Genomic DNA, 72,089 nt, shown 5'->3' on the forward strand with positions numbered 1-72,089 from the left:
GTTAAAATGCAGCATTTGTTTATGTCACCAACTGTTTTTTCTATTTTATTTCGAGTAAGCCAAGCCCGTCAAATGCCTTTTCTCTTACGTGACGCACTCTATATTCTTTCCCAAAGATTTCAATTCTCTCACTATTCTTTTCTTTCTTAACACAAAGACTGGCACAAAGTCATGTAGAACATTAACAAACTAATTGTGCATCGAAATTGCCAGGTACACAAAACAAAAATATTTCACGGTTACAATACAAAAACAAATAATAAATCTAAGTTCAGTGAGAGATTTAGACGAGGAAGAATTATATTTTAACAAATTCGATGTGCGATACGGCGTTGTATTTCACTTTATTTAACATTCTAACTTATGTGGAGAAACTTATCTCGACTTTAACACGCCATCTTGTTTATAAACGATTATTTACCTATCTGGCGTTGAGGTCATAGGTTAGGTGTCTGCATATCAGTGGTCTTCTTCTTTTCGAGTTGCAAGTGCCCAATTTTTAACCATATTCTTAATCATAAAACAGTACACTGTGGTGCTATCATAACACTTTCCATTTTTTTTCTTTTTTTGTTAAACATTTCGCTGTTTCCTCTATCTACAAAAAAAAAGGAAAACGGTTAATTTATACTGCAAATTTCAATAGTTGAGACTCAATGATTTATAATTTAGTGTCTCCGTCTTGTTTTTGTTTACGTCTGCTCGAATATATTTATAACAAGAACTTCATTGTGATTTATAGTTTTAAGTTATATTTTTTTTGGTGCTTTGTTCAATAATATGTATTTAATTAAGACTGGATCACGAGAATTTCTGTTATACTTTTGAATTTTTTTTTTTCATTTTGCTCATCTGTGTGGAAACATAAAATTTTCTGAACAATTCCAAATCTTTTATCTTAGTTTTTAACTCTTTTATTCGGAAAAAGTATTTTTGTCATATTTTTATTCACTTTGTTTAATAATAAATTCTATTTGTAAACAGAGAAAAATCAATTTTCGATCTATCTTAAAGCATTTATACTGTAATAATAAGCAATTGTACTATTCCGCAAATATCCCTCTATTATACCTTTAAAGGATTAATAGTACGTGTTTTCCTTATAAATATGTATTTTAATTCAACAGATAAATAAATTTAAGAAGAAAAAAATGGAGAGAAATTAATTAATAAAATTAAATCGTACTTACTTTTCCATAATGTTCTTTTGCTTTCATAAGTACACGTTAACTTGTAAAAAAATACAATCATTTAACAGAATTAATGTTAAAAAATTAACCAGGCAATTAAAAAAAAATTAGAAATTGAATTGAAACTAAATAAAAGAAAAATCATATATAATGATTTTTTAAAAAAAAAACAAGATAGGCAATTATGGTTATGAGGCCGCTGTAGCCTGGTTGGTAGGACACTGGGCCCATGTCCAAGAGTTCGTGGGTTCGATCACAGCCGGCGGAAGACTACCCGTTTAGTAAATGGTGACTGATGCACGTTAAATCTGTCGAGTCGCAAAGTCCTCCATGTTCCCATAAAGCAAATCAATACCTCTGGGGGTACTGATCCAGGAGTTTCCTTGTCTTCTGGATTGGTTNTGATATTCTAGTATATGCTTGATACCTTTTTCTGTTATGTCACATAAGATTTTATTGGTAATTTTTATGCTTTCTAAAATTACTAGACTAATATTTAGATCAGACTTAGGAAAAGGAATTACAAAAATATTAAATCCACTGAAAAAGTATATTACAAACAAGATGATATTTTAAGTTTGTTTTATAAAGAAAAAGAGGAATAGGTTTTAAATAAAAATTCTAGCTTCTAACTATATTCTCTATCTAGTTCATGTTTATATTGCGAGAATAAATTTGAATCCTTTATCATTTCTTCTTTAAGAGTTTTGTCAAAAAATATCGAAACCAACTAATTGAGGATTCAAATACCGGAAATGGTTCAAAAAATTTTACTTTGAATGTTGATGTTTTAAATGTTTAGTGAAATGTTACGTTCTTCATCTAGTTTTTACCAATTAATTAAAACTTTCGATGACTAAAGGTCTTGATATGAAGCTAATAAATTATTTCTAGCATTAAACTCATTCTTTTTATAGATGATTAAAAAGAAAGAGCAGATACTTCAAAAGGCGATTCAGGAAATTCATTTCTGAAAATAAAATTTCCGTGCGTAGAGGGTGGTTGCCATTCATCCAGTATGACGTATGGCACCTGAAAAATATTTTTTTTTACTTCTGAAGGAATTTTTTTTTTTTGGTAAAATATTTCTGTAAATATCAAGTGCAATTACAAGAATTTTCCTTATCTTTTCTTCAAAGATTTTTTCTTTTTTGATTTTGTGACTGCTCACAAGCAGTTGCATAGCAACATCTTCGATGTCATTTTATTAGGGCAGATTGTCATCTCATCATCGTAATCTCAGTTCTTTTTATTGATTTTTGTCGATTTCAGACAGCGTTACTTGAAATCTTATAAAATTTCAAATTCAAAGCTTATTGGTGATTCAATTTTTAAACCAAAAATTGATCACGAAACTAAAATGCAATGAGAAAATGCACGGTATAAAAATGGGGGTTTTTTTTCAAACAATTACTCTAAAAACTGAAATCCTTTTTCCAACTTTCAGCACTGAAGATTTAATGTTCAGCTAGAATTTACCTTACTTCCAATTCCTCGCCTGTTTCCAATTTCGTTCTTCAGAAACGTCCGTTTTGTTTTTTGTACTACTCCAAGCAAACATTAAGGCTGGACTGATAATCTTGTTTTCTTTTTCATTCTTTTTTTTCTGTCAATGCCCACCTGAGTTGACATTTCGTCAACTCAGGTGTATTAGGGCAGATTTGTAAGCCACTCTTTCAGGGGCACTATATTATGTGGGTCTACGTTGCTCTCGCAGTAAGAACAGATAGTACAGAAAAGGAAAGAACATCAATGCCTTATCCGGGCGTCGAATCCAGAACCTTTTTGATGCAAAGTCAGTTCTTTGACTCCTATACAGTCTGGTCGACGAAAATCTTCCTGTTTCCTTTCAGGAATGAATCTTCGGCAGATTTGGGACTTCTTATTCCCATTGAAGGTATTCCCACCCTTATAAAGATTTTAAAATTCAGAGATTTAGTTCTTTCATTCACTCTTCTTATGTATCTTTGTGTTTTCATTCTCCCTAAAAATCATCAACATATTTTTTCGATTGTCAGCCTTTCAACATCCCTTTGTTTCCAATTTTATTTGTCTCTTTCTGTCGAATTAATAGGGAAAAGCTTGTCCCTTAAATAACTAATTCCTCACAATAATTTGAGGGATCGTATACATAATCAAGCTCATTTCTGTGACTTTAAATTAAACTTGAAGTTGAAGCAAGCCAAACTATAATAAAATTATTAAGTTATATATATGCATGCTTTATTTTTTATTTAACTTGAAATGAGAAAATTATACCTTTTTTTCTAAGTAGAAAAACTTTTATCTATTTTAAAAGAGTTTTTGTTTGTTTTTGTTGTGTTTTTGTTTTTTTTGTCTAGAACCTTGCTTCGTACGAGCATTGTAGTAATCCTGTTTAAATAATAGAATAAAATTATGAAGTAACTGAATTTATTGGAATATACTATTTAGAACTATCACCTGGGATTACATTATTTGCTTACAGAAGTTTAAATTTTTCTCGTTGAAATTAGACGAATGCAAGCATAGATAATAACTAAAATAAATATTTTATTCATTTATTATATTGTATTTTAAACTTATTAGTACGGATATCTCTAAACAATCAACGTTAAAGTTTAAAATTTCATGTTTCACGCTTTTGGCTGATCATTTCATAATGAGTTCTGAGTTTTACTTTTTTTGACCTTATGCTCCAAGTTATTATATGGAATGAAGATATACTCCAATTATGTAGATTGTAGACAACGATAAAACAAGATGTCACCTACAATATTATAACTCTTTGTCAAAATAACACCTATTGAAGTTATTGTTGGTTGTGCTTATTTTCAAGTGGAAACAAAGCGCTAAGATTACTTTTTCAAAATAAAAGATTATTTATTAATGAGACATAATAATTTCCTTCATATTATCGATTACAACTCACTCTTTTCATCATATTAAATCCATCTGCTTGAGTTTATAATACATTTAAAAATCAGTTTAATCTGAATTTATTTGCTTCTTTTTCATGAATACGTGAAGTTTTTTAACGACACGGCAAAGAAATCATCATTATTTATGCTTCTTAAGCTATTTTAAGATAATTTATAAAATGTACATTTCGCCTCAATAAGAAAATGGACTAACCTAAATAACTTTTGATCTAATGATCGGATCTTCATGTTCTAGGACTCAATTTTAATAGCTCGAGGGGGGTGACCTCAAATAAGCTGATTAATAAGTGCAGACAATATTTTAAGTTACGGATTTATGCACAAAAACATACCTGAATAAGCATGTTACTGTGAATAAACATGCCTTTCTTCGACGGATTCGGATTTCTAAACCTTAAGATACAGGGGTACCCGCAACCTGGGAAAAATGATCCTAATAGTTTGTTCAGGAGAGCACTGAAAAGTTTTGACCCCTTAATTTTACATTTTGCGTATTTTGCTATATCTTGAAAACTCTTTAAGCGAATTGAAAAATTTTTATACGCAATTATAAAATTCGTTTTATCTAAAGATAATTCCACACGAAAAGAAACTTTTAGTAAATTTTTGTTATTATTTATTATTTTATTTAATAATGATCGAAAATTTTTAAAGTTGTAAGGTATACAACTTGTGCATTATTTTAAAGAATTTAATTTTACATAGAAAAATACAAAGTTTGAGCGAAATCGGTTGAATAGTTTCTGAGAAATTGATTTTCAAATAAGTCAGAAATTTAAAAATTTCACAGGAGCTATTCGACCCATTTTGCTCAAATTTCATATTTTGCAATATAAATTAATATTCTTTAAAATAATGCGAAAAATTGTATGCTTTACAATCCAAAATGTTTTCATTTTTTAATTAAAATAACAAAAATACTAAATATTACGTGAAGACCTGATCATTAGATCTAAAGTTATTCAGGGTTGTCCGGCGTTTATTTATTTATTTTTGGTACAAAGTGCACTCGATAATCAGGACTTGGTGTCCAAACCCCTTAAAAAATTGAGTTTGCTGGGAGGATTATGAAAAGCCCCTTGTATTTTTTGGTTTATTAATTTTACAGACTCGTTACAATTATAAAAAAATGGAACTAAAAGATGGAACCCGATTTGTGTTTTTGAAACCAACGATTTCAATTTTATTGGAAAAAATGTGCAGTTTTGGGGGATAAAATTCACGTTTTTTTTTATATTTTGATGGTCGCGAGCTGGATCTAAATATTATTTTTTTGTAGAGAATAAGCTCTCAGAATATTAGTATTATACCAAATAGGCAAGGGGTGTCAAGAAAGATTCAATGGGAAAAAATTACCCCACGTTAATAAATAGCACCCTATTACTTAACCATGGCATAATGGGTTTCAAAAATAGTAAAATATACTTACACATTACATTAATTAAGGATTAATTACGCATTATAATAAGGTTTGAGGATAAATTACACATTATATAATACGAAAGGGTTTATAGGATAGTAGGATAAACTTACCCATAGCATAATAGGTTTTAAGGATCGTGCTCACGCATTACTTAGTAAGTTTAAGAGATAAGTTACACATTACGTAATAAATTTAAAGCATACATAGGATAGTAGGATATGCTTACGCATTACGTAGTAAGTTTAAGGGATAAGTTACACATTACATAATAAATTTAAAGCATACATAGGATAGTAGGATATACTTACTCATTGCAAATTAGTTTCAAGGAGACTAAGATATACTTAAGAAAAATAAATGTCGAGAATTTAATATTTTTATTTTAGAACCGTCGTTCGTCGACCCAAATTTGGGTTTACGAATACTAATGTTTAACTCCGTACCCTTGTAATTTTGAATCCAATCCAGAAGACAAGGGAACTCCTGGATCAAATATTGGGAGAAATTTGCCTTTGCGGAGGACTTTTTAATGGAACTAACTCGCCTTTGCATTACGTGGAGGGGAAAACCTCCCACGGTTAGCCTGACAGCAAGGAGATTCTAACCCATGATCCGTCTACCAGTGAGTATATTTCATGTCAGCATGAGCCGGGTTCAGAATTCTTATCGACCAGCCATAGCTAGGATTCGAACCTGGTTCAAATCTCATTGGAAGGCGAACGCTCTATGCCCTGAGCCATATCGACTCAATGTCAAGAATTGTAGATTATACTTAAACGTAACACAATAAGTTAAAACCTCTATTAATATAATCCTCTTATACATTTTATATCAAATAAAACAATGGCTCTTAAATGCAATAATACGATGTTCCTGTAGACCGATGTTCCTGTAAAACCAATGGCATAAAATATTTTCATTAAAAATATTAAAATCACGTTGCAATGAGGGATATATTTTGAAGAATTTATGAAAGAAGGTATTGCACCTGTTGAAAGTTACGAAATCTTAATATAAGTTTTAATTGCTCCTTAAATATAATTCCTCAGAAATCGATCTCAATGTATGGTTGTTTTTTTCGTATTTGCAGTTTTTGTATCAAGTTAAACCTTTATTTGTATTTAGATGCCAACATTAAAAGATAAGCTTTCTTAAATAAATAAAATTTACTTTTAAAATCGGAGTTGTCTGTGTGTCTGTCTCTCTTATAGCTCCAGAAACGCTTGAACCTAAAATCCTGAAATTTAGACTGTGGATGAAAGGGGCAATTTCAGCCCCCCAATCCTAAAAAATTGTTCAAAAATTTCAATTAGATAGTTCTTGAGAGACGTTTTAAAAATTAAATTTTCTCATTGGCTTAGAATTCGTTATTGATAAAAATTAAACTGTAGACAAGTCTGTTTTTTTCCACCAAATATCTTAAAGATAACATCAGTGATGTTTATTAGCTTATGAATCTCATTAATAAAGAAAAGGAATATTTTTTTATTCGTTATGTCAGACAAATTCAATGATCCATGTGAACGTGGTGGTATATAAGTTGACTAAGTCAGCAAATTACTATTTCTAAAGTTATATGAAACCATGTGTTTAATTAGTTTATAATTATACTTTTAAAACGTTCTTATGTAAAACTAGATAATTTAAAGCTGTTGGTATTTGAAATTTTTTTGAAAAAAGTTGTATAGTAAAAAGCAAAATCAATGAACAAATGGTACTAATTCATTAAAAAGTAGAGCAAAAAAACGCCTTCCTTATTATTGGTGCCAACGAAGCTTAGTAAAATTAATACTAATATGGATACAATTACTGTTATTGGTATCTATAAAAACTGAGCCGATACTGTATAGTTTTAATATAGATACGGTAAAAAGAGATATTTCATTCGAAAGATTAGTGAAGGAGAAAATTGCTAACTTGTGGAAAATTTTCCTATCATGAGTTGACATCAAACAACAGCATCTAATCAAATTTATTGTGTTCTATCTTCCCTTCATCTATCTGATCTTTCATAAATTTTGGTTTCATTTCTGTGTAGTGGTGTAAAAAATAATTTTAACTTAATACTAATTTGACTAAAATTGACTTTCCTATTGGACCCACTAGGGAGCATACTATTGTCTGAAATGCCATGAGTGTTTGAGTTGTCCAACTCTTTAGACTTCGTAAGCGCCATCCAAATCTGTTTTTTTTTTTTTTTTTTTTAAGAGAAAATAAATTTTGCTTCATCGTAACAGACAGACAATAGCTCATGTTCTTTTCTGCGTTTTTAAAGGAAAATAACTTCCATTACTGAAATTATTTATACTTAATGAAAATTAAAATTAAAAATTGAACAGCAGTTACTGTATTTTGCAACTAAACAATTCATTTTTAAATAATTGTTCCTTGATTATAATTTAGCGAACTTCTATTTTAATTTTTAAAAAAAACTCCAAGATAATTCAATTAAGATAACAGGATGTAAAAAAACTGTAAAAAATAACTTATTAGTAGGAATCACTAAACAAATTTTATTTCTGCTAAAAATTGTGCAATAAGAAGGCAGTTGCTATTTTTTATCCCAACAAAAATGATCCTAATTAATCAAGCAATGAATCGTCGAAAGAGATTTAACGAGACACTGAAAATGACATTTCGAGAAAATATTTCTTAAATCTTTTCAATTTGTTTCTTCCACAAATAATAAATCTAGATCACAAACAAAGAACCCGCGCTCAGCGACAGAACTATCGATCTTTTGCCATGAATATCACAACATGATGCCACAAAAAGAACAAAAAATACTAAAAAGCAAACGATTTTTTTTTTCCCAAGCAAGTTTCTAATCGGTAAAGCATCGCAACAAACAAGCATTGTCATCGACTGGTTGAAATGAAGAGAAAAGGAGAAAAAAGAAAACCAGACGCGAAATATTCTAACAGGAAAAAATGAGCTAAAATATGGGCATACATCAAAGATGCCATTTTTTTCCTACATCTTTCTCAAGCTTCTTATGACCGGTCACCGTGGTAATCGCCAAGCTTCTTATCTTTGCGCCAAATGAAGCGGAGGTGTTCCTAATCTTCAACGACTGAAACAATGTATAAGAATGTCCTGAATGCAAGGATGGTGGGAAAGGAGGTGTTATCTTTTAGGAACTGGAATATTCACGCACAATTTAGTCACAAAGTGTGTCCCCCCGACTGCCCAAAGACAAAAGGAGGCCTCATCGATTTTACTCAACAGCGCCAACAAACAATTATTAAAAGCGCTTCCCACAATCGAATTTTATCTTTGGTAGGCTCTGATTTTTGCTGTACCCTTTCGTAAACACACGCAGGGCAAGAAAATTTACCATCCTTTTCCACAAATTATCGTTGGAAAAGGAGTATTAGCCGAAGAATGCCGGGGATATAAATTAAAAGCTATTAGCCAGGATTTTCGCTTCAATGCTCCCACTGCCTCTGCCCTTAGTTCATTAACTGCTGTATAAATGACTGCAGAATGATTGCTCGCTCTAGCATGTTCCGTGCTATGTTATTCAATCCCCACTTTGAACAAAAATGCGGTGCTGGCATCTTTTAGTACCGGATTTCGAAAATTCCATTTACGGCAGCCAATCGTTTTGGTATTTTGCACCACGATATATTACGAACGACAAAAGTTTCTAAATACTTTCTGGGACCAGTGACGAAACATCAGCCGTAGACTTTTTATCGTCGTCTCCGGAACAAAACAGGAAGGAACTGAGGATGATGTTTGGCTATATTTTGCTCTTTTGTCTGTTAAAAATTCCTTCGTTTGCTTTCTTTCTAAAGAAACTATTTAGAATCTGGATGATGAGTGTAAACAACCAATTGTAAATCTTCGAACACAAAAGCGTTTGATAAGTTGCAGGATTATCTTTTTGACCATTAACGGCATTAATTTTGTTCATTTCTGAGCTTTCATTTACAGGAAAATTCCTCATTTTATAGAAATGGAACAGGAATAATATAGCGAGCTTTGCACCCTTTAACGAATTTTAAAGAAATATTATATAAATTAAATTGGATTTTTTAAATATTAAGCTGTAAAACTAGTTTTTATTTATCAAAATTTTCTTACAATGTTGATGATTTTTCCTAATAAATTTAAATTACTGTAAAAACAAAAGATACTTTACTACTATTTTTTTTCTCGAAGGCTCTTTTATATTATTGTAATATTCATAGTCAAGCATTAATGCAATGTCACCAGAAAAATTTAAAAACTGGTAGGAAAAGATCGAAAAAACAAAATGTTTTAACGGTTTGTTCGACCAAATGATCGATCAAATCAAAAATAATTGAAAATTAATATCTGTGTTACAATAAATGATCAGCTGAATTACTAAAATTGATGTGAAATTGAAACATTTGAAATTTACCAAATTTGAATTATAGAGTAAAACCTCATTAAACATTTTAAAATCTCATAAAAAAAAATTTCATCAGTTTTATAATATTTTCTGACTGTGACCACCCTATATTGAGTAACCCAGAGCTGCTGTTAGTTCGATAGTGCGAGCTTTTTAGAACAACTGTGGAGGTTAAAAGATAGCAATCAAGTAAGCAATAGTTTCAAAATTTCTCCAACAATCAAAAATTATTATGATATATTTTTCAGCTATTTTGATGTATTTTTAAATTAATTAAATGTCTAAGTCGTTAAAATATTTTAATCCAAATGTTAGAGTAAAAAAAAATATTTTATACGTTTGGGTAAAACTCCAGCTATAGTGGCCACGACGGGGAAAAATTGAAAAAGTGGACACAAATATTTTATGCCGCTGTTAGAAATATTTAAAGCTTTAATTTCACTTTAGCTTTAGGAATTAAAGAGGTCAATTTGAACCGGGTTCGAATCCCAACGATGGCTAGTCGATACGAATTGCGCACCCAACTCGCACAGTCCACAGTGCTGTTGTTAAATATCCATAGTGGTAGACGGATCATAGGTTAGAGTCCCCTTTGCAGTCAGGCAAACCGAATGAGGTTTTCGCGGTTGTCTTCCCGATGTACCGTAAATGTGGATTAGTTCCCTTAAAAAATTCTCCACGATTGCAAATTTCTCCCAATACTTGTTTCAATAGTGCCCTTGTCATCTGGATTGGTTTCAAAATTACAAGGCTAAGGATTTGAGCATTGGTAGTCGTAAACTCAAAAATTGGGTCTCCTGTTCAGCGACAGTTATAAAATAAAATAAAATGTCTTTTGGTTGATAGGCATTTGCAAAACCAATTTGTTTTTGAAAATTGAAATTGGCAGAATCGATTGGTTAACTTTTTATTACCTAAATTTCCTTGCAAAAATATAATACTTACCAAAATGTTTAACTTTAATTTTTAAGTTGATTATTTTTAAGATCTATGTACAGTCAGAAAAAAAACAGGATCATACTTTTAACTTTTGAACAGGTGGTCTGATTTTCATTCCGCAAAGTGCTTCAGCAAGATCTCTAAGAAATCTTTTTAAGTATTTATAACGGTTAAAAATATAACAGTAGCGAAATACGCTTATTTTTACTATGTTATTCATGCCATTAAAAAATGAACTGAAAACGAACCTTATTTTCGAGTAAAGTACACTTTTTCTGAAGAAACCTAATTTTTTTTTATTAAATTTGGATTTCTTACTTTCAAAATAAGACGATAAGTAGACGAAATTTCGAAAAACTAGCTTTTATAGTACGAGGGTTGCTATTTATATTTCTGGCCTTGGCAAACAGTAAGTGTTGCTAGTCGACGGCAGACAATTTTAATCGAAAGTTTGATATTTTTAAACATAAATTCAGCAGACGATTNAAATTGGCAGAATCGGTTGGTTAACTTTTTATTACCTAAATTTCCTTGCAAAAATATAATACTTACCAAAATGTTTAAGTTGATTATTTTTAAGATCTATGTACAGTCAGAAAAAAAACTGGATCATACTTTTAACTTTTGAACAGGTGGTCTGATTTTCATTCCGCAAAGAAATCTTCTTAAGTATTTATAACGGTTAAAAATATAACAGTAGCGGAATACGCTTATTTTTACCATGTTATTCATGCCATTAAAAAAAATGAACTGAAAACGCACCTTATTTTCGAGTAAAGTACACTTTTTCTGAAGAATCCTAATTTTTTTTATTAAATTTGGATTTCTTACTTTCAAAATAAGACGATAAGTAGACGAAATTTCGAAAAACTAGCTTTTATAGTATAATCACTATAACGGTTCAATGTTTTGTTACTCTAACGTAATTGTAATATGTCACGTTTTTCTTCATATCTTTTGAATGATTGATTAAACAATAACTAATTCAGTCAGATAAAGTTACAAGCCTTCTGCGCAAAGACAAGTACGCAATATGATAAGAAATTTAAATTAATTTCATGGAATAAAAAAATTTAGATATTCAAAATGTTCTGACTTTCTTAAGTCTAAATCTAGATTTCTATGCCATTTGATTAATTAAAAAAGTGATTAAAAGTTAATTAATGTTATTGAGTGGTATTGAAATAGCACACTATATTGAGATTTCATTTCCGCATTGCAGTGCTTTATACTAGACGTAATACAAGTTAGCCAATTAATGAAAGAGTTAATCCTTTCATAAATACTTTTTCTGCAAAATTAAGTGAAGTCCTGATTTTCGAGAATTTTTAATAAAAACTAGTAGAAAGTTATCTATTCCAGATGTAGATTCCTTCCTATTAGAGGAATTTGTATGCCTAGATGTAGATTGCTTCCTATTAGAGGAATTTGTGTGCCTATATGTAGATTGCTTCCTATTAGAGTAATTTGTGTGCCTAAGTGTAGATTGCTTCCTATTAGAGGAATTTGTGTGCCTAGATGTAGACTGCTTCCTATTAGAGGAATTTGTGTGCCTAGATGTAGATTGCTTCCTATTAGAAGAATTTGTGTGCCTAGATGTAGACTGCTTCCTATTAGAGGAATTTGTGTGCCTAGATGTAGATTGCTTCATATTTGAGGAATTTGTGAGCCTAGATGTAGATTGCTTCCTATTAGAGGAATTTGTGTGCCTAGATGTAGATTCCTTCCTATTAGAGGAATTTGTGTGCCTAGATGTGTGGTTCAGTTTAGATGAATTTAGGGTGGTTGTGTGCTGCAGTTTCAAAATATCTCTCCAAACGTCTTCGTTACAAATCTAGTCACAGATTAATTAAAATACTTTTTATTCCTGCAATAGTGCTAACTGCTTTTAAATTCTTCAAGACTCCGTTTCCTGAATATTAGTTTAGCTAACATTGATGAAAGGCAGAACAACTGCAGCTTCTTAGTTTAAAATTCTTATAAACTCGTAATCAGCTTTTTTTAATAAAATGCTGATAAAATAATGAGGAATAATGCCAACTAGCTCTCCTTTTATAGAAATTTCTTTCCAGTATTAAAAACAATCTTTTTCAATTCTTTGTTTGATAAATATAATTTGGAAAGATTATGACCACCAGAAAATATAAATTAATCAAACATCTATATGGAAATATGCTAAATTTATCGTGATTTTTATAAGTAGTGGCAAAAGTAAATGAACTTCTACTGTATTGATGAAATTTAATTATATAATTTCCGCAGAAACTTTTATTCCATTAAAGGGCAAGAATTCGAAACTATGAAAAAATACAATTGCATTAAGTAAAATATTCTATTGCTTGTAGTCCCACAGAGGACAGGTCGTAAAGACATTTTTCTAAATAAATCACCGAAATTAAGCATCACTAGCTGTGTTCAGTGAGCGGGGAGGAATGATCACTTTCTTTGATCATTCTGCGAAGGGATCGAGGGTGTGTCTTTAAGCTGTTTTACCATAAAGTACTTGACTTCGCGTACAGGTCTTTGAGCTATCAAAGTGGGGGAGCCATCACCTGTGCAGAAAATAAAAATTTTGATAGCATGTCTTTTGATTATTGTTGTTTCCCTAACTGTCGCCAACAGTCCATTGTGCAACTCTAGTGGAGCGTAAATAAAAAACTATTTCCACAACTCTATTTTTTGTAAATAAGTTTAATAATTTAAGGGTAAAAGAAATGACTGTTACTGCTTTATAAAGAAGAAAACTCATGGGAAGCCCAAGGTGTACTCATGATAATGTAATTCTAACCCTCACTTAGTCATTGGAAATTTGTCCCTTATAAGAGTCTTGATCATTATTAATGTAGATTGCGAATAAGTATGTTCATATATTTTTTTTCTTTTAAAAATTATCAATAAAAAGATTAGCAAACAAATGTTAATTTTTCTTAAAATATTACTAAGCATCAGATTCAAAATTTAGATTCCACTTCTTGTCGTATTTCACAAAGTCGTTTCATCTTTCATTTAAGCTTGATGTAAAATAAAATAAAGTATTATACTTTTATGCTTTTGGACATAGCTTTTCAAACTAAATTAAATAAAAATGTGCATATCGCACATAAAATTAAAAAAAATTTGTTCAGTTTAAAACGATATTATATGAACCTCAGCGTATCAACGATCATATTTTGTAATATTAATGACCCAAATTTAAAATTGACACAACTCACGGGAGATATGGGATGTTTAAACTTTCGTTAGCAGAAATTTATAAAATAACCATAATAATAATAATAATAAACGAAATGATTATAAATATAGGAAAGGTGTGCCATAAAAAAACACAAATTAATAAAAAATTTGGGGAAAATCTTCAGTAAAAAATAAAAGAATTTAGTATCTAAAATAATTTTTTACTCAAATTTTGCAATATAAAAATAATAAAAATAATTTTTTTTTTGTATTTCATACATAAATGCAAGAATTTCAATACTGATAACAGGTGAAAAATCCTCCCTTTTAAATAAAGGTTATATGTTTACATATAAGCAAAGAAAACATTTGAAAACGCGTTTATTTAAAAAGAAAGAATATTCGCATAATTTTGCATCCACAATAAAAATTCCGCTTGTCTTGGAAGAAAAACTGGGCAATAACAAATGGAACGAAATATATAAATAACACTATATGCAATAAATTTCCATTGAAGCTCGAATTTTCACATTGCAATGATGCGCTGCGGAACTATTTGGAAGAGTAATCATCTTAAAGCTTTCAAGAATTTCATTATTAACTACCCATGGCACCATGTTCGGAGGCAAAAAATGCGGAGATTAATATAATATTTTTTTTCTGTAGTTTAAATACCAGCAATTTTGATTTCATTTCATTGGATTGCAATATTTATATTAGAGTGATTTTATAGTTATAGTGGTATAGAAAAAGGGAAAAAACTTTCAACTTTTTGCGCTCATTTTCGTCCATGTAAATTTTGCAAGAGTCAAAAAGACCCCTCTTCTAAAATTTTTGATTTTCAAAATTATAACAACGGTTTTGCCACAAAAAATCTTCTGAAACGGCTGAAATAAATTTTTTTTCTCCATAGAATTAGTATAGAAGAGTTTTCATATTTTAGCCCAAACCCTCTATATTAATGGGCATATTAATCAATATTTGTGTGAGGTACCACCTAATTTTCAAACATTTATAATTCATTGATTTTAGATCCGAATTAAAAGCTTGTAATTTCTTATCTATCGTGTTGGTAAATCACATTTTGTTTCCACAAGATAAAAACTAAAGTAATTGTGCAAATAGTTTGTTTTTTTTTCATCAATTTAATCAATATAATTTTACGAGAGCAACTGTGTTAAGTGTAAGATTCCCAAGCAGTTACGAAAGATTAATTTAAATGCAACTATGGAAAAATGAACTTTCAGCAATTGCTAAAGCAGCACGATGTTTAAAGTTCCAGGACTGTTTCTTGTATAGACTTTTTTTCTTATTTTCTTTTGTTATTAATTATTTTTAAATTCTCTTTTTCTTTCTTTAAAATAATTTAGCTGAAATTTAGTAGCAGTGAAAAGAAAAGAAAAAAGAAGAATGTGGTGGACTGATCCGAAGATTTATTCTTTCCTTATTGTAAATTGAAAAAATTTTAATTAGTTAAACATCGATTAATTAAACGTCGTTAAGTCCCGCAGTGGACTGATCGTTAAGACACGGTTCCCAGCAGATCACCGAAGTCAAGCATCACTGGCTACGGTCAGTGTGCGGGTGGGTGACCACTTGGATCAGTCTGCGTAGGGACCGAGGGTGTGCGGTATTGGTCCTCGTTAAACTGTGCTACCGTGAAGTGCTCGACTTCGCTCGCAGGTCGTCGGGCTACCGAAGCGGTGGTGCCATCCCCTCTGCAGAGGATCAAAATTGCGATGGCATGTCTTCGGATCATCCTCAGGGATGTTTCCCAGACCGTCGCCAATAGCCCATTGTGCAGCTCTAGTGCGACGTAAATTAACAACAACAACAATAAACGTCGTTAAACTTTGATTTATTAAACGTCGTTATAAGATCAGTTGCATAACCTTGCCTTATTCTAATAAGAATGAACTGTATGATTTTTAATAAAATGCAAGAATGCAACAAATATTCGTCACTAAATTTTCCTGCTACTACTACCAAAATATAATGTGCTATCATATAAATTATCCGTCTTTCATATATGTTAATGTTTAATGAACTTTTTATCCAGTGGGACATAAATGTATAATTTTATTGATAGATGGCGACACTGAATAATAATGTGTAGAAAAAAAAAACCCAATAAGTAAGCTAAAAGTTCAAACTCTTACTTGCGTAAGGTAAGGAAAATAGTTTGGTTGATTTGTTTACTATTTTCCATCAATCAATCAATTTTTTCACACGTTCGTGTTAAATGTGAGTTGTTATTAAAATTGAATCCTTAATTTTTTTTAAAAATAATGATTGTTCTAAAGTTACTTGTTTCTTTATTTGTCAATAATTATTTTGATAAAAATTCCTGATCTTTTTCTTGTGTACTACTATAAATATTAAGTTAAAGTAATTGAATCGATTCTTAATTACTACTTAGTTTTTATAATTCATTTGTTTATCCCGTTTTTTATCATGCATTTTAAAATTATTCTAAGCAATTAAAAGCGGCTATTAATACATTCTATTGAAGTGATAATTAACAAATGAAGACATTAATAGGGAAATTAGTTTTGTAGTTGTTTATAATGAGTAAACGATCGGCTGAAGAAGAAAATGTGTGTTCATTTTTCTTATCTCGGAAAAAGAAGCCTTGCCGAATGAAAACTCAAGATGGGATGTCGTTTTGTCCTCATCATTCACATTTAGATACTGAACAAGTAAGTGTATAATATTATTTTACAATTTATTTCATGCTTAAGTTCAGTTACCTTTGCATCTTATATCTGACACACATTCATCTCAGTTGTTCTATTTCTTTTTATGACAGGGTTGGGTTTTTGACATGATAGAGATAAAAACCGTCAAAAACCTACTTCTTTTCTTGTACTGCTGCGAACAATAAATTTTTATTTTATTATTTTAACAAAAATTAGTTTTATATTTATATAAATATTTTTATATTCAATAATAGGTATACTTTTTAAAAATATACTAAATGTTTCCTGAGCTGAATAATTTGTAACCCTATTCCTCCCTTCAATAAAAAAAGACATCTAATCACAATTTTTAGAGTGTAAAGCCCAAAATGTTTTTATATTTAAAATTAATAATGCAATATGTTTAAGATAATAAAGCTTATAAATGTATAAAACATTTTATAAATTTCATATTTATTTTACTTATAGGAAATTCTGATAATCATATTGGAAAAATGACGACGCGATTTTTTATAAGAATATGAGGAATATTTTTATATTAAAATTTAAATTAATTGAATATTTAGTAAGAAAATAATATCACTAAAAAATCTAGGTTTTTGATTTGACAATAAAAGCTAATGAAATCTGTTATGTGTCACAAACTTGTCAGCTTTGTTTAATAGCTTTTGAGAATTAATTTTTATTAGTAATTTTTCATTCATTAATTTAAAAAGTGGTTTAATTTTACTTGTTTTGTTTAATTTTACTTATTTTGAGAAAAATAATTTCTCTAACTTAGTTTAGTTTCAATAACACAGTTAAAACATACCTCTTAACTGTTATTTTGTACCATACCTTTCAAAATATCATATTACTGTTAATAAAATAAAAACCATTACTCTTAACTCATGGTTGAGTATAGCAATAGCCTCTGACTTCCAACTACAAAAGATAGTTCCACATTGGTACATGATTATGCTATTTGCATTTGCCAAAGTGTTTGGCCCAGTTTTATACTTACCATAAATTATAAATAAAATTATTTCTAATATGATGAATGTGGTTGCAAGTTCTTTACTTTTGGTATGCATTTGCTTTATGAATTAAAAATATTAATTCAAATTTTCATTAATGTAAACAAGTTCTGTGTTTGTGATTTCTTCATATACTTTGGAAATTATGGGTCCTTAGAACCCAGACCAGGACTTTCATAATTCTGGATCCTTTTTACTAAAAGCAGGTCCATATTTAAAGTATAAATTCTCAATCTCTTTATCCATCTATTAATATTCACATTCATACTACTGATTGACAAAACAATGAATTTCAAATCAAGAAAGAGTTATATTTGAACTATCAATTAGGGCTGATCATACACCTGAATTCAGTAAACAAATGCTATAATTTGAAACTCACATAATAATTCTAATTTTCTCCTTCAGCTGTTAATAGCAAAGGAAAAACAATTTTTTTAAAAATAAATATTTAGAGCTTGATTGCAATTTTGTCTACATAACTCTGCAGAGACTATTTATTTTCATTTTAGATTTATGCATCTTAAGCGACTGTTTTTTATTTTTCGTATCCCCTCAACAATTTTTGCGTAATTAACGCCTTATAGTGTGTAACTAGAATCATTGTTACTATCACATCAAATAGAAGAGTTTGCATATCTATGCCAAAAATATGTCATGTTTGTCACAAAAGGCATTAGAAATAGCTTCATTAATAAATAATAAAAATTCAGCCAAAATATTTTATTTCTCTCAAATGATCTGAGTTTGACTGTATTTTCTTAATGCAACATTAATAAATCTTTCCATCTTTTTATTTTATTTACAGGACCCTGTTAAAGGCATCAGAATTCCATGCCCGTTTGATCCTTCTCAGTAAGTTTGATGTTTTATTAGTATTAACTTAAGTGTATTACAGTAATTGCAAACAATAAAAATAATTTATTGTAATTTTTTAAATAAATTGCTCCTATGATTGTTGTAAATTGCTTAGAACTTTTTTTGCTTATAGAAAATATTATTAAAATTAATTGTTTTGTGAAAACATTTTAAAAATAAATATATTTTCTCTCTCTTTTTTTTTTAATAGCATATTAATATTTTATTGCTATTAAATAATGACATCTATATAAATTGCTTATGTGTAACATATATTGTCACCAAACCAATGAAATTTCTTTCCACATTGGCATCAGTGAACTGAGCAGTAAGCAGTTGTCTAAATTAAAAGACTAATATATTCATATTGTCGCCAAATTATATTTGTTACATATATATGCTTATGTTTGCTTTGTTACATATACATGCTTATTAAATAATGGCATTATATAAATCGCTAATATGTATGTATATTTCCACCAAACCAATGACATTTCTTTTTTGCGTTGACAAAAGAGAACTGAGTAAGCAGTTATCTATATACTAAGACTAATGTATGCATATTGTCACTAAGCCGGTAATGTTTCCTCTTTTTTCTGTTTTCAAAAAAATTTAAATATCAAACAAGTATAGGCAGTCATAATCATGAAATAAAATATTATATTAAAATTTAACCATTGACTATATCCATTTAGATCGGGCAAGGAAATGCTAAAACAAATTGAGCTAGTTTGGCAGAAATTAAAGGTTAAAAAAGGACAGTTCATGCTTGTCACTTTACTAAGGTAAAATGAAAAAATGATGATGCTTAATAGTTAATGCAGGAAAAAGATGTGTTTTCATCAATGATAATAGTCATGGAAATACCAATCTAAACTTGGTTACATGTTGTTTTTTCATTTTCTCATTTTTAGCAGTGATAAAGTTATTATTATTTTTAGTTATAGTTAAAGAGAAAAATTACGAAGTTTCCCTCCTGGCCAATAGTCAATTATAGCATTTTTAATAGTCGCTTCTTCTTAAAATGGGTGACCAAAAGATGGAAACTTTAAACNCAATGATAATAGTCATGGAAATACCAATCTAAACTTGGTTACATGTTGTTTTTTCATTTTCTCATTTTTAGCAGTGATAAAGTTATTATTATTTTTAGTTATAGTTAAAGAGAAAAATTACGAAGTTTCCCTCCTGGCCAATAGCCAATTATAGCATTTTTAATAGTGGCTTCTTCTTAAAATGGGTGACCAAAGGATGGAAACTTTAAACTATTAAAGTAATTGATAATATTAAGGATGTAAGGTATTTCTTTTGAAACATATCTCAAAATTTGGTAAACATTTGAAGGTTCATTTCTAAAATGAAGAAAAATTTTAAAAAATGAGCGTAAAATAAAGAAATTTTCAAAATATTATAAAATATTCATAATAATTCATGATTTGTTTTTAAAAAAAATAATGATATGCCACATGTGATGTGCATTTTCAATTAAAAAAGTGTCGATTGGTTGGGAACTGGCAGACAATTTTTTTATATTTAGTCATCTTGTGGCCAGTGGAAACCCTTAATTTTGCCCTATAGGTATGGATAATTTTTACAAATTGTTTATAAAATGCTTTTGTAATATGTTTAAACCTAAGTTATATTTTTATTCTTTTAGAAGTCAATAATTAAATTTATTTTATTTTCAGTTTTTGTTATGAATCCAAGCTTCAAAAACACTTAAAAAAGTGTAATGCAAGAGAAAAAGAGAAGCCTGTTGGTATTATTATTCATTTTAAAAAAAATATTTATTTAGCCTATTTGTTGTTTTTACAGCTTATGACTTTTTCTGTTACTATTTATAATGTAAAAGCATAATTATTTTTAACTTAGCTCAAATGACTCAAAATTTTAGATGTATCTTTTTACCAATTATATAAGATTTGTCTTTTTTTAGTTGCACTATCAAAACTAATGTAGGAGTTCATGAACAATTTCTTGTTGCGAAGTTTATTTATTTATTTTTTTACTGGAAACTTATTAATTTCAGCAGTGGTTGTATTATGGGGGTATCCCAGAATTCCAGGTTTTTGATATTATTCTTCCAAGAGAGAAAATTAATCGCAGGGCATACGATTTTTCTGGGGACATCGGGGAATTCTGTGTTTCTTAAGACCGCTGTTTCTCGAACTTTCGCTAATCTAAAACTTATAATCTGACGAAATTTTCAAGGAATTCCTCAATCTAAAATCCAAATTTTGAAACTTTCGCTAATTTGCGCTAAAGAGACAAATAAAAATTTGGTTTGGCGGATTTTCGCCATTTTGAATATTTAAAACTGCACCGGAATCCATAATATCGCGATTCATATTCACATGAATTGAATATCAAACATCGATTTTCGTATTTACCTCATTTAAAAGTTACACAATGCAATTCGTATTCACGTGGTTTAAAAATCGTACAATGCGATTCATATTGACACAATTTTAAAATAATATATTTACGCGATTTTAAAATCCAGCATCGCAATTCTTGTAAGTAGTACAAAGTTTAGTTACTATAAAGGTGTGATAATGTTCATTGGTAGGTAGTTTAATTATAAATCTTATTAAAAAAATTTTGTTAAATACGAAACATGTATACTATATGAAATTATATTGATTTTTTACACATAAAATTTTCTGGGTTTTTCACTGTGTCACAACCATCCCTGTAATTTTATGATTTTCTATTTTAGGAGTATTATGTGGAAAATATAAATTTAGATCTTGAAAGCTCTAAAAAATCAAAGGTAAATTAATATTACTTGTTATATTACTTACAATTATATATTACTCACAATTATATATTACATTACTTATAATTTATTTTTTTTTTTTGTTAAAAGTCTTTTGTTTTCATCCTATATATATAATAACACAATAAAGACAAAAAAGAGAGGGGTTAATGAAGAAAAATAAGTGCTATTAACTGCTTCAAGTATATAGAAATCACAAAATGAGTCATGTTTACTCCATATTTTTAACTTATATATAGGTACAGCGGAACCCCGATTTTACCTTCTCCATCAGACTAGCGCTTAAAAACGCATGAAGCAGGCTAACGCAAAATTGTAGTAAAGAAAGTATAACATATTTTTCAAAAAATTTGCACTTACAAGATGAACTACTAAAAAAAATGTGTAAATTTTTTTTAGATTCTATTTCAACAAAATCCTTCTTAACACTTACTATTATTTACGAATTTGCTTTATGGTTTACATTTGCAAATGTTACCTACTACTTATGTTTTTAACCTCTTGATCAGTTGTAAGTATATCTTTCGATGTTTTTTACTTGTTTTCATCACTGCCATCGAAAGTAGGCCTTAAATCTGGTATTGAAAAATAATGAAATGTGTGTTACAGTCAATAGACATGTCATCAACTTCGTCAGTTTTTCAGACATGCTATTTTATTCTGAAGGGCCAGTTGTATAATGAGAAGCAATTAACCCCAAGAAGCTTTAGTAGACCCATTTACAATGCATTTTAGTCGACATTGTCCAACGCTATAAAAATCCAATTCAGAGCATCCAGAACATTTATTTGTGATTTCCTAACCAGTGTAATATTCTTTAAATGATTGGATAATTGCTAAAATAATTCCTCTTGCAAATTTTACACTCTCATACTTTCAACAACTGTACTTTACATAAAAAATGGACAAGGTAAAACTGGAGTTCGACTGTATATATATTAATGGGGTAAAGTTGAAAAATTTTTATAAACTAATTACAACTATAGTAAAAAGTTTTATAGCAATAATAATGTATATTATTTTAGTGATTCATGAAAACGATAAAGTTACTTATCCAAATAAAAAAATATATAATTGTTAAAAACTAAGTATGCCAACATTTAATATCTTAAATTCTTTTTTAAAAAAAGTGTTATTTTCAACTTAAAATGAAAACTAGTGGATTTTTTCACTCCACTTCTTTGTTGTTTGCAACTGAATTGTTTTATTTAAATTTATTTACAGCTGAGTCTCAATGATGTGTCTGATGAAGAACTACTTGAATTAATCAAAAGAGTAGAGACTTTATATGAAAGTGAGATTTGTTTTTATAAAAATGTTTTTCTAAATATATTAAAACCTGATTACCACAATATTTTGGAGATAAGATAAAGATATTGTTATAAGGGAACATACTATATTGAGGGGTGGTATATTTTTCATGAAAAGAGTTTACATTTAATTGTCTTTATTAACGATTAAATTATACAAAAATGTATATTTTCAAGAAAAATATGTTAATGATTCTAAAAAATTACGACAATTTGAAAATTCAGTTAAAAAATCAAAAAATTTATGTTAGGGGGAAAACTTTTATTAGAATTTCAGCTTCTCAATTGATACTTATCCTATGTCTTGCACTTTTTTACACATAAATAAAATGCAAGTATTTCATACATAGAATAGTAATGCATGTAGAGAAAAGAAGCTGTCTTATTTCTCCATCTCTTCTTGTGCCAAACATTAAAATCCCTCGTCACATGATTCCTCTCATTCGGCAGTTTTGGCAGAAACAAGAAGGCAACGTGTGGCTGTTGACATTCGTTCTCTTCTCTGGTAGATTTGTGCTTTTAATAGAGAGAAGGAAAGTTAAGAGTGATGTAGAGTGTTGAGAGTGCTTTAAGATTGTTGAGATTTATGAACAGTAAAATATTGAATCATTTTTTTAACAAAACCTTGCTTGATTAAAAGTTATTTTAGAATTCAAATTTTTAAGTAGTTTTGTATAAACTGTACAAGATCGTTCGCATTTTTTCAAAGATAAGAAAATTTTAATTTTTGAATTTTTTTAAAAACAGTATGTATCTTTTTGACCCAAATTACTAGAGCCACAGTTATTTGTATAACAATTCTGTTTAATGATTTATTTTTATTTACCAATATTGAAATATGGTATAAATTTTAATCCAACATAGATTTTGCAATACTACAGCATCTTGTAATATCATATATATCTTTCCAGGTATTTGAAATTTTTGGAAAACATTTACAAGAAGTAATTTTTGATGTGTCAATGAGTTAAAAATAAAAATTTAAAATGAAAAGAATATTGCATCACCTTCAAATAATCTTTTTCCCTCTTTCAAACTTTTCCATTATATTTAACCTTTACACTTGTAATAATAAGTTTAATCAGCTTTAATACTAGTGCAAGTATTTTTATTCATGTAGGTATTAATGTAAATAAAAAAGATTGGATGATTTCATCAAAAAACTAATAATTCGTTTCTTTTGCCCTATTTATCGAATAATTTTGTAATTACTATATATAACCCCTCTTCTCTCTGAACAAAGAAACTTTATGAACTAAACTACTAAAAAGCAAACTATTGAAATAAAATATATTAAAAAATTTACTCTTTGAAAAACATTAGAGGGAAAAAAAATGTAAAAGAATGAAGCAGGGAATAAACAAATGACTTAATGACAAACAAACGACGAAACAAACAACTTAATGTTTAAGTTGTTTTCTTACTTTTTTTATATTCTCTTATTAGATAATTTTAAAAGTATAAAATTGGATTTTGTGATGAATTAATTAGAACAATTATGATTAATATAATGTTTTCATGACAGGAAGTATGTTCTAAAATTTTATTTATGAAGTAAATAAAGCTATTGTTATTCTAGAAAGTAATAAAGTAACTTACCTATGAAATGTGTAAGGTTCTCCTTTAACCCACCGACGGTTCTGCACGTAAAAAATCATATTTTTACCTGCTGTTTTCTCCTCATAGCAAAACCGGTTTTTTCTATGTTATTAGATAGGGAAATAATGTATTGGGGAGAAACATTCTCCCATTTTTTGAACCATGAGTGGGTTTTAAAAAAAAATTTCTTTACAACCAAATACAGTACAGGAAACAACTATCTTTTAAGTTTTTTTGTTGTTAAAATTTGTATGGGGATTCCCCCCCCCCATTAAAATAACAATAAATGAGAGGTAGAAAATTTCTCCCTCAAATTGTCCTCCTGTCACATGGTTTTCTTCTTAGAAAGAAAATTAATTCTACAACACTGAATCTACCTACTTTATGGTTTCGTGGACCCTAATATCTTTGAGTCCCAAAGATTTTCCTATGATTATTTTGTATGCAAAGTTACTAATTTTTAGTCATTTGAAAATTAATTATATTTTTTTCAAATTGTAAAGCATATAAAATAAACTTTGGCTTCCCGAACTTCGAACGTGAATGTATGTACAATATTTTAATTTTTGCAATTTTTTTGTAAAACTTAATGTAGGTTTGGATATCGTTACTTCAGAAACTACCTCTATGCACCCAACTCTGGAGCGAGAAATGGAAGTGACTGATGATGGGCTAAATACATTTAAGCATTTAAAGCAACAAGGTTCTCTTTTAGAGGTCATGGAGAAACAAAATTTCCTCAAAAATAGTTCGTGTTTTGTGGAATTTGGAGCTGGAAAAGGTATTTTTATTTGAAATAATATATTTTTTTATAATATATAATTCTTGTCTTTAAATTTGCTTTGAAAAATTAATATTCTAATTTTATTATTTGTTTTTACAAGAACTCACTCCCTGGTACTACTTATTCACCATGAATCGTGACCACCTTAACTATCGGTGGTGTACATAACAGCCGCGAGAGTGCATGCTCTCAAAAGTCTTTTATTTCTCAGATATTTTATAATTCACTTCATAAATAATTATAACCCTCAACTGAACTTTGACTACATTTATTGCACGATAGTGAGTTATTTTCACGTATTAAAGATAAATTTAATTTTAATCTAGTAAGTGTATACAATGCTACAATTCAGTACCTTTTCTAAATTCTTTCTTTTCATCGCAATTACGATTTTTATTAGATTGAATTAATATGAAATTAATAAATATAAATATCTCTTCACCATAAAACTTTTACCGCATATTATAATTTGAATTTTTTATTTATTTATTTTTTTGTTGTGGTTCTAAGATAGAGTGCACTTTTAAATCTTGGTGGGTGGTGGACACCTAAGTCTATGTATGCATTCTGCCTCTTGCTTTAAATTTTCCAATTTTCAAGTACTTAAGGTTTCTCTCAACCTCTTCAGACTTTCACTTCATTGACCTTGCCTTTTTTCGTTCACCATTAAAGATCTTGTTTGTACTTTTGTAACTTACCATTCTCTCTATGTATCAAAGTCAGCGGATTTTTTTTTGAGATTATACTGTTTTTTGTATACTTTTTTTTAAGCGGCTTTTATTTTTATAGACTACATAAAGAATAATGAATATCTTTTATTTTATGCTTTGCATTAATATAAATCTTTTCTAGTTCTTAAATTTTTTTTTCTGCTCTACAATTAATTAAATGTTAATTATTTTAATTTCTAGGTCAATTAATGTATTGGATCATCAAATGCGCCTCTGATGCAGAAAATACTGCTTTTATATTAGTGGACAGATCTGCTCAAAGGCATAAGGTTGAATGTTTTAATATTTACTATTACTATATAATGCTACAAGAGCTTTATTTTTAAAAAAAATTTCTAACAGTCAGAGTCAGAATCAGTGTAAATTCTTTACTTTGAAGCAATTGTGGTTGATACATTAAATATATGGGCTAGGATGTTGATGGTAATTTGTATTTAATTTTTTGCTTTTACATTGTTTTAAACTCTAACGGGTTTCATATTTCTTAGACCTTTTTTTATTTTTCGTTCTTAAAATTTTTTATGAATTATGAATAATATTTTTCATTTTAAGAGAATTTTGATAGTGAATTAATTTTTTCTTTATAAATTTCTTTATTTATAAATTAATTTATTCTTTATAGCCTCTAATAATGAGTATTGATGTTGAATAAAGTTTTTCTTGATATGAGTATTTGATTTTGCACAATAGGTCTTTCAATTTTAAGATATCAAAAATATTTTATAATGCAATGCAATTTTGATGTTCTTGACGACTGTATTACTAAAAATTAATGAATTCTTAATTATCTTTATTGGGTAATTATGGGCATTTTATTTTATAAGTTGCATTTATTTTAATTACTGCCTTATTATTTATTTAACTTTTGAAAACAATTTGGGATTTCTAATTATTGTAAAACTTTTATTTTTACCATTTTGAATTTATTTTTCATTTTAAGGACATTTTTGATGTTTTAAGTATTTTTTTGCATTTATGAGATTTTATTTATCTGGCATTTTATAAAAATTTTTTAGGTCATCAACATTCTAGCTTTATTATTAGACTTAGATAAACATTAGAAGGATATAGACATATTATATAGATTAGATAGAGACAGTTATTGTTGATGAATTAGTGTTAATATGTACTTGTTTGACATCTGATTAAAATATTGCTAATAAATATAGTCTCAATAGCCTGGAATAGAATTGCCTCTTTTTAAAATGCTATTTTCTAATGAAATTTATCATATTACCTTGAGTTTAAATAATTAATAAATATTGGTGTGTCTTTCTTGTAGTGAAATTGAAATTAATTTAAGTATTTGAACATTAACAAGTTATTATACAATTAATTTAAACCCTCATGTGTTGTTTAGCTCTTCATACTCAAAACATTTAACAATTTAAAAATAAAAAAAATTACTTATTTCATTTTGCACTGTGAAAACTAGAGTAAAAGAATTTATCTGTACAAGGAATAAGGATTAACACTTTCAGAGCTTTATTTAAAGAAAGTTGTAAATCTTTAATGATGTATTTAATTAGTTGTTCTCTATAAATGTTAATTTACTGTAAATGTTAATTCGCTTTTAATTTTCATTTATTAATGACTTTAAATTCAAACCATTTTTATTTTAACAGGGTTCAAATCAAAGATATTTGTTCTAAATCAACACTCGTTTTGATTTGATATTTAATGTCAATTTTTTTTCTAGAATTACATTTAAAAAATTATTTTCTTTCTTTTTTATGAAATGATATATTTATTCAATATTTGTTTCTTTTTACAGAGTGATAATAAGTTTAAAGGAACAGAAATCTTGTTACAAAGAATAAGGATTGACATACAACATTTACATCTTGGTAATGTTTTATTTCTTATAGTGGCTTCCTTTTTCATATACATTTGCATACATAAAAATGCTTCTAAAGCTTTAATGATTCAAAACTCTTTAAAATACTATTATGCTTCTTATTAATTATATATTTATTTTTTAAAATAGACAAAAATTGGACAAATCAAGTGCATTTATTTAATGTTTTTAATTTTTTAAAGGCAATAAACAAATAAAGTTGGAGTTTTATCTATAATGAAGAATCCTTTAAATAATAACTTTTATCTTGTATAAGGTATTAAGTAAAGGCTAGAATCAGCTATGTGGCATGAAATGTAAATGATATGATGTAATAATAAATAATAATGTAAATGTGATATGATGAAGGTTAAGAAATCAAATTCTGCTATAAACTAAAGCTAATGAAGAAGGAAAAAAAAAACACTAGTTAGGCTCAATGTTGTGATATACATGATTTATAAAAACAATTTTTATGTTAACACAAAAATTGTCCAAAAACAAAATTTTTAATTTTTATATCTCAAAAAACTTTTGTAACTTATCTTTGAAGACCCAAGCCTGAGTTAGGAACCACTTTCATACATCATTGTACCCCTAATCTAAAACTGTTTAGAAATTTTCCAGCTGTAGGAAAATGAAAAATCTGCAAACATGTTGACATTTTACAATCATATTTTTCTGTAATTTTTGCTTTGGTATTAATGATGCCTGGTTAACCTTGGGTATTAACAAGCCTGTTGAACTGGATATTAGTATTATACATAATATATAAAACACATTAGCTGTCTTGAAATTTAATTAATTGTTCAAATGTTTTGTATTCTAATAATATTTACCTCTAAAATTTAACCTTTTAGCCATTGTTAAAAAAGAATATAAATAAGATTTAAAATCACTAAAGCATTATTTACACATATTACTTTTCAATCTTCTCATTAATAAACCTCAATTTTAGATAAAATATTATTATTTTTATAGGTAAAATTCCAACTCTAAAAGATAAGTTAAACAGAGTAGTTGGAGTGTCAAAACATCTTTGTGGAGCTGCAACAGGTATACAAACCTTAACTCTATTTAATTATTTCCCTCTAATAATGTACAAAATAAATATTATAATTATCAAATTAATTGTTATTAAAGTGCTATTTTTGGAACTGTTCTGAAAATAACATGTTACTCATGAAAGATGAAAAAAGAACATCACTTTAGTAAGGGAACAGTGAAAATATCTGATTTAAACTGTTTCAGAAAGTATTAATACATTAACATATTAATTATTCATTTTATATTGCTGGTTTTGCTCTCAATTTTGTACCAGTTCTCAGTTAAAAAAGCATAACATCAAAGACAACAATAAGCAAAATAATAAGTGATATTAACTCAATTTTTATTATTAATGTAATAATCTGTAATTTAAAAAGTAAAGTTTTACAACAAATTTATCAAACAAGAATTTCTATAAATTTTTTTCATAGAAATAGAAAAATTATTAGATTTAAGTAAATTAATGAAAAGTGGGTCATACCAAAAAAAAAAAATACATTAAAAATTTAATTTAATTGCTTTAAAGCAAATATTTTTTTTCTTCCAAATTTTCTAAAACTTTGGATAAGATTCTAGGGAATCATTTCTCTTTCAATAAGGAATGGTTTATTCATAAAGAATTCAAGATGTTTCAAATTTAATGTGCAGTAATATCAAAAGAAATGTTTTAAATAATTTCATTAAAGCTTTTACTATATTACATGATTTATTTTCAATGTAAGCATTTTATTTTGAAAGCACAAAAAATTTTCATACTTTTAAAGTGATGAAACTAAATTTTTGCTTTATTCGAATGAATAGTCCAGTGTGGATGTTCTAAGAGTTGTAAAAATAACATTGCAAACTGATTGTCATTGTATAAAATTGCAAACTGAATTCAGGTATTATTTGTTGTTCTGGAAGCATCATGTTAACGAGCTTACACTATATATATATAATTTTTCTTCCATCAACCATTTTATAAAAACATTTTATTAAGTTAATTATAAAAATTACCAAAAGACAACCAATCTGATAATTTTTTATCTTAATGAAAAATTTAATTTCTTACTTTAGAAATTGACTATTTCAAAATAACTAATCCAATTTTTTATGACATTAAAATTGATAATCTCATATATATTTTTTAATTTTTTTATAGATTTAGCTATCAAATGTATGGCTAATACATTAGAGCAAGACAGTGATGGTGCAAAAGTAAAACTAAAGTAAGTTTTAAATTAATTTGCGGCCATTAAAAACACTAACACAGACTTTCATTGAGGAATTATTTTGGATTTTATCGAAGTTATATGTATTAAATTACCTAAAAACTGATTGCAGACTTGAAAATAGCATTTCAAAAGTATTTAAGATGCGTTAAAAACTCTCATGCAACACAAGAAAAAAAACTAGTTCCTCAATGTAATTAGAGCATATATATTAATAAACATTTTTCAGTTGAAAACTTCTAAAAATTTTAAATATCTTTTAGTTATTCAAATATTTTAATTTAAAAGGTAAAATTACATAGTTTTCAATTTAAAAAAAATTAACAAAAATTAATGAATAATTTTTATTTATATATATATATATTTTTTAAATTAACACTTTTTTGAATTAAAATCGTAAATAGAAGTAAAACTAAAACTTTGTACCTACCAGTTACAAAGCAGGCATATTAAGCAAATTCCATGCATTAACATATCTACCAATTTTTATTCTTTTCGAGGATGATTTTTCCAAGTGATAGTGAAGTTAAAAAAGTAAATAGAAGTAAAACTAAAACTTTGTACCTACCAGTTACAAAGCAGGCATATTAAGCAAATTCCATGCATTAACATATCTACCAATTTTTATTCTTTTCGAGGATGATTTTTCCAAGTAATAGTAATGTGAAAACCAAATCAGGATTACAGGCACAAAGATTTTTACTTTATGTTAGAGATGAAGCACACCATAGAATATGTAAACTTAATTCATTTTTATGAAGTGCTGGTCAAAATTAAACTAAATTTATAAAGCCAATTATTAAATCGAGGAACATAAATTGTGCTTCCTCTTCAAATATAAAAATAAAATCTTACAAAAAATCAGAACGAGTTGGCAGCTATACATTAACATTTAATAGATACATTTTAAATATGGTATTGAATGATTTAAATCTTTAGGGGGCAATTACTTGCCTTAAGAGCTGCAATGGCATAAATTTTATTTTTGTTTCCCATCTGTTTTTGACTGTGCTTTGTAATTTAAACTTGGTTTTAAAAGATATTTTGGCAAAATCATACCTTGTTAAGCAAATATTCTTGAGCTTTTTCACGAGGAAATGTTCTTATAGAATTAATATCAGAGAATGTAAAATTGAAAATATGATTGTATTTTTTTCTAGATTCATCACAAACAACTAGGAGTCTAGGACTATTTTATCTACTTTAACATTATATTTTCCTCTTCATAAAATACTTTAAATAATAGATTCCTATTTTCTTAACTATTTTGATATTTAAATGTTGTAGTGAAATTATTATTCAACTTACCTTAGTTTTAGTTGGTAACCTTTTATGTTTTAGAGCTTTTGGCCTTTTGATGGCCTTATGCTGCCACCACCGTTGCTCTTGGGACAGTTATATTGGAAAACAATATTTTGAAAATTTTAAGCTCTCAGAAAGAGAATTTCAGTTACTTTGCTGCATGGCTAGTTGGGCCACTTGTGGATTAAGGAAAACTGGTAAATATTTTTATTTTTATGTTAGAGAAATATTTAAGTTTTACTGTGCAATTCATTTTATGTAAACAAAGATAGCTCAAAGGAAAATAAGTACTGTATATTTCTGTATCAAAGCACATCCATGTATAAACTGAGAACATGCTTTTTATTTGAAAATGTACACAAAATTCGAGACCTATGTGCAAGACATTAATTAGACAGGCCATTTTTGAAGGTATTTTGCAATTTTATTTTTGGACTACTAGCAATTTAAATTTATTTGTTTCATTTTGTTCAGAATCAAAACCCATTGAAAGTCCTTATCTAAAATGGCAAGTTAAATCCTTATCTTCCTACTCTCCTTTTTTCCCCTCTCTTTCTTTCTCAAGCCTTTCAGTTTAAATTGAAGTTATCAGCAGTTCAACTTTGCAAAAAGCCAAAGTAAATCAGACGCTAATAGCGAATCTAGCATTTTTAACTTCATTTTTCTTTTGTTCTATGGCGAAAAATGTGAGACAATAGAATATCTTATTAAAAATAATCTTCCTTTCGTAATGTTAATTTGATGTATTACCTTTCATTAATTATTTTTAGTCATTTTATTTTATTAGTATTAAATTTTGAAAAGAAAATAGTTCTTGAAGAGTTTCAATAGAAAAATTTAATTTCATAAATTTGCTTTAACGAATTCTATTACATTTATATTTACCCAGAAGAACTGAGAAAATATTACTTTTTCTTATGAATGCAAAGAAGATTTTTTATTAGTATACTCTGCCGGGTTTTTTTTTCCTTTCCGTTTTTTAAATCAAAACATTAAGGTAGTGAAACGGGACTATACTAGCAGTAAGTTCATAGCTTATTTTTGTTACTGTTATGCATACTTATTGTTGTCAAACTATTGATAAGACCCAGATTATTGTAAGAAATAAATAAAGACTAAGCAAAGTTTGTTTTGATACGTGGCTTAACCCTTTCGAGCCGACTGTCACATATATGTGACAGCAAGAAACGCGCTCACTTACCGGCCGACACACCCGCGTGTCAGAGAGTTTTNAAGCAAAGTTTGTTTTGATATGTGGCTTAGGAGTCTTTTTTTTGTAACTTTAGAAAAAGCTGTAATCATTGCATAGAAATCTGTCGTAACAATAATTATGCACAAATGTATAATTTTTTATATCATTTAATACAGTCAAACCTCATTAACCAAACATTGGTTTAGTGAAATTCTTTTTATATCTAGACAAAACATTATTTCCTTCAAATTTACTATGCACTCAATGTTAAAAACAAAATTTATTTTTTTTGAAAAATGATTTTGTTAACAGAATACAATAGAAAAGTTTTTTGAGAAATTGCAACATTATTTTCATTTATTGAAGTGAAGAAGAAGCAAATTATTAAGGATTTATAAGTTATATGCTAAAATCAGACCAAAAATGTCAAAGGACAAGTTTTAAATTTCTGTCCACTAAGAAAGTGTCAGTAATGAAATATGTTTTTCAACCAACTAACAATTAAATAGCTTTTTAAATATTTTCCTTGAGTTTATTTTAATAATTGAAAATAAGAAAGTAGGTTTTTTACTATTATCTTTTTTTCTTCCTTTGCTCTAGAGCACCACTCAGAAACTACAGCTAAAGAAAATGAAGAAATTCCAGAAGACAATGTTTTAAACAGGTAACAAATATTTATTAAAGATTAAATATGTAATGCATTGATTAAATATTTCATCTTATGCACAGACTGAATATGTACCACATTATTTTTGGTTATGTGTATCTTATTAAATAATTAAAACAAAAGTTTCTATTACTAGGAAACATTTTGTTGATTTTAAAATTTCAACCAAATTTTATTTTAAAATTGATTTTTTTTTTTAATTTTTCTCTATGATATATTGTGTTTTACAAAAGATTTTTATCAAGAAACATTATTTAAAAATATTTTAAGTGTATCTTAAATTGTATAAATTACATGTATTTTCAAATATATACAAACTGAATGTTGCATAAAATTATTATATTACAACAAAATTAGTACACTTCTGCTTTTATTATACTTATAATATAAACTTGTTATTTTTATAAATATTTGTTATTTATTTTTAAGTGTTGCACAAATTTCAATTGAAATGAACATTTAGTAATACAGGATTCATAATGAAAATCAAAAAAAAAAGTCTAGAAAAAACTTTTTTTAGCCCAAAACCGGAATTTGACACCCTATCAAATTGATTTCACACTTCTGTTTTCATTTGCTTGTTTTTCCAGATGTGGAATCTCATCTCTCATTAAAAATCATCTGCTTTTATAAATAAAAGCAAAAGATATTTTAAACTTAAACATACAATTATCTATTACTAGAAGCAGAGGATTATTTTATGGAGCAAATTGCAGCTTTCTCCTTTTACAAGGGATACATTTGTGATTCTTGAGGGTTTTTTTTTTATTATAATTATTACTATAAATTTCCTACTCAATATTAGTTCTTATTCATGAGTTTTAAGATAAAGATTTTTTTAAATTCAATTGATCTCATTATATTCTGCTTCTTACATTGATTAAATACGATTTAACTTCAATTATATATAGATTGTTATTATTTTTTTAAACAACTTCGTACTGCTATGTTTTTTTGTTTGTTTTTTTAAAGGACTTGTCTAGTAAATTCCTTTAATCTTATTTTCCCTTTCAGTCACATTTTTAGTTCTGACAATTTATTATTTCTAATCAGAGTTGAAATCATTTAAATCATCTGTTTTTTTTTTTAAATAAAAATACTTTATTAATGCTTTCTTAGAGATGCAATTTCATTTTTTAATTTTTGCTTACATTTCTATTAAACATAAATTTGTTCACTTTTTTAAAAAAAATTCTGGAACTTTATGTAAATTTACCTGGACAAAATCAGGTTAAAAATTTCTTCTTTTTGAGTATATGAAACTTGTAATATATTTTATTTAGTTTGAAAAATATTTTATTCTTATATTATTATTAAAATATTCTACTTTAAAAATTAAAAATAATATTTTACTCTATTATTACTAAAAGTTTCAATCCATGCAGGCCCACAAAAATATCCTATGAATCCTACTACTTACAAAATCCTACAATCATGTTGTTTCTAGCTTTTTTTCTTTTATCAGCCTTTTTATCTCAAAATAAAGGAAGACCCTTCTGAAAAAAATATATCTAAATTCTTGTGGTATAAATTCTTTTAATATAATATTTATTTCACATTATTGTTCATGTGAATGCAATAAAAAGAATTAATTACTTAATTTTTTCTTATTTTATTCTTTCCTTTAAAAGCTATATTTTCTGTGGGATAAGTCTTTTTTATTTATTTATTGCTATTTAAGCAAGAAAGCTGAATTTTATAGGTCTTAAAATCATACAATATTTTTTTAAACATTGCAACACATTAATGTAAATTTAATTACTTTTACCATCTACAAACACATTGATTTACACAGAACAAGTATTGCACAAAGAAAAATTATATGTCTAAAACTGGTTATTAATATCTATGTTATATATAATTTTTTTAGTTGCATAGGTTTTTTAAATATGTGTTGACATTCATTACATATCATAATTATTCATTTAGGTATAAAAAATTAAATTTAAGTCACGAAGAAAGAGAAGTTATTGGAATGAAGTGTAAAAGACTTATTGATGCAGGCAGAGTTCTATACTTGCAGAAAGAAGGTTATGAAGTAGAACTGATCACCTATACTGATAAATCAGTATCATTGGAAAATGTAGCTCTTCTAGCAACCCATAAAGAAAGTTGATAAATGTGTTGACTCCTTTTTTTGTTGTTGTTCAAAATACATTTACTGTAACATACCCTCCAACTGCTACGAAATTTCCGTAGTTTCAGAAATCTTTTCTGACGGTAGCAAAATTAATGTCTTAATATTTAAAAAAAATTAATTTTAGTGTAACTTGTCCACTATTACTTATAAAAGTGCAGGCCATATGGCTAGATTCTTAAGTTCTGATAAAAGTTTTATGAGAGATCCATTTGCTTTAAAAATTTCTACTTTGGTTCGCTACCACTAGAAGAAAAAAAATTTCAAAATCCTCATAAGTTGGAGGGTATGCAGTAACTAAACTGTGATTTGTTAAAAGTGTAATGTTTTATTTTTTTGAAAATATTTTTATTAGATTAATTTATATTTTATAATCCTCCTAAAGGCTAATAAAAAAATAAGAAGTTATTTAAATCCATGGATATATTTATCTGCCTTTTGCCGGATTTTTATATTTTTGTAAGTAAAATTTCTACTGTTTAGTCACCTTTATTTTATTTCATGTCTTTTCGCATTCTGATATTTTTAATACAATATAACATACCTGTCAACTCTTCCGGATTTTACAGAAGATTTTATTTTCATATTAAAAAAGTGGTAGCAATACTCAGATTATTCCAATTAATTTTTTGAATTGTAATGATAATTATAAATGAGTTTGACCACCACTGCATATAAATAATTACAATAAATATATGAAAGCATAACAATCTTGGCGCAAGCGAATTTCAACGGGATCAAAATATAAATATATTTTTGAGTCAGATTGTTTTTTGTTTATCGTTTTACAACCACTCTGAAAATCCATTCTTGGAAAGAGTGAAAGTTGGCAGGTATGATATAATTTACAGAGTTCGATTCGTGCTGATTCTGTAATTGCATATCGTTAGATATTTTTTTCAGTACTTATTCATTATTTTTAGTGCTCTTCACATGGTTTTTTGAATTTCCACATTTCTAATATAACGTTGAAATAATTTCCGAATTTAAGATTTGACTTATCGATTCATAACAATTCCATCATAATTTCATGTTGTCAGGTGTTAAATGTTTTGGCAGTAATTTTTGGGGCTTAATTTTTTTGGTACCTTTCGTGTGATTTTTCAAATTTTAAAGACAATATTATTATGACACTTGAATTTAGAATTTGAGTGATAACTTTCGGACGCATTCGACTTGAGTTCATTTAATCTTAATTTCATGTTGTTGGGTGACAATTTTTTCGTCAGTTATTTATCACTTTTTTATGCCTTTTACATGGCTTCTTTTCAAATTTTAATACTCTTAATACAATATTATTATGATGTAAATTTGAACTTAAATTATCTCTTTTTAACACATTTGATTTGTAACAATTACAGTGTTATTTAACAACGTTAGATCATAGTTTTTTTGGTTGTTATTACACTATATCAATTTCGAATTTGAGTTATCACTTTTGGGTGTGATTGATTTCGATGACTGTCATAAATACATGCATTTTTCTGGCTATTTCCACTTTATATTTTTTATACCATGTTATTACGACAAGCATGCATTTCAAATCTAAGGAGTCACTTTTTGACACACGCGCTCATACGCTCAATTTGCATCGATTCTTTGTAAATCCACCTCGTTTTTGTATCATTTTTCATTAACTGTTTGCCATTTCACAACCTTAATTCAATGCGAATATTTTTATTTTAGTAAAGCAATCACTTTTTTACATGTTCAATTAGCTACGATTCCATAATTTTCTATTGCTTTTTTGGCAGTTATTACAGTAATGTATCATTTTTTTTAAAAAAGTCATTTTGGCATTATTTTTAATACATTATTTTTAATACATTGTTATTAAGACACGCAACATTTTCGAAGTTCGAGAATTGTGCTCAATTTTTAAATTAATTTATAAAATTCGCGAATTTAACTGTGAGAATACAGTCGTATCCCGTTTTAGCGAATTCCATAGGACCGAAGCTATTTCTACGCAATAATGAAAATTCGTTATACCGATATTACGAATTTTCAACATTAACAAATATTATTTCGTTACATTGGGATTACTATTCGTATGAAAAATCAATTTACAGTTTTGATATTATATTTTTAATCTAGATTTGGGAAAATATCAATGTAATATTAAAAGAGCGCACAAAACTAATGTAAACAATGAATTTATTAACACTTACTAATTAGGCAGATACATAATCAGTAATTTTTTTCTGAACAAATGATTTAGAACCAGTAGAAATTAAAAAATTTTCCAAATTATGCACATGTTCAAACAAAGTATCTGAAAAGTTTTTTTGTGCTGATAAATATCTCTTTACAGCTTCCAAATTGGCCAAGGCTTGTGAAGCTGTAGATACATTGTTTTCTTCTGGACATTCATCATCGCTGCTGTCCGAAAGTGATTTTTGTTTGTTTTCTTGAATCATACGTACAATATCATTGTCTGTCAAAGCTTCGCATGTTCTAGCATCATCATCTGCAGTCAAAAAATCGTCTAGACTGACTTCGTTTGGCACTGATGTTTCTTTTGTCACATGTTCCCATGAAGGCTGCAAATTGATGATAACATCATTAATTTCATTGACTGTTTCATTGTCAATTGCCGAAATTAAATTTGCTTTCTTCCATCCATTACAGATGACTTTTTGGCTAATGTCTTTCCATGCTCCAGCAATCATATCCATTGCTTGCTTTACATCTGGTTTCGTAATTGCTTCTTTGTTTCCGATTTGCACAAGCATACGCCTCAGAAGTTGTGTTCGATACTTTCCCTTTACCACTTTAATTATACACTGGTCAAGAGGTTGTAAAATTGACGAACAATTAGGAGGAAAGTATTCGATGTGAATACATTCCAATTTTGGTGGCTCATTGTGGGGTGAACAATTATCAATAAGAAGCAAAATTTTTCTTTTCTTACGTTTCATATCTTCATCAAACTTAACCAACCACTCATTAAATATTCCAGTCGTCATCCGCGCTTTGCGGCTAGATCTATAATCACAAGGTAGTGAATTTACATTTTATAGGCACCTAGGTTTGGCAGATTTGCCGATAACCGTAACTTTTCTCTTTTCAGTGCCTGACATATTGCAGCAAAACAAAGCAGTTAAACGCAGTTTTGAATTTTTGCCTCCAATGCATTTATCCTTTTTGAACGCCAAGGTTTTGTTTGGTAACAACTGGGAAAAAATTCCCGCTTCGTCTGCGTTGAAAACATCAGAAGGATCATAAGACCTAATTGCATCCGATATTTTTTCTGATTTCCAGTCATTCACAGCTTTTAAATCAACAGAGTTAGCTTCACCACAAATTTGCTTTGCAACAATACCATAACGTTCCCTGAATCAATTCAACCAACCAACACTTGCTTGAAAATTTTCGTTTCCAAAAGTTCTTGCAAATTCTAAAGCCTTTTCACGAATGAGGGGCTCGGAAATTGGAATGTTTCGGGAGCGAATATCCTGGAAGCATGTAAAAACAGCTGCATCTACATCTTGAAAATTTGAAAGTCGTATCTTTTTTCTATGTGATCTGATCAATGTTAATTGCACTTGCTGTTCCAACTTCGTTTGATTTTTTAAAAAAGTAGATAGGGATAGTCCATACTTTGTCGCAACGTCAGCTTTTTTTATCCCATGATCAGCTTCTGAAATAATTTCCAGTTTTTCCTTAATGGAAAATTGTTTACGCTTTTGACCACTCATTATGCTTAAGAAGGAAAACAAAATGCTTGCAAACGTTGAAAGCAGATAAACTGATTTAACTAACCTTCTCCTATTGAAGTTGCACACCACTCTGGTAATTTTCTGAAACTTGATTACACCCCTTTTACACCTTGAGTTCTTAGAACAGTTCTCTCCTCCCCCCTATTTAGTCTGTTGTAATTCAAGGAAGGAATTGTTCTGCTAAGGGTGGTCACTTCTAATCTATCATTCTTGACAAGCCCTTTCTATTGAATAGAATTCCCTCTTTTAAAAGCATGTGTATTTTGACTTCTTAAAACATGAATGAATCAATGCAAGTGTCAACTCAGGGTGGTCTCTTTCCAGTGATTCTTGTTTTTTTGACAGGTTTTTCACATTTGAAACTTATTAGTATTTTAAGGGTGATAAAACATTTCATTTCTGAGAACATTTTTGAAGAAATGTGTCTTGTTCATCAACGAAAATAAGACCTGGTGTTCATTTTCGCCTTCGCTAAATCGGATAATTGATTTCGTAATATCGGTATTTTTTATACATTGTTCACATGGAAATACATTTGGGGATTCGGAAAATATTCGTTACTTTGAAATTTTCGCTATTTCGCAAAAACGGGATTCGACTGTATTTTAATTTAAACAATCTCTCTTTAAAAATAAAAAAAATTTAATGATAAAATTAAGAACTTTGTTATTTTGGGTTTCTTAAACTCTATGAAAATATTTATAAAATACAATGCACATTTTTATAATGGGTGCCTTTTTCAGTTTCAAGCACCCTACTTTTTTTAAGGTTTAGAATGAACCTTGTAATAGCTGCTTTAGAAATGATATGCACGTGAGTTTTAATTGCTTAAACTCGCGACTCGACTACTAAAACTTCAAATACATGTTGCTATAATATGTCGTTTTTTAAAACAAATCTTAAATTTTCTGCTGCAAAAATTGCTTCAAGTTAAAATTTTACACTTTCTATCTCTGATATTGTGAACTCCATTAAAACAACAGGATCAATAGACTGAATGTAGACTTATTTGAGGCTATTCAAACAGTCAAAGTAGTATGAATTTACAGCGGAGAAAAAAAAGGCCATTGAGCTTTTCTGCAAGGAAAACACTATATGATTAACATATGAGAATGATATAGGAGTAATAGATTTATAAATAATTGCAATATAATTTATGCATGTGTGGGGGGATCTCATTGCATTTTTAAAATTGATAAATTGCTGCTTTTTTTTTGTCAAATTTCTAAACATCTTTGTTTTTTCCCAACATATTTTTGGATTTTCTCCCCACTTACAAAAAATAATCAGTTAAAAATTTTTTTTGGGGGGAAAAACTTTTTTTGTCACTTTGCATATCTGTAAAACTGCATATACATTTATGATGCCACACTCTAAAGGTTCTATAACAGGAACAGAATTTATTATTTAGATACTTTTGTTTAAAAACAATAATTATCCCTCTTGCTCAGATGGAAGGAGGCACCAAGCAAATGAAGCTACATGCGGGAAAACAGCACTCCTTCGGCCTTGAAACTAGCATAGAATAGTGACCGACCTTACTGAGATAAACACCAATGCAGACATTCAAAAGGGTAAAGTGAAAGGTTAAGACACTTATACAACTACACTACTGGCCATTAAAATTGCTACACCAGGAAGGCGACACACCACAAACGTGAAATTTGCAGGACGAATAAAACATGTTGCAAAGCAGCCGGCGGTAGCGACACCTACAATGTCTATAAAAAAAGAGAGATTTGACAGTAAGTTTCTCATACAGAAATTGAATTTAAGGGTTGTTCTTAGGTAAAAAAGTTTTTGTTATACCTCGTGTAAGAAGGAGAAATGCCTACCAGCATGTATCTGAGTTTGATCGAGGTCTTTGCCCTGAGGTCAGGAGAATGTGTTGCCCTGGCCAGCACATTTTCCTGATCTCTCACCAATTGAGAACATCTGGTCAATGGTTGCCGAATGACTGGCCCACCAACACTCATCATCAGACACTACAGTCAATTAATTGTGGCATAATGAAGCTGTTCCCGTCCATGCTATCGAATCTCTATTCGACTAGATGTCCAGGAAAATAACAGCAGTTATTGCTGTCAGGGGAGGCTGCTCCGAGTACTGATTCCTCAGGATAGATACACCCAAATATCCCAAAAATTTAATCACTTGTTCTTCCAACTATAATGTATGAGCCCAATAAATATCATTCTGTTATTTGCATTCCTTCCTGGTGTAGCAATTTTAATGGCCAGTAGTGTATATATAAATTTTAAAATTTATACCATACCAATAAACTACTTTATAAGTTAAGCAATTATAATACACTAGATCAACGTAGAGGTAGGAAATAGGAATGACTGTTAATTTGAATAACTATAAAAAAAAAGTTTCGTTTCAGATTCACGATTTAGTTTGGTTACACATTATGAAAACACAAGCACAACTTGTTTTTACACAATGTAGATTATGAAATAATAGTACTTGAAATTAATGTATATTTTGATTATTTGCGATTTTTTAACTTCAGCATATTAATAGGAATTATTACAAACTGAAGAATCATTAACAAATTTAAAAAATAAAAAAAAATGTAAAATTTTTAACATTACAATAATTTCATAAATTTATTAAAAATCATTTAAACTTTTGGCGCATAAATGCAGCAAACACATGTAACACAAATATGATTAGAAATGACAACTGTACAAAAGTAATCTTCAGAGGATTCTTGTTATATCTTCAAATAAATATCAAATTCTTTTTTGAGAAAAGTACCTGTTTATTCAGCTCCATTCTTTGTTTCACATAATAGTCCATTAAAAATATAATCTGAAATTATTAAGAATATCAATATTAGAATCTAAATTTATTTTTGTTCAGCCAATGTGCCTATAGTTTTATAAAATTTTAAAAACAAACATTTTTTTTTTTTTAGAATTTCTGAAATATTCATCAATACTTAAATTTTAGAGGTGTATTTGAAGAAGAAAATATTTAAAATCTTTCAACTGTACTGCAGAAAAGTTGTTAACTACCGTCATTAAAAAGTATGTACAGTCAATTCATGATAACTTGAAGTACAATAACTCGAATATTCCTTTAACTCTGATTTTTTTCAGTCCCAGTGTTTTTTCAATTACTGGATGTTAACTTCCTATAACTCAATTTCTTTTTCAAGCAATATGTCTTGTTCCTTTAAGCTAAAAGAAAGCCAATTTCTTTTCCGACCACCAATGAAGTGAAATGTTCCAACTTTTTTTTAAATTCCCACACTTTTGACTCTGCATGTCTTGAACAGCATTTGCTTAGTTTGTGAATGAGAAGGGAATAACTTGTGTTCTATTGTGAGCACGCACAGTATAGGGACAGTGCCTTGGTCAATTGATCAAATGAATTTATTTTTCTAAACATTACTGAAGATATGTTAGTAGCATGAGTCATTTGAACTGGTCGAAACCAGTTTCTTGCTTACCATAATTAAGGAAACTCATTTGAAAAGCTACTCTTCAATTGAGTTGTTCATCAGGAGTCAAACATATCCAAGCGAAAATTAAAAATCCTGAGTTTAGAAGATAAAGTGAATCTTATCAATGATGTGGAAAGAAATGCGAACATAAAATAAAAAAATAACTGAGCAGAAAAATATGGAATTCCAGCCCTGATAATCTTTTAATGATTTTAAAAGATATGAAAAATCATCCTAAATTCCCATGAATGTACGAACCCTTATTCAAAATCAATGAAAAATTGTGAATCAAACAGCATGGGAATTAGAATAATGCAGCTACTATTAGCGGTGCTTAGCTAGGTGATAAAGCGAATGATTTTACAGCTTGGTTAAAGAGTGAGAATTTTAACGCAAGCTTTGGGTGGCTCAAAAAGTTTCAAATTAGACATAACATTGTTTTTCAGATTCCCTTTAGTGAAACTTTTTTTTTTTTAAATTATGCCCGCTATCGTCTTCTTAGACATAAGGCGTCTTGCAGTCCAATACAATAGTGAAGTAACTCCAGAAAATGAGGGCACGAAAGTCGTCACAGGAACAAATGTCAAGAGGAGAGGGGCAATCAAATAGATGCTCCTCAGTCACAGGCGAAGTATTACAGAGCACACAAAGAGGTGAATTGACCAGGTTAATTTTAAATAGATGGACCTGCAAGTAGTCATGTCCCGTAATTATTCTAAGACAAGCAACTCCCTCTGCCCTGGGAAAGATGAGAGCACTGTTGGCCATCAAGAAGGCTAGCCCAGGATTTTCCATTAGCTAAGTACCTAAGAGCAGATATTGCTCTGTGAAAATAATCCCCCACAGATGTTTTTAGTGAAGCTAAAAACGTCTCTAATGAAGTATGTGAACAGAGGATTAATAAAATCTTACCCAACTTGCTTCAAGGATACTATAAAAATGATGTTTTCAATATCTTCCTAATAAGACAATGATGTTCAAAGATGAAAAATGCTTAGGAAACAAAAGGTACCTGACAGTCTTGGTCGAAGGCAATGGTTCATGCCTTTGTTTATGATTAAAAAGTATCGAAATTCCTGTTGTTTCAAAAATTTTAAAAATTTTTGTTTGCAGTACAAATCTAACAAAAAGGCTTTTGTGACAGCAATTTTTATTGAAGATTTTATGAGAAAATTCGATGAAACATTTCATGTTAAAAAACGAAAAGTGATAATTTTTATGGATTATATGTGATTTTTATGGATCATAGTGATCTACATAATTTTAAAACAATAAAGTTGCAATTTCTGGCACTAAACACAACAGCAAAATTACAGCTGATGGATCAAGAACTCAAAGTGCCTTAAACAGTCTTATCGCAAAAGGCTAGTCCAGAAAATAATAAAAGATATTGAGAACAACGTCACTAATTAAAATAGATGTGCTTAAAGCCCTGAGACTGATTTCCGGTGCATGGAATAATGATATATAAGTGAGATGACGATAAAAAAAATTCTTTCCGAAAGTGTGGATTAGTTGGAAATCAACAATGAAAGTGAGCCTTTGCCTGCAACAGTAGAAGAACTTAATGAGGCAGAATGTGAGTATGCAGATTTTATTAACTGAGGAAGATATTATTATTTGTGGTAAAATTTTAGATATAGAATTTATACAATCAATCTTGGAAAAATTTGATTGAAGTCCTAGAGAAGAAGGTATAGAAGCTCCAAGCATGAAGCCAGAGCATCAGTGGAAGTTCTACAAGGATTAATAGAGAGCAGAGCAAATGCTGATGCTTCTATATTTTTTCACCTACAAAAAATGAATGATTTGTTGTTTACAGAGCAAAAGAGCTTAATTCAATGGAAAAAGTCAGATAACTTTACAAAAATGTGGAATTAGTAAGGTTATAAATTTTATAATCTTTCTTTTTTCTGTAGCTTAATATTTTTTATTAAACTAATAATCTATAGATTAATTTTAATATACAAATTTTTTAAATGTAAAAAAAAGTTAAACAATATTGACAAACTTGATAGCAACTGCGCTAAACACTGACAATTATGCATAAAAATTTGCAGATATATTTTTTTTAAAAAAAAAGTACTTGAACAACCACTTGAAACAAAGTTTGGCTTTCAAATGTTTAAATGATAGGGTAAAAGGATTCTGTTTTGTATTTATCAATATCAAACAATCAAGGGTTATATAAAGCAGTAACAGAATTCCAAACTAATCAGTAAGTAGTAATTGAAAAAATTTCTATTTTTAAATTTGCAAACATGATGCGGATAAAATTATGATTAAAGCTTTGTTTATTTAAGTAGCAAGGCTTTAGAAAATTTTATTCTTCAGAGACTCAAAAAGTTGCTGCTTATAATAAATATTGAAACTATGTATAAAATCCTGTTTTACTAAAAACTGAAATAATCAAAGGCAATAATTAATATAACTCACAGATAATTTAAATTCTATTGCCACTTATTATGCAACTTTTATGTTGCTTAAGGATACTTAAAGTTAAATAGTTATTGTATATTTTAAAAAACTAATTTTTTTGCACATTTCGGCCATTAATCATCATGCAAGTTTACATAGTAATTTAAAATTAATGATTTATATATTTATTAATTAACTAAAGGATTCATACACATTTAGGGAAAATCTGGAAAAGTTAGGGGATTTAAAATTAACTAAAATTAATTCTGGGAATTTTTAAGGGTAATTAGTAATAAAAAGTTCTTGTTTGAAATTCTTTAAAGAGTTGGAAATTATTCTAACTCACAAGTTTGCTTTATAGATGTATTAATATGAAAACGCATCATGATAATGCAAACAAATATCTAAGAATAGTAGTAATTTTTGTATTTATACTGATGCTTGTTAACTCAAAATTTTTCATGCTTTTAAGATATAACTTTTTTTTGGTGCCCAAATATTAATACCATGGTCCTTAACTGTTGCTGCACATACTATTTTACTCTGGATACTAGGATACTGAGGTAATTTTCAGAAATCCTGTAGAAAAACACAAAAGAAGCCCTACGAAAATGTGAAGCATTCTAGGATTATTGTTCAAGATATTAATAATCTTTTGTAAAAAAAATTATTATGATAAAAATTTTATTTAAATAGACTTACAGGCATCAGCTAGAATACATATCTAAAGCTTTATTAACTATGACATCAGACGTGTCTTCTGAGTTCTGAAAAAAAATATCAAAACATAGCACTATAGAAATGAATAATATTTCAGTTAAAAATCTTTTTTTAATGTTCGCAAACAAAATAAAACATATTTTATAATGCCATAATTACATAATGTGGATACACATTTTCCTAACAATTTGAGCATTCAATAGTGCAAAAGAATATAATACAGGAGACAGTAGGTAAATATCCCTATCTATGATTAGAAATTTCACAAATTTCCCCAACATATTTGAGACTAATAAAAAATTAAAAAAAATCATTAAACAATGAAACAGATTTTTTGTTATATTAATACAAATACTTGATCTTGCCAAACTCGTGTGTAGGGGATTTCAAATCTAAAATTAATTTTGCTCCTAAAGCTACAAGTTCTTTTTAAAATGACACTTTTAGTCTATTTTCTTTTCTTTCTTTTTTTGTTGAAATGTCGAAGTTTAAAAGCATTATATATAACAGAGAGTTGCTTAAATAATGCAACGAACTTCTAGAGGAGTTAGGGCAAATCAGCAGGATTAAAATTGCATAAGAACCTACACTCGGAAATGCCATTGTACGCGGCTAAGAGCATTTCCCAATAATGACTTGTTCAGAAGCTCAAGAAACTGAACAAGAACAAAGAAACCGTTCATAATAGAAAAGTGCCTCTAGCGGCGTATGACGACATTTCCGGGCATGTGTTTCCATGTGATTTTAATCCTGATATGTCCTAACTTACCTATAAGTTTGTTGCAACATTTATGTGTCCCTCTGTTATGTATAATGTTTTTTAACTTACACATTTCGACTGAATCTTGATATTTCAAATCGATCTTCATATTCCAGAAACTCAGTGTTATGTTTTACAGTGTAACGTTTTCTTTTGATAGAATTGATACAAAAGTATGCAAAGTCAATAGCAGGAAAGTAATGCTTAAAATGTGTAGACTAAGTTAAAATTGGCTGCATTAACCATTCCTCACAGAGAACCTGCGAGAGAATATTTAGCAACGTAATGAAAATCCAGATTTAATTCAGCTCTTGGTCAAAACAAATTTTGGAGAATTCCTTAAATGAGAAGGCAAACTGATAAAAGTTTCAGAGAACTTTTGTGTTTTTAAAAAATGCTAAATCAGTCAGTCAATCTGTTTTGAAAAAATAAAATAATTTATTATTTTCTAATTTTTAGGGCTAAAAAATGTACTTTTATAAATTTATAGAATGTGTGAATTGATTATTATTTTTTTTAACACTTTATGTCGTGGTCACAAAAAGACTCCGACTTTTTAAATTTCTGGGGTAGGTAGTCCGAAAGGTGCTCCCATGAACAGGTGTTCATATGAAGTTAATTTACAAACATTGTAATGAAAAAAAAAATTTAACTTCAGAAAATGATTTTTTACCCATTCCTTTCCAGTCATAATTTTGAGTTAAAATATCAGCAAAAAAAAATTTTTTTAAAACATCTACTCAAGCCATTACACATATTGCTCACTTAAATGCGCATTTAGAAAAACCAATAACGAATTAAGTATATAAGGGGCAGAACTATAAATAAACTCATATTTATCATACCAACAGAACAGTATTATTTTTAATTATACGTAGTTTATTTAAAAATGATAATGGCTTGTGGCAAAATCACATAGAAATCTTTGAGGATGGGAAGTTGTTAAAGTATGGGCAATCAAACTAAATAGTTTTAGAACAAGTCAGAAAACAAAATTTAATTACTTTTACAAGCAGTTCAACTATCTCCTCAGAATTGCTCATACAGATTAATTGATTCCTATGAACAATCAACATGGCTATTCCAACATATGGTAAAATCTTGCTGCTTCCGCCAATCACTTTATCACAGACCCTAAAAATACATTACTAATTATTTATTAGAAAAGATGTTAATATTTTATATGGCACATCAGATTTTGCTAAATTAAAATTTCAGTAAATTCAACTACTAGATTAAGGTTACTTTTAACAAATAAGATAAATAGAGTAAGGAGGATTTTAATATCGCTTTACACTTTTCTGCTTATAAATACTAATTAGATCAACGTTCATAGAGCCTTTCATAGCTACAATTACCACTACCTCTTTTGAACATTTTTCTTTAGGAATGTTCTTCAAGCCTTTAAAAATAATCATAGGTTTGAGTTTTACACCATTTGCCATAGCACTCAAAACACAGTGTAGTGCAAATTTCCTGTTGTTTTACAGGGTGCAACTTTAACACCTTCAAAAGTTTCTTGCACAAGTCAAAAGCTTCTTGCGTGGATAAGTGGAACCATAAAGGTAATTCGTCCATATTGCACTTGTAACTAATTTCTATATTTTTGGATATTTGATCAAAATAATCACACAAAAAACATTGCTCAATTCCTCCGCGTTTTATAGACACTTTTAACCATAGCTTGTCACAGATCAATTAAGTTATGTCTATTTAAAAACTTTTCAACCAGTCATTTGATGCTTTAAAATTAATTCCTTCAATATCTAGTGAATTCATTACTATGCAAATTTTTTAAACATTGTTCATTATGAATTTTAATTTTTAAACCATTAACCTTCCTATAAACAAGTATTTTGACCTCAGTATTTTGTTGTTGCACTTATATTGCCATTCAGCTTATCGGGTTTATTTAAAGTTTCCAGCTTAAAAGCCAATGTGTAATCTTTTTGGCTTAACAACTTTGATTTTTAGCAACCTTCACACTTGGTATGCTTTCTGCATTCAGCAAGCTCTGTTGCATGCACAGCAGCTGTCATCATTGCAAAAAGCTATTTGCGTCCAGGTTGGCATCGATTTCTGCTTCAGTCTGCGCATAAAATTATCTATATATGAAGGCTGCTTTCATCTACCACAAAACTACACACTTTTAAAAAGATGGCCTTAGGATGATGAGAAAAATACCAGTTTTCTTATCTATTATTGTCCCTATTGTGGTTTGGTTTGTGATTGAAACTAAATGTAAAAATTTAATTTTTTTTTTTTTTGCAAATTGTGCTGTGAATTATCTGATTTGGAATTTCCCAGCATGCAGACTGATGTGGGATAATACGGTAAAATATTTAGTTCTTTAAATCTAAACGTTTTGATTTTAACCGAAATGAGTGATGTCACACTTCTTGTTAACTCCTCCTTCCCCTTGCCCTGTCACAAACTGTCATAATTTTAGAAGCCCGTTTCTTTTTTCTACAAACATAGCATCATTTGTAGATTAGCCCAATACTGCAGGTAATAATGGCATCATTTGTAGATGGCCCCATGCTGCATATAGTAATAAAATGTATTTTTAAAGCTAAAAAATAGTAAGATAAAACATATGTTGTGTTATTCAAAAAAAAGGAAGAACAATAAAATAAAAAAAAGATTTGCATACAATCTTAGTCCCATTCTTCAGAAAAAGAATTAGAAACAAATATATAAAGTAAAATATTTTTTTTTTAAATTGGGATTAAAAATCAAATTTTAGAGCTTTGCACTGAAAAATTCACAATTAAAGTATATACATTCGAAAATTTTGTTTTACCTTCATAAAAGTAAAAACAATAGCTACCTTACCAAGGAGCTTTCATGTAACACTTTGGCAAAGCATCTCTCAAACCATGCATTTAAGGGTAAAACATCGAAGGCCTTGGTAAGTTTTAAATGTTCATGCAAAACTTCATCTTCTTTTCTTAAAATTGACTCCACATTTTCAGTCTAAATGAAACACAAAACACTGTCAATAACAAAGCTAGATTTTCACTCAAATTATCAAAATCAGCAGTTGCCAACCCATGGGACAAAGCCCACAAGTGGGCTATAATTGCTGATCTACAGCCTGAGCAAAGAAACGTTTTGGGGTATAACGTCAGTTTTTTGGGACAATTCACTTGCTCTAGTAGGGCTTTGCTATATGTTCGCTATTTATTCATCATACCTACATAATAAATGCTTATCATTATATTTTTTACTGATGTAATTAGTAGTCAAAATGTTTTTTTTTTTACAAAATCGATGGTCTGCACTACTAAAAAGGTTGGAAACCGGTGATCTAAATGATAGGCGGTCTGCTGATTCAAGGTCATTTTATAATTAGGACTCCAAGAATCGCACTTTGTATTGACAATAAGGAGATTTAAAAATCATCAATCGCGATTTGTATTCAAGAGGTTCAAAATCATATATCGAGATTCGTATTCTGGCTTTTAAAAAATCATATGTTGCTATTCTTCTCGCAAATCAAAAATTATACACCACGATTCGTATTCAAGCAATTTTAAAACCACATCTCGATTCATATTCACATGTTTTAAAAATCATACATTGTGAGTCTTTTCGCAATTTAAAAATCAAATAACTCGATTCGTATTCACGCATCACGTTTTTTATTCACGCAATTTAAAAATCACACATAAAAATTCGTATTTAAGCAATTTAAAATTCACACATTGCTGTTTGTATTGACACGATTTAAAAATTGGGAAAAAAAGAGCATCATCTTGGACAAATTCACAAAACTGATTAAGTTATTTGCCCAAAGTTTAATACTACTCACAACAACAGCTTCTATAGAAAAAGTGTTTTCCAAAATGAACTGGACATTTTCCCAACTGTGGAGCAGTCTTAAAACAAAATCATTAAATTTCCATTTAATGGCCCAAGAAAGCTAACAGGTGATCAAGTAGATAAAATTATAGCAATATTTGAAAATTTTGCAAATTGCAGGATAACTTTTAAGAAATTTTTTAAATCATTTTCTACCTACATGGACCATTTTGTATCATTTATGATTATATGCTGGGTGCTGGAAAATGATTTATGTATCATTAAATTTTAAGTGTAATCAAGACAAGTATCATTAAGTAATGTAAATTTTAATTAGTTGTTAATATATATGAGTATTAATTGTAAATAGTGTCAAAAAGTATACAGTTAAAAAAGTATTGGTCATAAAGAGTTGTAAACAAGTATCTTTATAATTTTTTATTATTAAGGAAAATAGTTCCTTCGAAATTAATGTTTTCTTTTCTCTCTCAACCCCTTCCTCTTACAATTCATTTAAAATAAATCTTTAAAAGTTGGAAGTATATTCCCCACAAAATGTTGAATCTTATTTTGCCCTGAGAAAAGTTTGCTTTAATTTTAATCATACGAAGTTACTTTAAATTAAAGCATTTAACTTGCATTTATTTTATTAACTAGAATATTCTTTTTTAAATTTAATTGTATAAACATTAAAAAATTTTAATGTTAAATTTATCTTTAAATGGACTTATTTAATGTGACAAAAAAACACGAATTTTCCCATTGTTTTTATTTATTTCAATTTATCTCAATGTTTTTTCTTTCTGATAAATGGGTTTTCTGTTTCTGTACTTTTCCCTAAGTAATCAGTTTTACAGATTTTAATTTAGAACATTTAAAAGCATTTAATTTTATGCAAAAATATTACAAGGTTAACTGATAAAAAGAATTTAGTGGTTAGAAGAATGATATTTATGTAACTATTACTATCTATAATGCTGTCAACATTTAACTAAATACTTAGGCATGAGGCCCTTCAATGATCAGTCTGCGGTGTATGTTCCCATCACTCAAAAAAGTTCGGTACCCCTGTATATATCAACTACAAAATAGTATATTTGGTCCCTATTAAACCTGCATAAATTACATGACTGCACTATGCATCAATTGCATGATGTATAGTGTTTATTACCAAAATTAAGTGTATTACATCATTGGTGTCAATAATAGTATGACAACTTTTTACAGCACTCAATAACGGATTAGTACATTTTCTCCATTAATTTTGCTTTTAAGTTCATACAGCATATTTTTTCATTTCAATAACTACCTATTAACAAAATTAATTAAGCATCTTTGATGTTAATAATTTGCCTATTTTTTATGCTATCTTAAACTAATTTGTAAAATTTCTCCATTAATTTTGCCTTTTAGTACATAACTTATTATTTTGCGTCAATTAGTAACTAATACCAGAATTTATTATAATGAGCATCAATAATAATATTGGTGTTTTTTATGTACATCCTTAACTAATTAAGTTCCATTTCCCCATTAGTTTTGTTTTTCAAACATTTTTTAAAACAAAAAATACATAACATCACTGTCATAATGAATAAAAAATAATTGAGTATTATAGAAAGAATCCTCAATAAACAATTTTTTTTTATTAGAGCTATAAGGTAGCAAATATCACTCTTTAAAATATTTGATAAAACTGAATTGTCTATAGTTTATTTTAAAACAATGGCATCCACTAGGCCAATGAGAAAATTCCATTTTTTAAATGTCTCTGAATTAAAACTATAATTAAAAAATCAGGCTTCATAATTTGTTTACAGTTATACTTATTTAGCTTGCAGTATATCCTCTATCCAGTACACAAGCACACCCACACAAATTCATTATCTTATTACGCATATGCATGCATATATATATGATAAACACATACCTGATTTTTAAAATTAGAGTGCTGTTTCTTTAGATGCAAAGTAAAATTACGAAACAACCAGTAGGCAATCACATCAGATGAACTGAATTTTAGAAAAAAAGATGCAAGAGCAATTAAACTTTGAACACTTGAGCTTGATAACTGAAATAAAATTCAATTATTTAGATGTATATTCTTTGCATTAAGTATAATTATTTTTAAACTAACAATACTAGAAAGTTGTATTACAAATCTAAAAAGGTTCTCATGAAAGTTTAAAAAAATTTAAAATATTATGTTACAAATTCATACTGCAGAATATTTCCTTAAATATCCCAATAAATTAAGAAGGCAAATAAATCATTGATAACAATTTATTGAATGTCACATTAGAGAATTTCACTAGAATAAAAAAAATGCTTAATATTTTAGGATAAATGAAATTTTAAAAACAGTTTAAATTTTAACTCTAAGTTTAGAAATGATTTTAAAAAAAAAATAGAAAGTGAAATTTGAATGAAAAATTGGCAAAAGAGGGAGCATATGAGTTAAAAAGATTAAAAAAATATAGAGAGAAAAATAGGCATATGATTGAAATCTTGAAGGAAATGGGACAACCAAAATCAACTTGGTGCAGGATAAATAATAATGAAATGAAAATCGTTAAAAGTCATGACTATCATTATTGACAGGTTTCTTTTCACAGTTAATTTTCTTAGAAAAAAATACTTCTAAATGATATATCAATCTATAGCAATTTGATGCAGTTTAATTTTCTCATCATTTTCACTTCATTTAAGTTTTACTGAAACTAAATTACTGAACTGTATAATAAAATAATAATTAAAGACATAAAAATTATGATGCATTTCATAAAATTTTTCTAATAATAACTCTACTTACTTGTGCTTCTAAATCAAACTCCAACACGTCAAGAGTCATTAAATACATCAATGTGTGTACTGTAGATTTATGTGTAGTTTCATCAATTTTCCGCATTACTTTTAATGAATTTTCAAGATCCTCGTAATGTAAAGCTCTTTGGTTTATTATGGATTCATGACACTCAGAAACACATGGCAAAACATCTAAAATAAGTAATTTTAATCATTGAAAGCAACAAAAAATAAAATTTAAAAAAATTAACAGGCTCTATTAAAGTTAAGGTGTATTCGGCTTCCTTTCTCAACTGACGTACGGTTAAATGTGATTACTGATTCGGCTCACGGTTAAATGTGATTACATGGTTGACTGAAAATTTTATATCTTATAAGCAGGTGATTTCACTAACAGATTATCTACTTTGCAAAAGAAATGAAATATTTTTCTAATCTCTGAATAAACATCTCTTTTTTTGGACAGATTCAGATTTCTGACCCTCAAAATATAGGGAGTAGATGCAATCTGGAAAATATGGTTCCAATGGTTTGGTCAGGAGAGAGATCCAAAGTTTGGACGCTTTAATGCTAATTTTACTTTTTGCGCATTCCACAATTTCTCGATTAACTCTAAGTTGAATTCTAAAATTTCAAAACACAGTTATAAAATTTTTTTATTCAAAAACAATTCCATACAAGATCTAACTTTAAAATAATATTCATTATTTTTCACTGTTTTATTTAATAATAGTCGAAATTCGATTAACTTTATGTTGAATTTTAAAATTTCAAAACACAGTTATAAAATTCTTTTATTCAAAAACAATTCCATACAAGATCTAACTTTCAAAAAATATTCATTATTTTTCAGTGTTTTATTTAATAATAGTTGAAATTCAGTCCTGAGAAATCAAATTTTAAAAATACGACTTTTTTAAAACTCGCTTTCTACAGGAATTGCTTGATCAATTTCACTTAAATTTTGTATTTTGCCATTTAAATTTTTATTCTTTAAAATGATGTAAAAGATTCATACCTTGCCTTGCAAAATTATATTCTTTAAAATGATGCAAAGAATTTATTGAGTACCTTACAATTCAAAGTTTTTTTCACTATTATTAAAAAACAATAAATAAAAAAATAATTACAAAAATTTATTTCTGCATGGAATTATCTTTGGATAAACGAATTTTACAATTGTGTGCACAAGTTTATCAATAATTTTTAAAAGTTCGTGAGATATGGCGAAGTTCCAAAAGGAAAAATTAACTTTAAAGGGATGCATGGATTGCCCTCCTGATGAAACTATGGGAACCATATTTCCCAGATCACAGTCACCCCTTATATTTTGGGGGTCAGAAATCTGAATCCATCGAAAATAAGATATGTTTACACAAAAAAGTAAGAAAGCCCATTTTCTGGGCACCTATTTTAATCAGTTAAAAGGTTTTAATCATTAATTACGCATTATCCATGTCATCAGAACACTTTTGTAATCATGTTTAAATGCCATATTCATAAAGACCAGTCATTTCTGGAGCAAAATTACTAAAGAAAAATTACTATCATCCATATTTGTTATGCAGAAAATGTTAAGGTCAGAATATATAGAAATCTGATGGTGCAATGTTGTACAAATATGGTGGGTGATTAGAGAACTCCCATTCTAATCCACAATTTTTTTCAGACTTTTTGAAACTACAACTGATGTTTAACAACTGATTTAAATTTTGAAGGCTAGATAAAAATAATTAATAAAAAGTTTCTAAAAACAATCAATATTCAATATTTTTCTCTGTTAAATTCTCCAAAAGATAGAAGAAGCAATTTCAAATCATTACTATATTTCTCCCGTATCTCTTATTCAGTCTTTGTGTGCTATTCTTTGATTTCGGTACTTGATATCTGTCCCTTTTCTGTATAAACAAACCAACAGATATATTTTTGAAAGGTATTTTTTTCTTCTAATGGCAGACACGGGATCAAATGAAAAGGATACAATAATCTAAAACAATCTGAATAGTTTTCATCAAAAAAAGCACATTTTATAAAACTTAAAGCTGGATATAACACATAAAACAAGCTATATCAAGTTTTAATATAAATAACATGCTATAGTAAGGAAATTCAAAAATATTGTGCGATATTATTAAAAGTTCAAATATTTATTTTAATATATTCATAAAAAAATTAGTTAATTGAATATATCCATATTGATGGATACCTCTTTGAGACAACTGAAATTGTCAAGCAAAACTAGCTGGTTCTTGTACATTGAATAAAATACAAAAAATTTTACATATCAATTTACTAAGAGGTGGCAATATGAGTGTATTTGACTGAAAATATTTAAAAACTTTTACAGGGGAACTTATTTTAGAATATTTATTACGATTAATTGCATACTATATAATGCAAAAGAATTTTTTTTTTTAAAAATGATAAAACAATTTCATTTTCCCTTTCAGTAACTAGAATTAAAAATTATAAATGAAGAATTTTGTTACAAAGAATTTTAAATATTACCCAGCAAAATTTTCCACACATATTCTCGATACATAGAGGGTAAAGTAAATCTCAAACAAAATTTGGACATCTTCTCCTTATCCATAGGTTTTTCATTTATTAAAATTTCCAAAGCCTTCTTTTCTTCAACACCACGGAATCCTACTTTATCATAATACGTCGAACGAAAGTTTCGACTTTTTTCCGCCATTTCAGAGAGAATAATTAATTTATTCTTCACTTCATTAATTAAATTTACTTTACGCTGTAAATTTTCGATTTCATATTCATCAATAGTTAAATCTCTGATCAATTTTTTGATTGTTTGAACGGAAACAGTTTTAGGCTGCTTGTTTCTGTTTTAAATATGTTTTCTGGACAATAAAATATTCCTCATAGGAGTAAAAACAGGTAGTTGAAAGCTTTTTGAGAATTCTTAACCGGATGTAAATAAACAAATTGTAAACAATTCAACTCTCAGCATGCTATTTTCGTTGCTGTTTGGTCTGAAATCGTTGAAAATTAAATAAAGGAATGTTTTTAAACTTAATTTTAGTAAATTTAATTCATCAATAAGCTTACTAACACTGCAGGATGAACATCTTGAAATATACTCATAAAAAATTTGCTGCATTGGGATTTACAGCTCTTTCTATCGCAGCTGGATCTATGTACCTTCGAAAGAAAATTGAAGATAGTATAGGAAATTCAACCGTTTGCAAATCCTCTATAGAGGATTTATTAAAACATAATCCATCTGTAGAACTATTAGGCAAACCAGTTACTTGGTGTAATCCTAGTTTGCTAGATCGAAGTAATCGGATCACAAAAGATGTAGCAAATATTAATGTTCCAGTAGCAGGACCGAAAAAAGCGGGATTCTTAGTAATTGATGCTTTTAAACAAGAAGCAGACACAACATGGACAGTAAATGTTTTAAAGCTTAAACTAGATGATACAGAAATTTTGATAAAATAATTAGTTTTGTTTTTGAATTGTGGCTTAATGTAATTAGGAATAAAAAGATTTTCTTATAGTCATTCTTATATTCATTATTTTAAAAAGAGATGTTGCTATTCAATCTTTGTGACTATGAATATAGTTAATTATCTGTTTTTAAAAATTATTTAAATTAATTAAAAACGTTCTTTAACTAGTAGACTACAGGACAGTATCAAGAAAAAGGCAATTATTTTAATGTTCGTTGTTTTGGCTTTTTTTTTTACTTAAAACTATAAATAAAGTAATTGTTCCAAAATGGACAATTTTGTCGAAATTTGCTCAATACAAACCCATCCAAATCTCTGGGTTAGGCTAACTATTTTTTCTTGTTGCAATAAGAAATAGAAATTATTGAAATAAATGATATTTTTATCAAAACTAATATGAACAATTGTCTACCTGTATATTATATATCTGCTTAAGTTATTTATATGTAGTGGTGGACAAAATTCTTTTATTATTAATTTATTAAAATAAGAAAACACTATCTTTGATACCACTTAGAAAAATCTTCCTGAAACTAGAGAAATTCTGTAGTAGTTGGGAAGTATGCCAATAAATGTATTAGCTCTGCTGCATTCTGCTACAAATCAAACTTTAAAAGAAATCTTGCCATATTTACTTTTAAAAAGTAACATTTTTCACAAAATTACATTAGACTTGCACCAATGATATTTAATACTAATGTAGAACAATGGCTTAATTTTAATCATTTTATTGTCCATTCATAAATTATTTATGTTTATGTATCAAAACAAAAATGACTATCAATTTCAGATAAAATTGATGTTCTAAATAAATTAAAAAATATATAAGTATTTGTTGCACTAATTGTATGGAATTGCTGGGCCAAACTATTGGGGGGAGAAATTTAATTTACATACAGTCAACACCATTAAAATATTTTCAATAAAAAAATTTTAAGTGCTGCATTGATTATAAAAAAATGTGCAATGGTATTAAAACCAAATTGGTTATACTGCTCAAAACATTGACATTATTACAAAATATGTTAGCTGTAAATAAAAATATGACTGTGGTCATGCAGCCAATGTTATTTTTATATATATGTGTATATATAACCATTGTTGAACAGCCGACCCAATTTTGGGTTTACGATTACTAATGTTCAACTCTGTAGCCTTGTAATTTTTAACCCATCTAGAAGGCAAGGAAACTCCGGAATCAAGTACTGGGGAGAAATTTTCCTCGTGGAGGACTTTTTGATGGAATTAACCCTCATTTGCATTTCATGGAGTAGAGAACCATGAAAACCTCTCACGGTTAGCCTGACAGCAAGGGGACTCTAACCCATGTTTTGTCTACCAGTGAGGAAATTTTATGTCTGTCAGTGAGAGCCGGTTGCAGAATTCATATTGACCAGCCATCGCTGATATTCGAACCCGACTCACCTCATTGGCAGGGTTGCAGAAAACCCGACTCACCTCATTGGCAGGGTTGCAGAAAACCCAACTCCCCAATAAAACCCGCCCGGGTTTTACTGGGTAAAACCCACTCTAAAAAACCCAGTAAAACCCAACCTAAAGTGGGTTTTACTGGGTTTTTCTAAGATAGATTTCTTTTTTTATCCTCTGTTATATTAAAGAGCTATTCTAATAATATATTTATGTAGTCTAGCCTAAAAAAAATTAACCTATAGTGAAAAAACTAATTGTGTTGGAGACTGGAGAGTCACCTTGCTGACTAGATTTGACTGTATGGTCATTGATTATTCAGTGCCATTTATTCGCTTTCTATGCAAATAAAGAATGTTCCTCAAATATTTTTTAAGACTAAAATATAAATAAAAAGTAATCCTGTGTTAAAATAAGTTTCAAATGTGTAATGTATGTGAGTACAAATAACATTTTGTATCGTGATGTCAGAAGAAACTTTTTCCAGACTTTCACATCAATTTATTTGTATTAATTATCTATATGAAGTCAATTTATAAAATTAAAATTAATTCTTAATATTAAAATAAGCTTTTTTAAAATAAGGTACTTATCCCTGTCCTCTCCTTTGAAAAAGCCCTCCATGAAAACATGAGAAACCCAGAAAAGCCCAATAGAACCCAGAAAAGCCCAATAAAACCCAGAAAAACCCACCCGGGTTGGGTTTTTTGCAACCCTGCTCATTGGAAGGCGAACGCTCTATGCCTGAGCCACCACGGCTCTGCAGCCAATGTTTACCTGTAAAGAGCAAACCCTTTTACAGTTATTTCGAGAAATAATATTAAGGTAGACATAATTACATAGGGTCATTTATTCAGTAAGCCACTGCCACATTCTTAGAATCCTTGTCATAAATTATATAAAAAAAGAATTCACATTAGGAATCACAAATTAATACTTACTTATACACACTTAATTCATGTTTAAGCAAAAAAAAGAAAAGAAAATGACTATCCAAATCTGATGAATCTCTAGTGAGGAAGACTAACTAGATGAAAAACATCAAAACCTGTTTAATTGCTTAATGTAGAATGCATTACTAATTTTGGTTTCTCAACCCCTCTTTGTTTTCTGCGGCAATCAAATATGTTTTCGCTAATGAGGAAAAGTTACTGAAAAATATGAAAACCTATTTGATTAACTGAGGAAACAGAGGCATTATTAGAAACACTATCTATCTAGTATTATCAGACAATCAAACTGGATTTGATATTCTCAGTTTTGCTTTCATTACCTATGATTCTCTAGCTTAAATACTAATTTATGACCCTTAATAAGTATATTTTTTTTAAAAAGGATTCTAAAAATATGTATCAAGGACAGTCCTTACAGAGACACTGCGTATATGGTATAGACTAGAAATGTAAGTACGTCATCTTACACAAAACCTGTGGTTTGGCATGGGAGATTTTCAATTTTAAAACACTTTAATAACTTTTTAGTAATGGTGTCTACTGCCGTGTAAAAATATGCATAACATATTTTTTATCATTTTAAAACTAAATTATTGTTTCAGATCATCTTTTTCTCAGTAAAAAAAGAAACATAAATATAATCAGTAATTTTTATTTTTCATAACCTTGTCTTGAGTTCAGAAACAATCTATTTTTAGCGATTCCATCTACATCTGCCAAATATTTGCATAGAATTCAAAATTATTGCTAAAATGTGTTGCCTTTATTAAAAAGAAACTTTTTTACATTTGAAAGAAGATTTTTACATTTCTAAGAAAAGGAGCCTTGGCAATAATTCAAAACAATTAGTGGCTAACACATAGATTTCTTAACTTTTCTTGGAGAATATTCTAACATCTAGAGGGATTAGACAAAAAAATTTGGAAACACTTTTATGGTAATGCTGTGTAAACAATGTTTTTTTTAGTAGCAAATGTTTTGGAAGATTTTACATCGCGAAACTGTTGGCGCAATTTGAGATACCTTTTTATACATGTTGCCATATTTACCCATGCAAAATGAGGATTGACCAAAAAGAGGAGAAAACGTTAATAACTTTTTTCCAATTTTAATACCAGTAACTCTGAAATCATTCTATGCTATTGCAATATTTATATTAGAATGCTTTTTTAATTATAATGAAAAGGAAAAGAAACTTTTAACTTGCAACTCTCATTTTGGTCGATGCAAATTTTTCATGGGCAAAAAAGACCCCATTTCTGAAAGCTTCAAGCACGATCTTTCAAATTGTGCCAACAGATTTGCCATGCAAAATCTCCCAAAAAACTTGCTGTTAAAAGGAAAATTGCTTACAAAGAGTTAGTATAGATGTGTTTCCATATTTTTGTGCAATATCTGTACATACCACTTGCTTTTTCGGTATTTCAATGTGTCCTTGTGGGGCTTAATCCTTGCATCCAATACCCCTTGGCCATTTTTAAAATTTATTATTCTAAATACAATGTAATTATATATTAGGATAATATATATTTTTATTTTTTGCAACTTGAACTCTGAATTTTCCAAAATAAAAAAGTTTTATTCTGATTAATATCACCTTCAATTTATTTTATTTTCAACATATTTTCTCGAGAATTTATTTGTAAAGCATTTACCTATCCTGTTCTGAACTATGAATTCTAAGTATCATTTCCATTAATTTTGTCTTCTGTTTAAATCAACCAATCACATTTTTTTTTTCATCATATCTACCTATGATCTATGTCTCAGAAACTTTATCGACTGTAATAAAAATTACTGATTTATCAAAGTAAGATTTATATCCACAAAAAAAAAAAAAATTTATCAAAGTAAGATTTATGTCCACACAAAAAAAATTATAATCACTAAAAATAAAAATGTGGAATAAAATTTCATTTTTAATTCAAAAAAATTTTAAAATAAAAAGAAGTAAAACAGCTTTACATATGACATGAAGGAAAGCAATTTTTTTTTCTCATTATTGTTTTGTGACTTGAAAGTGCTGGTTTTCTTGTACAGAATGGCCGTAATACAGAATTTGGGAAGTAAAAATTCGGTAAAAATACAAAATCCCTAATCTTAACACTTATGACTGATTAAGTATTCTAAGCAATAAGCATCAATAATTAAGAATTTTATACAATCATTCAGTATTTGTCATTGTTTGAGTAGACTTTTTGTGATTAACATGTGACTAAAGAGTCAACATGTCTTATATACCAGTGAATTGGAATTATACCCAGAAAGCATGTAACCTTACGACAACCTTGTGTTTTAACTTTATTTTCATTGTCACGAAAAGGTTTGCAGTAAAAATCTTTTTTCAATGACGTAAAAATATTGCAATTTCCTACCTTTCCTCCTTAAAGGAAAAGTAAATGATTTTTAAATCTTTTCTAAAAAATATTGTTATTTAGGTTAAAAAACAAGCAAATTGTAAACCTTATTTTTTGCATTTTTGTTTGCTGTCATGATTAGATNCCTTTATTAATAATTTATTAAAATAAGAATACACTACCTTTGATACCACTTAGAAAAATCTTTCTGAAACTACAGAAGTTTTGTAGTAGTTGGGAAGTAGGCCAATATATGTATTAGCTCTGCTGCATTCTGCTCCAAATCAAACTTTAAAAGAAAAAAGAAATCTTGCCATATTTACTTTAAAGAGTAACATTTTTCACAAAATTACATTAGACTTGCACCAATGATATTTAATACTAATGTAGAACAATAGCTTAATTTTAATCATTTTATTGTCATTCATAAATTATTTATGTTTATGTATCAAAACAAACATGACTATCAATTTCAGATAAAATTGATATTCTAAATAAATTTAAAAATATAAAAGTATTTGTTGCACCAATTGTATGGAATTGCTGCACCAAACTATTGGGTGGGGATTTAATTTACATACAGTCAACACCATTAAAATATTCTCAATGAAAAAATTTTAAATGCTGCGTTGATTATAAAAAACTTTACAATGGAATTAAAACCAAATTGGTTATACTGCTCAAAACATTGACATTATTACAAAATATGTTAGCTGTAAATAAGAATATATATATATATGTGTGTGTGTGTGTATATAGCCATCATTGAACAGCTGACCCAATTTTGGGTTTACAATTACTAATGTTCAACTCTGTAGCCTTGTAATTTTGAACCCACTCCAGAAGACAAGGGAACTCCTGAATCACGTACTGGGGAGAAATTTGCCTTGGCAGAGAATTTTTTGATGGAATTAACCGGCATTTGAGTTCCATGGAGTGGAAAACCTCTCACTGTTAGTTAGCCTGACAGCAAGGGTCTCTAACCCATGTTCTGTCCACCAGTGAGGATATTTTATGTCGTCACTGTGGTCCGTGCGAGCCAGGTGCAGAATTGATATTGACCAGCCATCGCTGAGATTCGAACCCGGCTCACCTCATTGGAAGGCGAACGCTCTATGCCCTCAGTCACCACGGCTCTGCAGCCAATGTTTACTTGTAAAGAGCAAACCCTTTTGCAATTATTTCGAGTAATAATATTAAGGTTGACATAATTACATAGGGCCCTTTATTCAGTAAGCCACTGCCCTGTATATATATTCTTAGAATCCTTGTCATAAATTATATCAAAAAAGAATTCACCTTAGGAATCACAAATTAATACTTACACACAATTAATGCATGTTTAAGCAAAAAAAACATGAACAGAAAATGACTATCCAAATCTGATGAAACCCTAGTGAGCAAGACTAACTAGATAAAAAACATCAAAACCTGTTTGATTGCTTAATGTAGAAAGCATTACTAATTTTGGTTTCTCAACCCCTGTTTGTTTTCTTTGGCAATCAAATGTGTTTTCACTAATGAGGAAAACTTAATGAAAAATATGAAAACCTATTTGATTAGCGGAGGAAACAGAGAGGAGTTAAAAGAGCATTATAAGAAACACTTTCAAGTATTATCAGACAGTCAAACTGGATTTGATATTCTCAGTTTTGCTTTCATTGCCTGTGATTCTCTAGTTTAAATATTAATTTATAACCCTTAATAAGTATATTTTTTTTAAAATGGATTCTAAAAAATTGTATTAAGAACAGTCCTTACAAAACACTACGTATATGATATAGACTAGAAATGTAAGTAGGTCATCCTACACAAGACCTGTGGTTTGGCTAGGGAGATTTTCAATTTTAAAAAACTTTAATAACTTCTTAATAATGGTGTCTACTGCCATGTAAAAGGCTTGCTTTATGACGTAAGCGCCATTTTTTTTGGATATGGCAAATCCAAAAAAATGCATAGTATATGCATAACACATTTTCTGTCATTTTAAAATTAAATTATTGTTTCATATAATCCTTTTCTCAATAAAAAAAATCATAAATATAATCAGTAATTTTTATATTTAATAACTTTGACTTCAGTTCAGAAACAATCTATTTTCAGCGATTCCATCTACATCTGTCTAATATTTGCATAGAATTCAAAATTTTAGCATAATGTGATTGCTAAAATGTGTTGACTTTATTAAAAAGACACTTTTTTACATTTGAAAGAAGATTTTTACATTTCTAAGAAAAGGATCCATGGCAATAATTTAAAACAGTGGCTAACGCATGGATTTCTTAACTTTTCTTGGAGAATATTCTAACATCTAGAGGGATTAGACAAAATTTTGGAAACACTTCTATAGTAATGCTATGTAAGCAATGTGTTTTGTTTTTTTTTAATGTTTTGGAAGATTTTACATGGCGAAACTGTTGGCTCAATTTGAAAGATCATGCTTGAACCTTTTTAGACATGGGGTCATATTTACCCATGCAAAATTAGGATCGACCAAAATGAGGAGAAAACGATAATAACTTTTTTCCAATTTTAATACTAGTAATTCTGAAATCATTCTATACGATTGCAATATTTATATTAGAATGCTTTTTTAATTCTAATAGTATTGAAAAGGAAAAGAAGCTTTTAACTTCCAACGCTCATTTTGGTCGATGTAAGTTTTTCATGGGCAAAAAAGACCTCATTTCTGAAAACTTCAAGCACGATCTTTCAAATTGTGCCAACAGATTTGCCATGTAAAATCTCCCAAAAAGCTTGCTGTTAAAAGAGAAATTGCTTACAAAGAGTTAGTACAGGTGTGTTTCCATATTTTTCTGCAACATCTGTACATACCACTTGCATTTTCGGTATTTCAATGATCAGAGGTGGCCTTGTGAGGCTTAGTCCTGGCAGCCAATACCTCTCGGCCATTTTTATTTTTTATTATTGTAAATACAATATAATTATATATTAGGATAATATATATTTTTATTTTTTACAACTTGAACTCTGAATTATTATTATCCAAAATAAAAAAGTTTTATTCTGATTAATATCACTTTCAATTTATTTTATTTTCAACATATTTTGTGAGAATTTATTTGAGAAGCATTTACCTATCCTGTCCTGAACTATGAATCTAAGTATCATTTCCATTAATTTTGTTTTCTGTTAAAATCAATCAATCACATTTTTTTTCATCATATCTACTTATGATCTATGTCTCACAAACTTTATCTACTGTAAAAAAATTTACCAATTTATCAAAGTTATATCCACCAAAAAAAAAAATGATCTAAGTAAGATTTATATCCACCAAAAAAAAAAATGATCAAAGTAAGATTTATATCCACACAAAAAAATTATCAAAGTAAGATTTATATCCACACACAAAAAAAAAAAATTCTAAGTAAGATTTATATCCACAAAAAAAAAATTATAATCACTAAAAATAAAAATGTGGAAAAAAATTTCATTTTTAAATCAAAACAATTTTAAAATAAAAAGAAGTAAAACAGCTTTACATATGACATGAAGGAAAGCAATTTTTTTTCTCATTATTGTTTTGTGACTTGAAAGTGCTGGTTTTCTAATACAGAATGGCCGTAATGCAGAATTAAGGAAATAAAAATAGGGTAAAATTACAAAATCCCAAATCTTAACACCCATGACTGATTAAGTATTCTATACAATAAGCATCAAATTTAAAATTCTATACAATCATTCAGTGTTTTTCATTGTTTGAGTAGAATTTTTGTGATTAACGTGTTACTAAAAAGTCAACATGTCTTATATACCAGTGAATTGGAATTATATTTTTGTTGTGGTAGATACACTAACACTACAGTACTCCCCCTCCAGAATTATATCTGTGATAGAATTCGATGAAAGGATACCACTAGTTGATTCATTGCTGTTTTGTGAGAAGCCGAGAGAGCTGTATTAAATTCATAGTCGTGGTTGCTCCTGTGCAGCCATTAGCAGCCGAGTGTATACACGCCAACGTAGTGTGTCATCGAGATTGAGTAGCAACAGCTCGAGGAGGTGGGTAGTGTCGCAGTCACAAGTAGCAAAGTCAACTGTTCAATGTGAACCATTCATCGAAGTAGGCATGTTCATAACGAAGTGGGAGTTTCTGTCAAGGTAGACATGTTCACATCATGTCAGGGTCACCAATGTGGGGAGAGTGGAATGTCAACCTTCATCTATGAAAAGATACCCCACCGTAGAAATAGAGTTAACATATCTTATATACTAGTGAATTGGAATTATATTTTTTCAGTAGATACACTACAAAATGAATCTTGGATATATTTTGAGTCGTTATTTCCAAATTTGCAATCGTTTTTTTCTCTACTGGCTACACTTTTTATGCAATTTAATTAAATATTATTAACAAGGATTTTTTTAAAGTTCAATCCGGTGTAAGTTTTCTCACTTCTCTGCTGCGTAAGGAATGGTAGGAAGAAGGCGATTATACTTTCCGTTTATAGTACACTACGTTAAAACCATGTTTTTTGTTTGTTTGTTTTTTTTTTGTCTTGTCTTAAGTGTTATTTTTAACTGGGCAGACAAGTGTATATGTATGTATATAAACCTATACCTTCTTTATAAACTCGTACATTCAGATAAAAAATAAACTAAATAAAAAAAAATTATCATTTTGAAAATAAAACTGTAGCTTTAAAATCCCAACACCTGAACTAGATAAGATCAAGTACTTGTATAAATGCAACAAAAAGCACTTATTCAAAGCAAACGAATCACTGCAGAGGAGGCTGGACTAAAAGCATCAAAATCTATTTGATGCCGGAGGAAAAAAGGAGAAGTTCATCAGTATTTATTTTTTAAAAAAAACATTGATTTTGTATAATGGAAATTAAATAAACAGTCTACCCCAGTAATAATTCGTTTGATTTTGATAGCGTTTGTGTTTTTTTTCTCGATCAACGCTTTCCAATGCATTGTAGCCAGTCTGACAACACTAATTCAACAAATGTTACAAACCATAGAGATGTAAAACCAACTGCTCTTAAACGCTTCGCAACCACTATTTTTTAAACAACAACGAGATTAGGATGTCGCTTCACTTAGGATATGCTGTCTAAAGTTGTATTTGCTAACGTTCTGTCTAAAATTTTCAATCGAAATTTGCTATTCTGGAAAGGGTTAAATATTTAACTACGGTCCCTTATGTGTATATACTGCCTTTACTTTATTTTTGATTAAGATTCTAAAAATATATTCGAATTAAAGTACTAAAACGGCGTTATAGCTGGCTAAAAAATACCGGTACGTCGTACTTGTGCGTTCCGGCTCTCCATCACACCCCTGCTTATAAGCTACTTAGAACCTTCTTTCACTTAAGGCAGTTTTTCGAAAGCTATGTAGTCGCATGAAATTTTTTTTCTTCTTTTTTTTACGAATAGTATGCTATTTTCCAAACTGATATATTTTTGTAACAGTTATAGCCATGATTGTTAGGTATGAGGTTTAATCTTTTTTTAGACAGCTCTCTGTATGTTTATATTGAAAATTGTACAATACGTCAATGTGGAAAAAAAGCCACAGTTTGAAAATGAAAAGCGTTTGTGGTCTAATTTTTTAATATTTTAGAACTTACTCCAAAGGTACGTTATCTGGGCTGGATAAAAATTTAAAAGTTTGCAAAAATGGAGAGCTATTTATTGATGTTAGAAATATTTAGAAGGAAAAATCTTGCCAATTTCGTAGTTTTTAAAAAGTTAAATAAATTTTACAATGTTTAGTTATTTGTTCCATCTTAAGCCCAGATAATTCGTCACGGCAAAATGGTATATGCAGTTTAAAGTTATGGCTTCGTTTCAAGCATAAGGCACTTAAACTGTGGCTTCTTTTATTTTTCTTGGTGGGCTTAAACCAGGGTTGGGTTTTTGACGTCAAAAAGTGGTTTTTGACATGACAAGGGTATAATACTGGTTTAAACCGTCAAAAACGTCAAAAACTGAAGTTTGCCAAGAAAATATATAAACTTCAAAACTACCAACAGTTGCCATGCATTATATGGAAATTTAATTATACTATAGGTAATCAGCAGGTTTTAAAATATTTTTTTATTAAAATTAAGGTAAAATAACAGATTTAAAATCTCAGAAATTTATATTCAAATGCATGCTCAGAAAAATTTTGCACAAAAATTGTTTAAATATTTTTATTTTGAGAAGAAAAAAAATTTTTTTTTTGATATTTAAGAAAATTAAAAGTTTATTACCATGCATTTTNCTAGAAGAAAAAGCCTCCACACTTTTTACCATAAAAATTAAATTTCAGCACTTTTTACCATAAACAATAAATTTTGATGACTGATGCACGCTAAATCTGTCTAGTTGCAAAATCCTCCATGTTCCCATTAAAAAATCAATACCTCTGGGGATACTGATCCAGGAGTTTCCTAGTCTTCTGGATTGGTTCAAAATTACCAGGCTACGGAGTTAATATTAGTAGTCGTAAACCCAAAAATTGGGTCGGCTGTTCAACGATGGATATTAAAAAATAAAAAAACAATAAATTTGATTCTTTAGTAGTCCAAATGCAATGACATCTTTCGCATTCCCCCACTAAGCAGCTTAATAGTCCAAACGAAGTGGCATCTTTCCTATTTTTCCTCTATTGCGCAGTTTATGTTCGTTACGTTGAACTAACTCAATTAATCCGTGCTGAGGCCTTCTCTCTTCTAGGAGGTTTTGGCTTAAAAGGCTTCGAAAAACTATATTAAGCTTTTCATTTGAGATAGTAACTCAAATCACTTGAAGGAAGATACAGAAAATTAGAGATTTAAAATTTTTATTTTTGCTTTGAAAACAGTTTGGAATGATAGGATATATCAAAGAAAACAATTCAACAAAATAACTAACAAAAGCAATTTCGTTTCTCACGATGACATTCATAATAGGACACAGAACACAGATACATTTCTGTATTAAATGTAGATAAAAATGTGCTAAACATTCTGTAACTGAATCTAAATCTTCATTATCACGTGTGAAATTCATTCTAAATAAAATTAAAAAAATTATGTAACCATCTATTTAAAAGAAATTTATCATAATTGAAACCGCATTCAAAACTAAAAATCAGAAAAATATACTTAGCAAGAATATTTCACTTCAAAACTAAATCACAATTTTTTTTTACTACTCATAATTACATAAATATTATATTTCTTAATTTATAATATCATATTTGTTCATAATAAAATGTGATATTCCATAAATAAATATCTCAAGGTTAAATTAACATGTTTGAAACAAATATAATGTACACACCAATCCATGCGCCCTTCAACATGCATGTGGCACATTCGTAACCCAACATTAATATCACACTCATTAAAAAATGTCCATAGAATTTTCTTTTTAGAACTTAACTCTGTACATGCATGGACATATAGGTAAAAAACAAAGCATACACGGCAGTGTGAAAATAAAAAATACAGAGTTACAGTACTGGTGTAACTATATACAATTATTTTGAAAGCAAAATTACAAGTTTTTAACATAATAAATTGTGTTAAACCAAGTGCTGATAAGCCGAATTTGTGTATAAAAAATAGCTATATAGTGACAGGCATGCAAATTAGAGAATAAAATTGCTTTAAAAACTATTATTTTAGTAGACTAAATGTTTCAAGTGTAGTATCAGAAATTAAATTCTGATTCATAACATTATATGAATTCAAACCGAAATCTGATTACAAAAATAATCATGAGCGCCAATATTCCGCTTAAGTTTTAACCAGTAATCAGGTCTTGTGAAAATCAGCAATGTGCAAAAAAATATATATAAAAATTTAGGGTGGCTATAGATAAATCAGGGTTTCCGAACTTTTTTAAAAGTGTTATTGTTTGAAAGTTTTACCCTTAATATAAGCGTGTAAAAAATCTGTATAGTGATTTTCATTTAAAAAACAGTAATGTTTTTTTTTTTTAATTTAAGTTATAAACAAATAAATGGTTTATGATTCCTTAACTGAAAATCGCTAAATTTTAAATTTCAAAATCGTTAAAATTCTGAAATGTAAAATTTTTATACATTTCAGAATTCTTTTTACCAAATTTACAAAATTATCAACCAAATTCATAATTTACATAGATTATTAGAATTGGAGTAAGGGTATATTTGAAAATGCAATTTCTACCTTTATATATTTATATGTTTAAAGTGAAATTACGTGTTTATATACTAGCATATATTTAGATATTTGTATGCATTAATTTAGTGTTTGAAATATACTGTAAAAAAAAACTTGGCCTGCTTTACGATTTTGTGAGTATTATCTAAGACTTCTGACAGTTATAACCAGTTTTTTATGACTGTCATGTCGAAAACTCATCCCAGAGATTAACTAATATTGTTTCGAGATTGTTTTACCAGAAGACGGTGCTGTCTATTATTTTTCAAGGGTTCTTGTGAACCTTGTGAAAAATACTGTACTAAATAAAAAAATTTAAAAGTGAGCAAATTTAAAGCTTATTCAAAAGTGCTAGACAACTTGTTTCCATTCTATTTTTTATTTAATTATTTATTAAAATTCAGCTCGTAACGAAACTCTAAATGTTTAGATACCAATTCCAATCCAGAGAATACCAATTCCAAACATTTTAATTGAAACCATAAGTCTACATATGAGCAATTCTACAAATAAACGCCAATTAGGCCGCCAAAAAAAAAATTTTTTTTTCAGCGGGGGGCACGCTATTTCTACATGAATTGTCTTCTATTTTACACCCTAAAAAAGCAAGAAAAAATCGTGAACATGAAATTTTTTTCTTTGTGACATACTTTAAATGACAAAATACCAATTTTAAATTTTTCCCGATTTTTTCAATTTACGAACTTTGATTAAATTTTTTTGTTTTTGTTTTTTACTACTTTAAATGACAAAATACCAATTTTAAATTTTTCCCGATTTTTTCAATTTACGAACTTTGATTAAATTTTTTTTTTTTGTTTTTTTTACTAAAATATAATCTTATGGTATGAAATGTCTATAAATACATTAAATCTCTAAATAAATCATTGAAATCTCTATAAATACATAAATGGCTCAGATAAATCTGAGCCATTTATTCACATAAAAAGACTTTTACATAAATTTAATATTATTATAATGTCTTTCTAAAATGTATTTATAGAGATTTCATACTATAAGATTATATTTTAGTATAAAAAACAAAAATAAAAAAATTTAATCAAAGTTCGTAAATTTAAAATTGGTATTTTGTCATTTAAAGTANGTATGTCACAAAGAAAAAAATCCATGTTCACGATTTTTTCCTGCCTTTTTAGGGTGTAAAAAAGAAGAAAATTCATTTAGAAATAGTGTGCCCCCTCAAAAAATTTTTATTTTTTTTTGGCCGCCTAATTGGCGTTTATTTGTAGAATTGCTCATATACTGACAAAATCTTTTTTTTTGAAAAAAAAAGACGAGACAATTAAACATTAATTTAATAAAATTTATCTTCCAACTCGGTGCCATTTTATATTCTTTTCTTTTTATTAAATTCTGCTGGGTCATGTTCATAGTAAAATTGAGAGTCAACTTTATCAAGTATTCCTTTCTTTTTGGTTCCGAGTCTTTCTTTTTAACCTCTTGCACTCAGAGTATTTTAAAATGGTATATAAATTGCCATTAATTTTAACCTTCGCACTCAGAGTTCATAAGGCAAGTATAATTTAAGGCAATTAAGCAATTAATTTAAGGGTAATTTAAATTAAGGCTAGTATAATTTATATAAAATATATAATGCAATATTTTTTATATAACTAATAATCATAAAATAATGTGGTAACGAAATATTAAGATACAAAAATTTTAAATTTCAAAGGGGTGAATTTTGATGTTTATGGTATGGGTGTTAATTGAGTGCAAAAGGTCAAACATGAGAAATTGATTTAACTAGGCATTATCTAAAATAATTGAAATAAAATATCTAAAACAAAATTTTACATATAAATTACATATTTAATCATTAAGACAAATCTTCTCATACCACTACAATAATTGTTAATGCATTCTAGTTCATTTATTTTAACTACATTATACAGTTATTTTCAATCTGTATATTATTTATTATTTATTTTCATCATTTATTTCAAACATAAGGAGTTATCAATTAAATTTTATTTGATTTAGTCCTGAATGTATCTATACAGAAATAGAACTGCATTTTTACTCTTTAATAGTATCGTATTTATACACATACATTTTATTTATAGCCACCCAGTATTAATTTTCAAAATTTCAATAGTTATGAAAATGAAAAAAGTACACTAAAATCGGCCAACATTTAAAAATAAATTTAAACCATAGTTCATTTTGCGCAGCTTTTAATATGCTATCATTTTTCACAACAACAAAAAAAAAAATTTATTTTTACATTTTCTATTTTTAAAGAAAGGAAGAAAAAATTTCGATTTTCAAAGATTACAACAGTATTTAAAACATGAAAATTGAATCAGTTATGAAAACTGAATAAAAACGGCAGATCTTTGAAAGATTTTCAGCTCTGGTATTACCAATAAGGAAGACTACAATAATTTGTCACTTGAGATTTTAAATAATTTATAAAAATTCAAATCCAGCAGGCTCAATTGTTATTTAAAAATAGTTTCATAACTGATTGACAATTTTTCAACTATACAGAGTACCCCAAAATTCATTTAAGAATTCAGTTTTGTGCCATTAGTGTAATGAAATTTAAAAAAAAAAAAAAGCACAGGGTTATTAAAAATTAGGTGCCATTCAAAAAATAAACAATATGAATAAATCAATGAAATAAAGAAAGCAGCGTAACAGTTGAAAATTCAGGGTCACTATTCAACAGTGCATTTTCACTGTTGAGCAATATTTTGAACAATACGAAGTCATTAAGTAAATAATCACAAGAAACTAAAGCGATAAGATATTACCTAAAACTTCTTTCACTATAAAAGTATATAAACAGCAAATAACAGTCGGCATGTTTCAAGCGC

At 28.4% G+C, this 72,089-nt stretch overlaps 5 protein-coding genes across 11 annotated transcripts; 2 read left to right on the top strand and 3 right to left on the bottom strand.

Annotated features, from left to right (window-relative positions):
- Positions 1-16,161: 16,161 nt before the first annotated feature.
- Positions 16,162-35,180, top strand: LOC107447235 (tRNA:m(4)X modification enzyme TRM13 homolog). 7 transcript variants are annotated; one of them, XM_071185967.1, is made up of 14 exons: positions 16,162-16,272; positions 16,587-16,727; positions 18,552-18,598; positions 20,290-20,356; positions 21,321-21,374; positions 22,605-22,674; positions 24,885-25,070; positions 25,985-26,073; positions 27,579-27,651; positions 28,623-28,697; positions 29,830-29,896; positions 31,241-31,398; positions 32,994-33,057; positions 34,990-35,180. In XM_071185967.1, exons 2-14 carry the CDS (start codon positions 16,596-16,598, stop codon positions 35,174-35,176), a joined length of 1,269 nt encoding a protein of 422 aa, XP_071042068.1. In that variant the 5' UTR covers positions 16,162-16,272; positions 16,587-16,595; the 3' UTR covers positions 35,177-35,180. The 7 variants fall into 7 exon arrangements, with proteins under 7 accessions (XP_071042068.1, XP_071042067.1, XP_042902977.1 ...); XM_071185966.1 differs by having other exon boundaries at positions 31,241-31,396; positions 32,986-33,057; XM_043047043.2 differs by having other exon boundaries at positions 16,184-16,272; positions 16,579-16,727.
- A 2,191-nt stretch (positions 35,181-37,371) lies between these two features.
- Positions 37,372-38,166, bottom strand: LOC107436252 (tigger transposable element-derived protein 6). The gene has a single exon (XM_071185777.1). The coding sequence runs from the start codon at positions 38,164-38,166 to the stop codon at positions 37,372-37,374; it is 795 nt and encodes a 264-aa protein (XP_071041878.1).
- Positions 38,167-38,214: 48 nt separating this feature from the next.
- On the bottom strand, positions 38,215-40,895 carry LOC139426536 (tigger transposable element-derived protein 6-like). Its single transcript, XM_071185778.1, has 2 exons — positions 40,729-40,895; positions 38,215-38,533 (listed from the first exon to the last, which is right to left on the bottom strand). Exons 1-2 carry the CDS (start codon positions 40,893-40,895, stop codon positions 38,215-38,217), a joined length of 486 nt encoding a protein of 161 aa, XP_071041879.1.
- A 608-nt stretch (positions 40,896-41,503) lies between these two features.
- LOC107447247 (TBC1 domain family member 7) lies at positions 41,504-55,699 on the bottom strand. The gene is made up of 7 exons (XM_016062115.4): positions 55,389-55,699; positions 52,888-53,072; positions 52,006-52,146; positions 49,102-49,247; positions 47,276-47,405; positions 45,494-45,558; positions 41,504-41,736 (listed from the first exon to the last, which is right to left on the bottom strand). Exons 1-6 carry the CDS (start codon positions 55,576-55,578, stop codon positions 45,499-45,501), a joined length of 852 nt encoding a protein of 283 aa, XP_015917601.2. The 5' UTR covers positions 55,579-55,699; the 3' UTR covers positions 41,504-41,736; positions 45,494-45,498.
- A 262-nt stretch (positions 55,700-55,961) lies between these two features.
- On the top strand, positions 55,962-56,345 carry LOC122270288 (uncharacterized). Its single transcript, XM_043047045.1, has one exon. It carries the CDS (start codon positions 55,962-55,964, stop codon positions 56,343-56,345), a length of 384 nt encoding a protein of 127 aa, XP_042902979.1.
- Positions 56,346-72,089: the final 15,744 nt, after the last annotated feature.

The sequence above is a fragment of the Parasteatoda tepidariorum genome, chromosome 9 (genome assembly GCF_043381705.1).
Source record: "Parasteatoda tepidariorum isolate YZ-2023 chromosome 9, CAS_Ptep_4.0, whole genome shotgun sequence".
NCBI classification, from domain to species: Eukaryota; Metazoa; Arthropoda; class Arachnida; order Araneae; family Theridiidae; genus Parasteatoda; species Parasteatoda tepidariorum.

Excerpts from the sequence above, each read along its gene's own strand:
- LOC107447235 (XM_071185966.1), top strand. The coding sequence starts at position 16,596 with ATGAGTAAACGATCGGCTGAAGAAGAAAATGTGTGTTCATTTTTCTTA. Across the intron at positions 18,599-20,289 it reads TGCCCGTTTGATCCTTCTCA|TTTTTGTTATGAATCCAAGC; the intron begins GTAAGTTTGATG and ends TTTTATTTTCAG. Across the intron at positions 29,897-31,240 it reads GGTGCAAAAGTAAAACTAAA|AGCTTTTGGCCTTTTGATGG; the intron begins GTAAGTTTTAAA and ends TTTATGTTTTAG.
- LOC107436252 (XM_071185777.1), bottom strand. The coding sequence starts at position 38,166 with ATGACGACTGGAATATTTAATGAGTGGTTGGTTAAGTTTGATGAAGAT.
- LOC139426536 (XM_071185778.1), bottom strand. The coding sequence starts at position 40,895 with ATGAGTGTTGGTGGGCCAGTCATTCGGCAACCATTGACCAGATGTTCT. Across the intron at positions 38,534-40,728 it reads ATTTCTCCTTCTTACACGAG|GGAACGTTATGGTATTGTTG; the intron begins GTATAACAAAAA and ends GAATTGATTCAG.
- LOC107447247 (XM_016062115.4), bottom strand. The coding sequence starts at position 55,578 with ATGGCGGAAAAAAGTCGAAACTTTCGTTCGACGTATTATGATAAAGTA. Across the intron at positions 53,073-55,388 it reads TGTGTGGAAAATTTTGCTGG|ATGTTTTGCCATGTGTTTCT; the intron begins GTAATATTTAAA and ends TACTTATTTTAG. Across the intron at positions 52,147-52,887 it reads AGTTTGATTTAGAAGCACAA|TTATCAAGCTCAAGTGTTCA; the intron begins GTAAGTAGAGTT and ends ATTTTATTTCAG.
- LOC122270288 (XM_043047045.1), top strand. The coding sequence starts at position 55,962 with ATGAACATCTTGAAATATACTCATAAAAAATTTGCTGCATTGGGATTT.